At 37.4% G+C, this 72,089-nt stretch overlaps 2 protein-coding genes across 2 annotated transcripts in view; one reads left to right on the forward strand and one right to left on the reverse strand.

The window, feature by feature from the left end:
* Positions 1-248: 248 nt before the first annotated feature.
* On the forward strand, positions 249-56,270 carry LOC140238098 (uncharacterized). Its single transcript, XM_072318027.1, has 5 exons — positions 249-538; positions 22,138-22,188; positions 26,992-27,044; positions 42,812-42,925; positions 55,928-56,270. The coding sequence occupies exons 1-5, from the start codon at positions 469-471 to the stop codon at positions 55,970-55,972; spliced, it is 333 nt and encodes a 110-aa protein (XP_072174128.1). The 5' UTR covers positions 249-468; the 3' UTR covers positions 55,973-56,270.
* A 7,904-nt stretch (positions 56,271-64,174) lies between these two features.
* The window catches only part of LOC140237882 (uncharacterized), an 84,092-nt gene continuing 76,177 nt past the window's right edge, over positions 64,175-72,089 (reverse strand). The window contains exons 29-31 of the mRNA XM_072317814.1: positions 67,942-68,082; positions 66,929-67,074; positions 64,175-65,409 (exon numbers count right to left, since the gene is read on the reverse strand). Coding sequence (XP_072173915.1) covers positions 65,302-65,409; positions 66,929-67,074; positions 67,942-68,082 — 395 coding nt within the window. The 3' untranslated portion in view covers positions 64,175-65,301. The remainder of the gene's footprint in view (positions 65,410-66,928; positions 67,075-67,941; positions 68,083-72,089) is intronic.

Here is a 72,089-nt window from a genome sequence, read left to right on the forward strand (position 1 = left end):
ATAGGCGCGGTGCAGGAGTAGGTAAGTCTCCAATGAGATGCGTCCGTGCCCCTGTTTTCATGTCGTATGTCGCAAGCGGAGGCAGAAATACTTCCTCATCATCAACCCCCAACAGGCTTACGACATCCGTACGTCATCAAACAGCTTTCAAGTATCGACCAATCACGGGCGCGAACGGTCAATGTACAGGTAGTTATAAGTCGGGCAGCACTGAATGAGGTCCTTTATACTCTGCCAGTGCGATCGAGGAGTACGCGTTCGTCCGCGCTCGCGTTGTTAGTAAAAAAGTCATTTCCCGCGTTTTCCATTACTTTTTTTCTTTCTCTTGGAGGGCAAATAAATCGACACAATCATCATCAGAGGGGAAAGGAAGAGAGACGACGAGGGGATACTCGCAGTGAGGCGTTTTTTAATTAACTCGAACTGACTTATACAGGAAGTGGTGGTTAGTGCCCAGCAGCTTTTGCGATGTCGCCTGAATTAAGATACATTTTCTTCACATCATTTCTTATCCTCCTTGTCTCACACACGGCATTAGGTGAGTCTCGTTTGCAATTATTTCAGGGCGCATGCAAATACGAGAGTTCGTGTAATGACTGCAAATAGCTGTCTTTCATTAAAAAGAAAAGAAAAGAAAATCACAAGAAATGTAATGGAAGTGGGCAGTTTGCGGGATCAAAAGCTGCCTTCATTTATTGATCTAGATACAGAAAATTTTCTCATTCATTCTTATTGTATAAAGTAGTTGATATGCCAGTCATTTAGTTCTCATGCAAAATTATTGGACTTGAACATTATGCACATTGCAGTTGTTGATTGTTTTTCTTTCCTTCGATGCTCTTTTGTATTTGCTTTTCCATCGTATTAATCTTATTGGTGTTAATTTTTTTTTTTTTATGGTATATGATTATCAACTCATATTAATCACACGACATCCTTAAATCTTGCACTTGTTTCTCATAGCACTTTACCGGAATATACGGAATCTGTCGTATGTTTTGTAAAGCTCAAAGTGCAAACTCAGTGTTCATTGTCTTATATTTTAACGTGTGCAGTCTTCCTCAATGACAGTGAAAAGCCTATATACTTTTAATGTTGTATAGATGTAGTTTTTCATCGAAGTGCACGGCTTTGAGTTTTCTCAGTAGAATATTTTTTTTTTGAGGGGGAAAACGATTGTCCCGGGACGGGAATTCACCAATCGTCGATCCTTTTTTGAAGTTCCTCATCATGGTATGTTCTAGGGGAAATGATTGTCCCGGGACAGGAATTCACCAATCGTCAATCCCGTTTGAAGTTTCTCAGGATATCATCATGGACTTTTTTTAACAGCATACCAATGTTCGAAGACTATAAAATACCTACATGCGTGTAGTCAAAGTTCATGCGATAAGCTGTTCATTGATATTCACAACATGTAGCGCCATTCCAAGACTTTGTAAAGCCTTATGTCTTATCAAGTTTTTGACGTTGAAACGTTCAGCGATATACTTGATGCCAAGTTAAGGATAGTCAACGCATCTGAAAGGGTTGTCAGTTACTGTTTGACAGTTCATTGAATACGTATATCGTGCATGATACAGCAGGCCTGGAAGACTTAAATGCCATAATAGGGAATTTAGAGTTGGTACTCATCGTAGTAGATTGTTGTAATCACTTGAACATGTAACCTAGTTTGTTTTATTTTGTTTCTTTTTAACTGTAGAATTAGGCAATATTCATAAAAAAAGTCATTTGAAGAGAGGTACAATGTTAATGTTAATGTTAATCATGGGGTTCAATACAAAGCCTTGGACTCATTTGGAATTATGCACTCCTACGTAGTAGATTATTAGTTAGGTTTCGTGTTTGAAGGTTTTCCTGATGAAAGGATACGCATGGGGATTTCCGACTCAAATCTGAAAGTGTGAAATACATCAATCGACTGTACAACTTCAATGAATTAAAACACACTGTGTGTATATGTATGTAAAATCAATTTATTATCACTATGTTACCTAAATATGATATTTAGCTTGCCGATGATCTAATCCTGCGCAAACCAGGTAGCTTTGTGAGAGATTTTGGCCAATCCATGCGACTTCTTACTTTTCTTCTTGTCTGCAATAAGCCTACATTTTTTCTTCCGAATAATTTGAGTTTGACTTTGAGCTTGACTTTATTTTATTTTACCACGAGTTACTCACTTCAGCTAATGGCTGTTCTTGAATTGATAGTTGACGAATTCTAACTTATATTTCCATAAATTCTCTAGACATGGCTTTACTATAAAGTAATATTTCAAACAGAACTTTTGAATCAATTTTAAAATCTGTTGAAGGAGAGCTCAGTATTGCTAGATTACTTTTGGTCTTGTCTATTTTGGGTATCTGAAGATTCGAAACAGATTTCGCATTCCTGAGGACGTCAATTAAGTTTTAATCATGCTTCTAAAATCATATTTTTGTTAATATACCGTAGCTTCCTACGTTTCCGCCATATGCAATCTAGATTAATCACCCTTTTATTTCAACGATAGTTTAAGTCATGACTCAAACGGATCCCAGGTAAAAATCTTCTTTATCAGGAAAATAGTTGTTTACAATCCTAAGGCGGGATGTTAAAAAAAAATTATAATTTTATTGAACTGGTGACACAAATAGAGCCTTTATGGGAAACAAAAATATGACCTGTTATACCACACATTCAGTTTAAATGTTGTTGTTGGTAAAACAACTTTCAAGCTATTATCTTAAGATTGAATTTAATCAAGGCCATTATTTGGCCAAAGAGAAACTAGCCATATTGATATTCGTGTATTTCATTAATTTCAGCAAGTAAACGAAGAAAACGTCCGCGAAAAAAAGTCAAAACAAACCAAACATAAAAACAAATGGAGGTTTAACCATGGTCAAAAAGTATTCCAATCATCATGCGATATTCAGCGATTAAAAGTAAAAATGATAACAGAATTTAGTGGGCCGTTATGAAATTAATGTGTGCTGTTCCGTTTTCTCTCAGTGTCCACATAATAAATCCTAAAGGATATATTACTTTTTTTCTTTGCTGCATTTTTACATCATGATTTGTCATCTCTTAACACTTGCATGATGTCATTACCGAATTTACAACCAAAGGTAGTCATATTTTACCTCAACACTTGAGTCTATAAACATCCTTCAATCAGCCAAGAATACTAATTAAAAGAACATAGTTTAGGAAGGAAAAGTACTTTTGCCGTTGCACTCTCACCCTCGTTTTCTATCCTCAGTTTACTGGTTTTCAATTAATGAAAGACTGCGAGACAATATTTAGCAATAATAATAAGATTGGTAACAATTTTCGTACCCTTGAGTGTTACATAACTGATCGAAACACTTCAGAAAAGAACGAACAGTTTTCTCTGCTGAATCCCACAGCAATATTACACAAAACGTCAATGCACTGTATGCAAATGTAATTTTCTATACATATAACTTTTGCAAAATAAAACAAATGCCTTCGCTATTTCCACTATTGATAGGGATGAAAATTAGGAAAGTCGTGAAGCCACATTTAGTTTAGTTGATTTGTTGTTATATTCCAACAATACGTGGGTCTAAGGAGAGCAATACTTTGGAATAATTTCGTGTTCCATGAGTAAATGAAACTGTCACTTATACGTATCGCTTATTCTGTCAGAAACTGAGTAAAACTCTGTCACATAAACGTGCATAAATATAATTGTACAGTCTAATGCAAATCAAAGTCAGTTCGCCCTAAACAAAGATCCTGAGGCAAAACTTTTGTTTAAATGTATATATATATATCTATCTATATATATATATATATATTTTTTTTTTTTTTTTTTAGAAGGACTTCCCTCTTGACTCAGGCTTAAAGTTCGTGTGTCCCTTTTGCAACATTAAATATTAGATTCCTTTTGTAATAAGCGGGTGTATTTTAGAGATAGGTAATTCAGACCTTTCCTACAGAATGATAAAATTGAAAGCTTTTTTGCGATGGACACTGATGGAGGGGGATACAGCATTTTAGATTTGCAGTGAATTTACTAGTATTCGGACTCAAAAGAGGAGCGTATTTTACAGTGACATGGAGTTAGGTGTTCATTTCTTTTTTTTTTGTCTCGGATATGATTTTTTTAAAAATGGACCATGTCAAAACTGTCGTTACGATGTCCGTGACGATAAAAATGTGAATTTGTGAATTTTCTTGTAAGACTATAACCCTTTTCCACTGAAGTCTGTGTATATGTTGCGTGCTTGACCGACACCAAAACATACGAGCGCGTAAGCGGGAGCTTGTATGATTTCACAACAGACGAAATTAATACAAGATACCCTCCGTTTTGTCAGCGTTTCCCGAAATTATAAACCGTTTTGGCAGGTATTTCCAGCGTTGTGCGAAATTCTGTCAACTGATGTAAGTTTATGCCTGATGTACGTTTATGGCATTCTGTGACAGCCCCCCCCCCCCCCCAAAAAAAAAAAATAGATAGATCAATAAATAAATAAATAAATAAACCACACATCATCTTGTTAGCTTTAATCTTTTTTTTTTTTTCACCTCCTCCATATACGGTCGTAAAAGTAACCCCCTTCTTGCATCCAATGTGTGAGTTCAGAGAGTGAAGTGACATCTTGTGGATTGTGTGCTCACATAAACCAAATGGATCGTTCATGTTTTGAATTGATAAAAAGGGTGTGCCTACATTGCGGATTTCGATATTAAAACAATACAATCGTGACTGTATACATCTTTTAATTTTTTTTGTTCGTATTTTCTTTCTTGAATTGTCCATTGTTCAGTCATGCATCCAAGGCGGTTATTCTATCTTCAAATGCTTGTACGTGAGCGAAAGGTATTTTTAACATATTGCGGGTTATTCATGTGGAAGATAACCCTAGGTTACACACTTTGTGCCCAGTTATTAAGTTAAGGTGTCATTGATATTGCAGTGTTCAAACGTCAAGCAATAATCCCATTAAGAATCCTGCAAAGCACGTTGTCAATATACAGTAGTTTTGTCATCAGTACATCACGAGTATACATGTTCTACATGTATTGCGATGCACAACCTGAAAGCAACCATATTATAATCTCTGTCTTTCCTTTAATCATGAAGAACAAAGTAGGTAATACAAACGCGTCGAGCACTGAAAGGACAGATAAAATTTGTTTGGTAACAGCCGGACTAAACAATACAACCTCCTTTGTAAGATGAAAGAAATTAGTCTACCTATTGTGAGTGATGTGTGTTCGAGAGAGAGAGAGCACATTCAACTAATGCTAAAAGATGTACTTGGTAGTTGGCTCTTAAATTCATGTCTTCCCATGTTTTGTTGCGATCGACAGTCTGAAACACGATGTAATAGTTAATAATATTTGGACATGCGCATTAAAAAAAAATAGTTCTATGGAAACATTATCGAAATATATATCGCATGATATTTCAAAGGCATGCTGGATGAAAACAGGATAAAGATGAATCAACATTAAGGTGAAAGTGGTGAAGGACTTTTCGAATGTCTCCTTTCTTTTCCGGTGAGAGGGACGCTCTAGCATTTTGCTCCGTTCATACCGTTCAGTAGGTAGGACATGATTGATACGATTGCTTGCAAGGAAAACCTGCGGATACTTTTTTTTTCTCGGTCTGATTGCTGTAGTTGTCGGAAGAGATAAACTAATACGTATGAGGCAGACACATGTTCAACGTTTCACGTCAGCTCTTTGGGGAAAGTGCTTTACCGCACACTCTCGTAAACCACCATGCAACAACCCAAATACGCTAGAAATTTGTCGAGTCCATTCGTTCATATGCATTTATTCCCCTTTCCGCACAGTGAAGATTGACATTCGTCGTCAGATGAAAAGAACTTCTCGCGAAGAGCAAAAAATACGCTGAACAAGAGAGACAGAGTACAGAGGTTGGGGAGCCAGGAAAGGTTAAGTGTTAGTCGATGGTATGGGGAAAATAAAAAAGCAATTCAGTCTCGAGTTCGATGTCGCTTTTTCGTTGTTACTGACCTGTCATTCGCTGTGACGTTGTTGTTTTTGGTGTTGGGTGTTTTCCGATCCTCTACAGTCCTCCTCGCGAGAAAAGTTCTTTTCAATTGGGGCATCGATCCGTCCGACTTCCATGACTGGAATTTATCCATTTCACATGGTTTTGTGGGTTGGTGGTTTTTTTTTTAGATTGCTGTAAATGAAACCATGCAGATTTTCATTTTGCAGTCTACTTAATATCAACACTTCTTTAACATAAATTTAATCCCGTTGTTTGAAGAAGAGGGAATCATAATCGGAACAACTCACATTAACTATACAAATTACTGGTAATTCAAGTAACTTTTGAAAATTCGTGAATTAAGGCACAAATATTCCTTCTCTTTCCCACCATGTTCATCAAATACTAAGAAACTACAGCTATATGTTTGTCCAACCTTCCCGACCAATTTTGTTACAAATATATAGGATAGATGTATCAGTTGTGTAACTTTGTATTGAATATATCTAGTTTTGAGAACGTTTTCTCGGGGAAATTTAAACTCATTCCGCTTTGAACCAAACACCAATTAAAACGTTTTCTATTCAAAATGTGAAAAGGACAATATCCAGAATAATACGACTTCATACCAAAATAACGAATAATTTTAACAAACAGTTTAACATGAAAAGCAGTGTTGACATTATAGTGTGCTCTTATATTTATGCAAAATATAGATAAATAGCGGCCTAGATCCCATCTTTATGCACTTAAGAAGGTTTCTCGAATAGCTAATGAAATTACCTAGAAAGAACCGTCTGCTGTTAATTAAAGATTACACGCCAGTGTTTTGACGAAAGTGGCGCTTCTTTTCAAGTATCAATTGATTTATACTTAAGCATAATTCCTTGAATTTTAAACGGCGCCGTGAAATGAATACAACTGAATTTTTCTAGGAAAAAACAAACATAATCTTATCTCAAGTTGTGCAGTAAATTCATATAGAAATAATTCTTGAAATGTATTTAAATCAACTAAAAGACAACTAAAACCGTTACGATTTGGAACGTTTGTCAAACCTTTAGAAATAAGATGTTATCTTTTTGTTCTGTAAGTCTAAGGTAAGTCTAACTCATGGTAATCAGTTTTATTTCAGGTATTGTATGTGATGATTATCTTGATTATGTGACACAACGCTACATTCAAGATATTATGATAACTCCATCTTACAGTGCATTCTCGGTTGTGGTATTAAAGGAAAAGAACATTTTTGCGTGTATGTGTACGTGTTTGTGGATGTGCATGCCCATGGCTTCTAGGTTTACTTCTTCGATCCCTAACGATGTGCGCCTTTTGAAGAGTTGAATAACCTCTCTGAAACACTCTCACATTTCTAGTTCAACGCCAGCACCGCTTGTCGAGCGCGTTTTCTGTCGATACTTGCACTTTGGCGCGGTCCTTCAGTCCGGATCTGCCCCCGTCACGAGTAGGTCGTGGTCTAGTCGAGTGATGCAGCTGTCGCCCCCCCCCCCCCCCCCCAGGGGTGAGATGAATAGTACAACTTGAACATGTGTTTAAAGCTTGGGAATGGTTTACCAGACGGGATTGAAAATAACAGTGGTCGTCTGAAAATAATAGTAATGGTTACATGTAACCACTTTCTTCTATAGCCAGTGTTCTTGATGTTTCTGTAAATGTTCGGTGTACTAAGGACTGGATTAAAAAGGGAAGTTGGGGAGGGGTCGGCCAGATGTGAATTCGTCTACAATATAAACCGATCTGTTTCCATATCTGAGGCCTGTTTTCTAGTCAGTCGTTGAAATTATTTTAAGCCTATGCAATCAATATTAGAAAATAATGTAGAAGATATTAATTTAAATTGTATGTATGAATTTCATCTTTATTGACGCCCAACTGACTCCGATATTTAGGTTGTATTGCACATGTCTGACTAGATGACGTGTGTCATATTAGTTTTGCTGCCATGTCCTGACATGAACTCATACATAATTATTTTATGTCAATATAGGGAAATACGTATATGTACTGATTATTTTTCAGTAATTTAAAGAACAGTTCGGTACAGAAATTGGTATCATTTTAATGATTTTTTTTGTGGGTTTATTTGTCTGTTTGTTTGTTTGTGTTATTGCGTGTGTCTGTGGGTTTGTGACATACCGTGAAAAATAATGACTCTATCTCATGTCTATTTTTTCATAAACCACAGTCTGGTGATCATTCAGGTGGTTGAATATACCTAGCTATCTTGCATACTTCAGTATGTTTATTGGTTTTAAGGCTTACAAAGTTATTCACTGATTCTTACGAGCTCTTGCAACGATAATGAGTACTAGCTAATAGGGCTCAAGCATGAATTTAAGCTTTCAATTAAATTCAATTAAATTCAATTCATTTCCACATAACCATTAAAAGGAAACAAAGGTTACATAAAATGTGATATAATGAACATCAATTGGAATATACAGAGTAAAAAAAAACAATACACATACATACCATATACACCAAGAAGGTGGATCAACAAACACAAAGTGAATTACAATGAAAGGAAATGATAACATGATAAATGATTTGTGGAGGGATCATGAGAAGTTTCTATGGAGACATAAAGTTCCATAAAACTTATAAAAGTAATGACCCCCTTTCCGTATCGCAAACACCTGCGTGTCTGCATGTCGAGATAGAATATGAACCAACGTTATATTGAAAGATTATACACTACCAATATATAAGTACATCGCTCTCTCTCTCTCTCTCTCTCTCTCTCTCTATGTGTCTCAGTCTGTGTTTGTTTGTTTGTGTGTGTGTGTGTGTGCGCGCACACACACATGTGTTTGTTAGATTATGAATGTGTGATTTGTGCATTTGTGGTTAGACGTCATACACCTCTTCATATCCAAAGATGATTTTATGTGTTGATATCTTTTAGAGTAATACCTTAAATCTCTGCAAATTTCTCGAGATAATTCGCATTTAAATATTTTGAAATACAATATTAATTCTGTCACATAAGAAATCCTATGCTTACTTTCAGTGCACCGTTGAACGCTTAGGCCCGAATTCACGAAGGTGGTACAAATGAAACCATGGTTTAAACCATGGACAAAAACCATGGAGCGCCAAGTGTCGCACAGAATATTTCGTTACGAAATTGGTCATTTTGTCGACAAAATGACCGTTTCGTTAACGAAATTATCATTTCGTGGACGAAATGTTCATTTAGTTACAAAATGTTGTAATTTCGTTACAATCTAATCAGTTTCATTGATGAAATGACTGATTTCGTAACGAAATATATTCCATGCGACACTTGGCGCTCCATGGTTTTTGTCCATGGTTTAAAACATGGTTTCATTTGTACCACCTTCGTGAATTCGGGCCTTAAAGTACAGCTATAAGTTTCAGCTGATATAAGATACATGTAACTCTTCCAGGTCTGAAATGGCGTCTGCTCTAAAGACTCTTAACTCAGACAGCAAATCCAATTCACCCTGCACCCTGTTGATGCTCATCGCTAATCGAATCCCTGTCATTTTTCCAGGTTTTTCCCTCTCGTCGGTCAGGAAAAGTGGCGGACCCTATAAGCGGCAAGACTCGGGCACGTAACTCTTCTATTCTCACTCTCGCACATGATTATTGAACACGCACCAACCGCACCTATACGCTGCCTGTCTCTTCCGTTCTCTCGCTTGTGTAGCACGCGCGATCACACATTCGCCAGCATTCTGCACCTCTATGTATCCTATCACATGCACTTTGTGCACCGATTAAAACATCATTTGAAATCACATGAAATATTATAAATTATAATCTAATTTGCCAGATACTAAGTCTACTGTGTATACTCTCACTTATATTCAAGTGGAGGCCTTTTATCTTGTTGTTTGTTTTTTTTTTTTTGTTATCAAGAGATCATGCGGCAACAATTACCGAACCACTGATATAAAACATGTATCATCTATTATGTGATGCTGTGTGTGTGTTTTTTTCTATTGTTCATTGTCGCTTTTAAGACTGTACGCCCTTTAATGAGCCACGTAATATACAGAAATCGTATTAAGTCTTTGTCAAAATAGTACGAATAACAGGCAAGGAGATCTTATTTTCCTCGTGCGAAAGGGATTCAGCGCTTTTTATCCTGGGGGAGGGTTGTGGTTTTGGAGGAATCTTTCAATTTCAGATGCTTCGTAGAATTTGCAGCATATAGGTTGGACACATGACAGTGCGAGGACATTAATGTTAAAACGAAAGATCGATCGTTCATCATCATCAACATTCCTCCTAACCTTCTCACTTTTGCTTTCTCTCTGATGGAATATGGATTGAAGGCACAATTCCATGCAGATTTAACCCAAAGGGGAAAAACAACAACAACAACAACAACAGAAAACAAACAAAACAAAGCAAACCAGAGATGTGTCTAGTGACTTTTTAGGATCCGGTGGAAAAAAAAAATAGCTTGCAATTGGACTGGCGCCGTAAATCGTGTGCGGAGGTCAAATCAAATTCTGTTGGCGTCTCGGCCCATTCATACTCACAAAATAAGAACGTTTTTTTACTTATCATTAAAGGTAATAGCACTTACATCCATTAGATATTCAAATTTTCTTTTCATGTTATTCTCACAAGGCAATTAGAGGAAAATAGGAGTAAATTATCGACTCTCCTATATACCACTTACAACACATATTTTATTCCATTAAGTTCAATGTTTTAATGAAAAAGTACACAATCCTTTCTCTTACTGACATAAGGTCGTATATCACTCTGACAACGTTACAAATTTTACATGGTTGACAAATAATGCTTCCAAAAATTATGTATGAAATCATACGCCAATACACCTCGAAAGAAATGAAAAACTATAACCCCATCATGTTACTCGAGAATATACGTTCCCCTTTTGCACAGGATATAACTGCTCGATTTTTTTTTTTTTTTTTGGGGGGGGGGGGGGGGGGGGAGTCCAAATAGATTCACTGGAAATCTACAGTATTCTATAATACCTATCTCACGAAGATTAGTTTAATTTGGCTTACAATAAATTGATATAATTAATTTCACTATGTCCTGTATACTGTTTCACTTCGTCGTTTTCTTCATTTTATGTATGTAATTCGTATCTTGCACACGTTGCACCTGGAGTATTTAGTTGTTAGATTGATTTGGAGCCCTATAAATCCCAAATATTGATATTATCATCCCCCTCCATCGTTAGAAAATTTCCAGTTTTTTTTATTATAAAATGCCTTAATAACCTATTATACCTCTACAATGCGCCAGCTTATAAAAGAAATCTAATATCTATCAATGAAAATGGGACACACGAACTTGAAAGGTGAAATTATCATTACTCCAGCTTTCTGAAAGAGGTAAGTTAAGTGATTTTTCCGTTCTGCTATAGAAAATGAAAATATGTTGAATTCTCTTTACATTTCCATTATGTCGTTGTCAATGTGTGACGTCACAAATGTTGTAGTCTTCTCATCCAGCAGAGACGGCACCGAAACTTAAAACAGCAACAACAACAAAACTTTTGAACTGGTTTTCCGACTTTCCTCAAACTTCACTGATGTGTTCTACTGATGTTGCCGCTTTCACTCAATTCACATATATATATAATTTAGATTCCATTTTTCTTTGACTTGCCTTGGTAATAAATCTCGAGTGTGAATCGGGTCCCATTTGGAGGCAGATGATGAGGGTTCGACCGTCTTCCCTTGTTCAACGTGGAATTGGATCGCACTAGCACATAATCACTGTCAATATCTTTGCTATCAGTTATCCGTTCTCACTCTTTTTTTTTTTTTTTTTTTTGCTCGTTTTGTTACAGTACGTTCGTTCACGTCTCAAGAAAACAAACGCCATGTTCTCAGTCTGGTGTTTACCGCTCTTTCAGTGTATACGTGTATCACCATATACTATAGATTTTCCCGGCCAATTTCGCACTTTTGTCAGTCCATTTGATAAAAGGTTCATTCAATTTAGCGAAAATCTTCATCACTGCACATTCTGTCATTCAAAATTGCAACTTGTTCGTTCAATTTAGCATTTCGGTCAATGAAATTCGCACATGTGCCTTTCGAATTCGTAAAACGGGCATTCAAATTGGCACGTGCTCTTCAGTCATTCAAATTCGCCAGCACTGGCGGAAAATGGTATTTCAGTCATTCAATTTCGCGTATGGGCAGTCAAATTCCAAACATGTTCATTCAAATTGGCGAAATGTTATTTCTATTTTGAAAAGGTGAGAACCGTGATCTATACGTATTTGCGTATCTCTCAAGAAAACAGGGAAAGAATCATAGAAGCATTTGAGGGTAATAACCTTGACAAATTGATGGCTAGAGCTGATCCAAGAACTTTTATTCATTCCCAATGATAATTAACGCAATCTAGGACCCACCAAATGAAAATAATGAAACATGCAGATGAAAGAAATAATCATGTAAATTGAAACCTCCTTCTCCCAATTATTGACAAAACAAACTTAAGATCAATGTATCTGTGAATGAAATAATGCTATCGAACATTATAAACACATACACTTATTTTGAAAGTACTGTTGCAAAGGTGATATCAGAATAAAAGCACAAACGTGTCTGCTAAATTGACTGCAGTAAATGCGAAATTGGATGCCCAAGAATGAATTCGAATGAACGAGCGCAGTGTTTACGTGATCACGTGACTATATCGTGCTAAATTGAATGAACGATTTGCGAAATGGTGCCTGTCTTACGAATTTGAACTGAAAAAGTGCTGATTCGAATGATGTAAAAGGTAATTTGAATGCTCCAAAATGAATTTGAATGAAAAGATTATAAAATTGAAATACCGAACATGCCGTCTAGGCTAAATTGTGCTAAATTGAATGCAGCAATTAGGAATTGGACTGAAAAAAGTGCGGAATTGGCCGGAAAACCTATATTACACCCAGACATCGTTAACGTTCTTGCCGTGGTTGTTGAACTTCCTCAATTTGATGCGAGGTCTCCATTTTAATTGGCTTATTGTATGTATTTCATAATTATATGACATTATGTTTGTTCTGTTGTTTTTTGTATTTCATTCAAATCACTCCTTGCAATTGCGATACTGTATACGCTATTTCCTTTACTACCAAGTTTAATGAGAGAATTAAGAAATGTGCCATGTGTGTGGTCTTGCGCGACACATGCACCTCATGATAAAAACGGGTATATAGGTACCTCGGTTATGCTTTTATACTTGTGAAAGATCAAACCTGGTAAATAGCAGGACCATTTATATTGTGAATGCAATTTCGCACCAGACAAGTAAAGAAAATGCGATAGAAAAAAAAATGGATGCCGTAGTAGTAATGGTTAAGGAATACTATCAATCATAATTGATAATCGATCATAAATGACATTTATCAATGATTACAAATTATAAACTTACGCGGTGATTTATTCTAAAAACCCAACAGAAAAAAAAGAGTAGAATTGATGCAAGTTAATGACAGGCACTAACGTACCTCATGGAGAGAATTGAACCGAATATCACAAGGTAGTGAACGTAAGTAAGCACTGGAAAAAAAAAATCACAAGCGCTGGTTCCGGTTTTACAAGAGGTAAGTTCCTAAATGCGTCATTGATAAGGATTGATTACTCCACATCAATTCATGACTAGCAAAATACATCAATTTCTATACAACCTAATGTCTTTAATTCTCATAAATTCGCGGAGATGTCCCAAAACGCAAGTTTACAATGTTCCCCAGTTCTCGGATTGCATGTTGTGAAAAAAAAAGAAGCAAACACCCCCCCCCCCCAAAAAAAAAAAAAAAAAACCAAACAAACAAACAAACAAACAGACCAACAACAAACAAACACACCTCAAAACAACCTCTACGAATAGACTTATTGCTGCTTGGTTCAGTACTTACACATGAATCTCAATGAATGGATATAACTCCGCCTCTCATACCAATTCTATCATGATTTATACCCCGTTCTAAAAAGCTCGGATTTGACAACTAACGGCTGCAACAGAGAATCCGAAAAAGAGCCACTGCGAAGTGCGGCTCATCAAACGCCTATATCAAAGCTGCAACAGTCAGAAGACATTTTCAGATTCATTACTTGCATGTTTATGGCGCACAACGTGGTTACCATCAATACTTTAAGGGCATTATTTACCATTTGCAGATAAAACAAAAACCTCAGCTTTAGGGCTGCAAAATAGTTCTAAAATGCGAGTTAGGCATAGAAACAATGTAAGAATGTTCATGAGTATATATAATCAATGTTTAGTAATATTGTTGAATATACAAATTGTGAACATAAGTTATGATAAAATTGTTTCTAGACTAAACCGTCTACAGTTATGTTTTACTGAAAAAAATAGTGATACATCCTTACATTTTAGGCCTTATTGCGAAATTTCTGTAAGGTAGGATGTTTTGTTATACAACTGACCTATTATACACATATGCATCAAATGTGATAACTCAAGCATATTTTTTTTAAATCACTGCCCAAACGGTTAACAATACCTTTAAAGGACGTATGGGATACAAATGCATGTTGATTTGTGTTGATTCATGATACATTCGATGTCACTTTATGTTTCGAAACGGATATCTGAACACGTTTCCCATATTCTATATTAACTTTTCTCCGATTTTCGTGAGATTACTTGGATATGGCCACAAAAAAAAAAAACCGTTCTAAAACCAGATTCTGCTGGTGATCTCATCTGTCAATCATGCAATTGCTATATTACTTACATGCTTTATAACAAAACATACTAGAATGCACCTTCAACGCGACCGAGCATAATTTGCATGTTTCCCTACAATGTCTTTTGTTGGTCATGATGTTTAATAGTGACATGAAAAACATGCAAGTTATGCTCAGTCTATAGGGGAAGGCATATTCCACTGGCCTTTGTTAATCAGCAGTGGTTGACAGAAAGAGATCACCAGCAGAATTTTTGTTTGGAAGTTTTTTGTTGACGTATCCGAGTAATCTGATGAAAAATAGTAGAAAATATATTTTTTTAAAAGAAAATTGAAGCTCATTTTGCCACATAGATTTTGTAAGTGATGCTGAGGGTTTAATGAATCAACACAGTCAACCTGGGTTTGCATTCCATTTGCACTCCGTAGCTCCTTTTACATCTTTGCTGGATCAGGCAATGCCAAATTGCTGACGTTGAATATGGACGCTTTATACGTCACTCATATTGTTTTGTATTCTGATACTTTTTTGTGTGTTTCACTCATAAACAACGTACACAATCACCTCTTTTTTTTTGTTTTTCAAACAAAGACAAAAGAATGGCAATCATGAAATGGCTCTGCTAAATTGATATAGCTTTGCCATTGTTCCATGTAAGACAACATTAATGTTCATAATTCAGTACCTTAACACAAATGAACATGGCTAGAATTATACGGATCCTGAACAATGCAAACACTATATCATTTATATTCATGATAGCGTGATATAGTTCTTGCTCCTTTTGACAAGGCAATTTACGACCAATTATTGGTTTTTGTTGGTATTAGTATATCTTCGCCGTTGTAATGTAATACAAGGGATGTTTTTTAACCCCTGTTCAACTGGCAGTTTACATTGGTCAATCGGGAGAATCCTTCCATCAATCCATGGCAAGCATTATCGAGTAATCCAATTCTCTGTTTCGGCGAAAACCGATAGGCGCTATATGACCGAATTAATTTAATTCATGGGTGCTTACAAGCCTGAATATACACTCTGCAGCTACGCGACGGCAACCTACCTCGCACGTGGTGGGTTAACAATTTGAAAAGAACGCCCGCGTTTTCGTTGAGAAGTAGACCAAGTAAACAGGCCAGATCATTCCATTCTCCGGTCCAGATTTTTCGCCATTCACCTTTGTATTTATCTATTTGTATTGGCTAACACTGAAAGAGGGCGGCTCGGGTTACATCCAGATCAATACAGGTGACACATTTCCCCCTGACATAAGCCGTTTTGGGCACTACACCAAAATCCATCAGATCGATCTTAAACATGTGGTATATGACAGGATGTGGAAACTGAATTCCAGCTTCCAGAGAAAATGCGGAGGACGGACTTGAGTACGGCCATCCAGCCGCAGTTTCATGTACTTTTGTGATAATTTCTTTGTATTATTCAAAAAGAAGTAATGTACATATTTTGATTTCAAGGAAATTTCAAGGAAAATCAATCAATCAATAATCAATGAGAAAGAAAAGGAGAGAGAAGAGGTAGAGAAAGAAAGTTAGAAAGAAGCAGGGTTTAGAACAAAGTAAAACAAAACAAAATAAAAACGTTACAGACATAGATAGATTAGAAACAAGATAGAGAAAATGAAGAGGGAGAAATATATATATATATATATATATATGCGGCAGAGGGAAAAAGAGTGGAGAAATAGACACGTATAGATGAGTTTGTGACGTAACAATATTTATTCGTCATTAAAACGTTAAATTAGTCTTCCTTTGAATTTGTACGCTACGCTCATCAGGAAAGATATAAACATAACTTACGGCGATGACCGCTTTAGAAAGCTGAAGTTAGGAGCCTGTAAACCCTTCGCCGAGATTCTTATTGCTATTTATCCTGAATCAATAATGCGTGCGCCATGATCAACGCCATTGCATGTTTGCTCGAGAGTTTCTGGAGGAGAAGTGACGTTGAGCCCTACTATAACCTCTTCAGGCAAACGACTTGTGTTTACGATGGGGAGCCCGCTGGTTAAGTCGAGTGGAAAGTGCTGGTTTTGGCACCATGCCCGCTTAGTTAGGACTGTAGGGCAGCCGGAAAAAAAAAAAGGGGGGGGGGGGGAGAGTACGAAAGATGCAAGATAGCTCGCAGGATCAATTCAAATAAGTATTTCGAATACACTTGCCTCTTAATATGTGTTTAATTGCAATTGACAAATTCAGCGATTTTAGGGAAACATCAATTTTGCATCGATTTTATTGATACACTGTAGATGTGTAAGATTTTACGATTTCACTCTTATCAATCTTTTCAGATGTTATTGAGAATGGTCGGGAGATTCCAATTCTAAGAAAATAGAACTTAAAATGCTGCAAGTTCGGAATATTGTGCTCAAACACCCATCCATAATGATTTTTTTTTTCCCTGAACACTCTCCACTCCCCACTCCTCAAAGGAAAAGAAAATATAAACGCGAATCGCCAAACCCCAACTAAAAACGAATTTGGCTGACTGCAAACTAGATTTCTGTAGGTTCTAGTACTTCTGCTTTAGAAAGATTTTGTAAGGGAATCCTAGATGATTGTTTAGAATCAAACAATGCACAGGAAGGAGGGTATAACGTTACCACTTCTTGAGGGTAAGGATAGCGAAAAATGAGCAAAAGAAAGCAAAACAACGAAAAGACCCCAAACCATGGAAGAACAATACATCATAATATTATCAACAAGACGCGAAAACCATTTTATTCATATCCGCTCTTACTTTATAGACGAAGTCAGATTTGATGCCCATGTGAAATACGTACACGTGTACTGTTCTTTACAAGAAATTGCTCAAGACTTATTATGAGTTTTAGGTTTTGAATCTCGATCAAGGTGTCTGCGTCTTTTTTTCTTTTGTTTCATCAGTGTAACGAACAGCCATGTGTTCCAACAGAAGTGCAGAAATTTTATGTAAAAAGGCATAACAATTTTGTGAGATTTAACTGTAGAACTGGCTTTTTATTCGGTGAAGAAGCCAGAATTGACTTAGCTTCAGAAAGACGACCCACATAGGTATATTTCTTTTTGCATACTTAAACCTTTTGGATCATTAATGATGTTGATTGTCCGTCTGGATAAGAGGAAAATGTAGGGGAAAATGATGTAATGCGTTTTGATCAGTACTGTATCAGTGAGTTGATATCTTGAGAAGATTAACTTGCGTTTAAGATAAGAATTGGACACAATATATTGATTCAAAAACAAACAAACATCTGACTTTTGTCAGATGTTTTATAAGGAAAGTGCTCATATTAATGAATTAATGCCTCGATTAATTTGCCAACTTACATAAGTGAAAAGGATGAATATTTTGTGCAAACAGGAAATTATAGACTTAATTTCAACCAAAACATGAATTGAACATCTTTGAATGATTTCTTTCTATTCAGAATTTGACAAAAAGTATGTTGAAAGCAAATTTAATGTCATCAGATCAGCCTTCCTGTAATATGAAAAGTAAGGGTATATTTCTCATTGTTATACGAAATGAAAACCTGTTGACCAACCACCAAAACATTGTTGTTGCACCATGTAGTAGAGCGAATTTTTATTCAACCTAGACGCCATTTTAACTGATTTCTTTAATGCAAGTTTGTTGTAATGCAATACTCATAAAGGCAGTCCGCCTGTTTATCCAACGACTATTATATATTCCTGATTTCGAGCATTGTTACAACGCAGTAAACATACACATTATGTTTAGAATGGCGTATCGCCAAAGCATAAAGTATTGCTGTATCTGTAACACTTTAATACAGTGCAGTGATTGTTCAAACATTAAAACAAAAAAGTCACATTTTGTTGAGTATAAAATCCATTCGACTGTTGTACACTACATACGAGAACGCAACGCTGCCACGCATAATATGCACTTAAAATGCTTAATTGTGAACACCCCCACCCCTTCATCTAACTTGCTGAGATTTTTTTTTCGTTTTTTTTTTCTTTAGGCACACACTTGCTTCATTTTTGATAACTGATATAATCTCTGAGCAACTCTTATCTGAAGGAAACGGAAAAAGAACTGCTTACCTCAGTGGTTGATAGGGAGGGGCGCACCGGGAGCCCCCCCCCCCTTTTTTTTAAGATAGAAGAAATAAAAAAAAAAAAAAACGAAAGGGCGAATGTGCTCCCTTTAATTTCCAAAGCCGATGAAACCATTTTTATTTTGTTTTGTTTTTTGTTTTGTTTTGTTCTGTTTTGTTTTGTTTTTTGCTTGTCAGCGGATTAAACCCGGAAGTGGCACCAGAAATATTTTGCCCCCCCCCCCCCTTACGGAATTCCTGGATCCTTCACTGTTACCTGACACTCCAAAGTATGATTCAAAAGTACATTCGTCATTGGCGCCACAATTAAATGCCTCAAGATTTCTTGTGGAAGTGAACATACAAATTGATGGGTCACCTGTTACAAGAGGTTCGAATTGGCAGAAGCACTTTGTTCCACGACATCGGACAGAATTCGAACAATGGACCTGATGTCCAAGAATCCAACGCCTTATCCGCTGTACCACACCGTGAGAATTGAGTTTAGCATAGTCACGGGCGTCTTGTCAAGGGATCGACCAATCACATGTCTTTATGCTATCAGTATGCGAACCACTTGACCGCGAGTCCCTCTCACTCACAACCCACAACCCACACCTCACAACTCACAACGTTTGATAACCCATAACCCGCAACCTTGCCAACCCACAACCCCATAACCCTACAACCCACCATAATCATTACTCTATATCAGCTGTGAACAAACACACATGGACGGCTGTCGTTGTCGTATTTGGAATCTTTACCACCTATTCATTTTAGTTCGCAAAAGGTATGGTGACGGAACTGTCATGGCTACTTAATTTGTTGTGGTATCAACATGTACTATGATACGTGTTTTGCTTTACACTATGTGCACTCTAAACTTGTGGAACTTGATAAGATTGCTTTAAGTGGTGGATTCCCAGTCTTACGGACCCCAAGGATGAATCAATTACGCGGTACCACTTTCACCTTTCAATCTCTGTCGCTTTCGAGCTCAGCTCCGCTCATCTTTCGCGTCGGTCTGGTAATAGGAGTCTTAAAAACATTGGTCAAGAGCTGGTGAAGTTCGCACAACCCTCTAAGAAAGTGTACCCGAGGGTACTGTTGATCAATTCATCTTGACAATGTCCATAAATCCAGTAAATTGTTGTTGTCACTCCTTGTTACTTACATGATCACGTTGGGTTGCTTTAAAAACAAACTCGCTTTGTTCTTTCTACAACAGTAATGACGTATGTGTGCATGTGTGTGTATGTTGGTATAGGTGACGTTTACTGAAGAGCGTAAAAACACTGTAAAGTGCACGCGAACACATACTCTCACACATACACAGCACAGACAGACTTAGAACTGCTCTAAAGGGCATGGGTGGCTTTTCAAGATGAGGTAATGAACAACTGTGATCTTCCTTGCAACATATCCACAAAATCTGTTCTCATCAGACATTATTTTCTATGTAACTTACTTCTCTGCTGGCTAATGTCACCCATCCAGTACATGTAAGGGGCCGGCGCCCCGTTTTTCTAAGTGGGGGAGGGGGGAAGGTGGGCCATTTCGGGGTTTCGTCAGCTGAAAAGCAAAAAACAAAAACAAAACAAACAAAGAAAAAAAAAACACCTACTAAAATTTTCGGGGTTTATCGCCTGACGACGAGCAAAACCAGGAGAACCTTAATCACATTTTCTGGTGCCATTTCCCGCGTAAAATGGGAGGGGGTGGGCAAAGTGATTAGACCCCATGTATTCCTATGTATTATGCAAAAAATGGGGACCCGAGCCCCCCTACCCGTTTGCGCTGGCCATGCACGTTGTACCTTTAAAGACAGGCGCCATATATGCAGGCGCGAAAGATTACCAGTGGACAGGTTTTTATTGTCCGTTATATTTTTTTCTTACTTCTTCCCGACGAGATTTTGACACTAAATCCCGACTTTGAGCGTGGATGAAAAAAAAAAAATCGTACAGTGGGAGAAAGTAAAAATAACAATAGTCCGCAACGATTATCTAGAAAATGGTGGTGGTGGGGGGGGGGGGAGATAAATTTCTACAATTTCTGCTTAGTTCAGGAAGAATTCCCGCCTTAAGATAAGGAAGTAGGCCGGTACAGTTGCTTCGTTGAGACAAAGAAATCAAACAGTTTAGTATATTATAAAGGCTCTTTGCACGCTCTTCATCAGAAAGTGAGACGCTTCCAGAGTTCATTGGAAAAGGAGAGAGAAATACCAATCCTTGCAGAATCCTATGCAATCAAACTCGGGTATTGAAGCATTTCCTTGGGGTATCAGGTTATGCTCGCGCTGCCTTTTTCGCCGTGAATCAGCGATACTATTTTATTCATTGTGTGGTCTTTTGGAAACATAGAGGAGATGAAGCATAGTTTCTTGTTTCTTTTGACAAAATTTAAAGTCACAGAGAGGGGGAGTATGCAAAAAAAAAAAAAGACGAAAGGAGACAGAGATTGTCTTCAAATCATGTTCATTGTGCAATAATCACATTTCAAATTTCTCTCCATGAAGGGACTGCAAAGTTGCATTTATTTTGTTTGTTTTCTCTATTAATGTTCGCGAAACTGTATCAGCTACCATGGTACCGGTTTATATTCTATTTGATGCCAAAATGTAAATTTACGGTGTTTAGAAGAAAAAAAAAAGTTGCAGGTGACATCTTTTGCTGTTTAACATTGACTCCTGTTTTATCAGTGAATTTACGTTCCGGAGACTTGTCATCACAAAACGACGCAAAGCTTTTCGTTTTGTATAACGTTTGGCATAATTTCTTTATGTATACGTCCAGACCAGACAATGAAAGGAGAATGTAGCAACAATATGACAAATGCCTAGTATTTATTTCCCATAAACTGGGTTACTCGTTATGTCATGTTATGTACCCTAAATGTCAACAATATGCAATACCGATGTTGTGTTTACCCGGGTTGAGAGATGTATGTACATGAATGACCATTATGCAGAACACTCGAGTAGATAAAAGGTCATCCATTTCGATATGGAATATACAATGCCACGAAAGGCTATGGATTTTATGGTAATGTGTGAAACGTCGGAGTTATTCCCCAACATCATTGAAGAGCCACATCCGATAAATGGCACAATTTTCGTATAGCGCTGGCAATCTACCAAATATTAGTGCGCTTAATTCGCAAAGAATTTGAATACGAAAATAGATCGGAAGCGGGCATCGAGAATTAGCCGACACTCCGTGGACAAAGTATACTGTGATTTAAATAGCTTGTGCGCAGTGTGTCTATTATATGTGTGTGTACTTCTATGGTTATGTTTCGGAATGTAAATGCGTGTATTTCTTTATACTAAAATGTCTTCTCTTCTTTATCTTTCCATTTTCTCACCCGAATCTTGATGACAGCCAGGGGCAGAGCATGTCCAGCCAAGCTGATGCTACTTTGTGGAGGTGGAGGTAAGAAAATATGGCTTACAAACCTTTATTCCTATAGGATAAAAATGTTGGAAAATCACACCCCACCCCACTACACTGCTGTATTTTGGCACAGAGTACTGCATACATGTTTTCTACACATGATGCAAGAGTAACAATCTTCGGGGGATTCTATTCAGATTAAGTTATGTTGTGTTGTATTTTGCCAACTCTTGCCAGACAGCTTTTATTAATTCTTTTAAAGACGAGGGTCATAATCCGCTCTGTCTGCATGTTCGAAGAGTTTTCGCACTTCACTGATTCTTTTTTTTTTAACGGAAGCAACGTAATGACGCTTATGTGAGTCAACGTTCTTTACGTTATATGACTTGTTCATGCCTTGTTCAAGACTTCGAGTCCTCAATCACTCATGTCATTCGTAACAAGTCATTTGAAACGTGTGATGTAGTTTGAATCCGTCGATGCAAGCTCAAACATGATTGGCTTATTTCAGATGTCGTTCGCGCATGACGAGTAGCAACGCGCTCGGCTGATTTATCGACGCATTGATAAGAGAATGGGACCAGGCCACACGCGCGCGCAACGTCGATTCCGTCTTCTGCGTATAGCAGAATACTTTGAGACGAACCAATTCATTTGCCATGATGTTTAACTATGAGTTAGCTGACAGAACACGCTCGTTTGGCGTATTCTCGTCGGATGGATAACCCTTTATGGCAATTTCCACATCCTGACCTTTTTCCCCTTACTTGAAGTTGAGTGGAAAACGCCGTCATCTTCTGTTGAAGAAGAATTATATTTTCCAATGGCAAAATGCAATCAAACGGGGAAAAAATATCGAACTGCAGTTATTGGGGAGTTGGACAGGATATTGAGGAGGATATAACAAGCTGGAATTGACTAAATGGGAAAATGGCTTCTAATACTTGGGGTATCATTTACATCTCATTGTCATGTTTCAAACCGAGTGTAACTTTTCATTAACACAACATCTACAGCAAGAGCGAAATTAAGTAGTATAGGCCTTTGAGAAATCCTTGTGCCAACATCTTAGATGGTCTGGAAAAAATATCAAACCATTGCAACTGAAACTATTTTAGTCCCTAACAATTATACAGGCCTATACTTCGTGTAGGGCCCTTGAGCTTGTATAATTTTTGTCAGGATAAGCAGATATCTGAATATCTGCAACTATGATGGCTTAGGGATACCAGTTAACCTTGGCCCTGTTATATAAAAAGATGCAATCAAACAGATGAAACCAGGTATCAACTAATCAGAAAAGAGCATTCAGAGACTTGAACGTTTGATTTTTTGATTTATGTTTGATTTTAACTTTTGTGCAACTGGAGACCAGTAGTGCGATACACGGTGATATTGATTGTCACTGGGAGTCGTTAATCTACAAATGTAATCAACACTGGTTACACTTTTATAGCGTGCGCTTGGTTACTGAATAATTGCCTAACTGTCAGTGCAGTGTATCATTCAAATGGCTATTACATTTTATAGGAAGGGGAATAGGTCAAATATCACCAAGAAAGCGTGCATGAGAGGAAAGACAGTGTTTGGCCATTATCTGTTGTATGTAAATTAAATGCCAAGGAAGTAGTTAGTTTTATATATGGAAGATAATGGTGAATGGAATAAAGACATATCGAATTGGAACTGTAGGCCTGGCGGGAAACGGATGGCGGAGGATGGGCTGGATACTCCAAGAGACTGATACTGCTCATCTTGAATTATTATTCGATAAGAATGTTCATGAGCTGAATGCGAATTTCGTTGCTTCAAAATTCGATTGACCATTGCTATATTGAATTACGCCTCGTTTACCCCGAGGTATATTGCTCAGCATTTCCCCCTTTTTCTTTCCTTACAAGACTGCCGCTCATTTCATCTGTGATAGGAGAGGAATTGAGCAACAGGAATGAGATCCCTTACTCTTCTGGGAAAAAAAAAGAAGAAAAACTCTCCTCTAACACGGGCCAACCAGAGTTGCGCATCGGAGATTTGTCGCTACTGTGTATTTCAATCTCATACAGATTATGCAGACGATAAAGACCGGAAATACACTCACTCTGATTTGTGTTTAAATTCAGTGCTAATGTCGATAGATCTAAATTGATTCATGGCCTTTCCTCTCAATTGCAATAAGACGTTTTGAGTGTAGAAAAAAAAATTCAGCTAAAAAGCAACAAAAATCCATTAGAAATAAATAAACAAATATATATATATATATATATATATATATGATATACATATACATATATATATGTATATATATATATTATATATATATATACATATATATATATATATATATATATATATATATATGTATATATATGTGTGTGTGTGTGTGTGTGTGTGTGTGCGTATATCCTCCTTGTTGGATCTACAGATGGCGTATTTGAGACTCATTCTTCTTTATACATATATATATATATATATTGCGCTTTTCCGAAAAGGAGGAACAGTAAGAGGAATAATAATGTCAAAGCTACGCACCGATTTTCTCCTTCCTTTCTCATATCTCATATATATATATATATATATATATATATATATATATATATATATAATTGGCAGCAAAACTTGCACATAGACGTGGCTGATGTTGGGTTGCACCCCTTTATTCAAGCTTTCGGGCGAAATGCCCTTCTTCAGGATCTACACATTGACTGTATATATATAAATATATATATATATATATATATATATATATATATATATATATATATATATGCATGCCTAAGAGTTCTTGTTTAATAAGTGTCGCGTGGGGTCTTTGTCCCCGAGGTAGGCTAATGTAATGATATGATTTTCTAATGCTGGCAATTGCACTTCGACTTGAAAAAAAAATTCTACCGAGTATTGTCTTGAAAGTTTAGGGCTGGCAATAAGTCCTGGAGTCATTATTCGCGCCTCTGAGGGTACAAAATTGATCAGACTTCCTCGACAAAAACAGCACAATAATGCATACAATGATATTTATATAGGCCTCGAGCTTTGACAAAGGGGAAGGAGGAATAGACAAAGACAAAGCTAAAAAAACAAAAAGAAAACTATGGAGACGCAGCGTGGGTATGGATCTCGACCACAATGTATAGGACAGACGACATCCTTGATACAATATTAATTCGCTATAGAAAGAACCGGAACATTGTAAAACAGCAGACTAAAAGAGAAAAATACAAAGAAAAGGAAATGCTTTCATTTATTTCTCGACGTAAGGACAGGAGGCATCCTTGATATTATTCGCGATAAAAAGAACTGGAACATTGTAAAACAACGGGATGAAAGAGAACAATATAAAAATGAAATAATTCCATTCATTTCTTTCATGTTCTTCAGATTTGACAGTTGAGACATTAATCATTAATTTTTGTCATTCAAAATATAAAGAAAAAGAGGCAACCATTGACCAAACATTGCCGCGGGCCTCTTCAAACTCATTAGCAAAGGGATCACTTTCAACGAACCTGCCTGCGTAACCTGTTTACATTCTCAATGCACATGGTTGTCCGTATGGATATGTCTTTCCTTTTCGAAAATTAAACTTCACGCAAAAAAGACAAAGTGTACAAACATAACGCGTTACACAAGTAAGTTGCAAATATTATGCGAGGTTCACTTCTAAACATTTTACTTTCACAGAAGTAAGATAGCACGTAAGACGAAAATTAAAGGGATGGTACAGCATTGGTCGAGATGAGAATTGGGCTTTTAACTTTTTGCGAGATACCAAGAAAACACTTATGAAATAGTACAGAGCTTACCATTTTAAGAGAAATTCAAAGTTTAGGAAAGCAAATCTTTCTTCCTAATTAACTTCACCATGCAAACCTTCAAACAATTCAAAGTTTATTTGTTGCAAATCGGATTTGGAATGACTGAAACATCCAAAAACAAAAAAGCGATCGCAATAAAAGGTGGGTCAGATTACAATCACTCTGTTTTGGATATCACAGCCATTTTAAAACCAATTTTCATCAAATAAATGTTGAATTCCTCATGGAATTACATGCTCTTTCATATTTCATAAGAGGTTTCTCATTATCTCACAAAAAAATGTTAAAAACCTGAAATTAGGTCTCAACCAAAACTAAACGATCACTTTAAGGTTATCCACATAAGTGAAAGGGAAATAGCGACATCCCCATCTTGAACAGAGAAAAGCTTTGTTGTTGGCTTCATGAACGATGCAAGACATTCATGTGTGTGTGTATGTGTGTGTGTGTGTGTGTGTGTGTGTATCACATGACTAGAAGGTCTTGTACACATTTTCGGAAGAAATGATTAGAAACAAGTCTCCAAAAATAAGTTAATAATATTGTATGAGTGTGTGATTTTTTTTTCACCCTTCTTAATCAGATTTACTTTTACTCGAACTTCCTTCGCATTATTTCAGTAACACTCATCCTTGGATTCTGTAACCATAGCAACCGCCAAATGAGCAAATGCGTGATATCTGATTTTTCCAGTCGGTATGAGTAAAAGGGTGTATGCGTACAAGGCGAATCAGAACTTTGATACAATTGTACTGTGTTCTATAATACTTTGACTACACTTTGTAATCACTGGAGTATTTCGTATAATAGCAGCATGAGAAATCAGCCCTTTATAATAAAATCTCACAGACAGTCAAATTGCACTAAGTGCACTGTTGCATGCCTATTTCTTTCACTGCCTCGAGGAATTTCTCTTACATACATCATTTACGTTAAATATAATTATGAATGTATCATCTTGATATTGTTTCATATAACCATATCATATTTTCATATAATTATATTCGTTGTCCATGATATTTCATTGCAGTTGGAAAGAGGGATACTGGAATCTCACAAAGTGCAATGGCAACAAACGCGGAGGTAAATCTCGAGACACGTTTTACCATTTTCAATTTTCATGTCTCTGTTTGTTTTGTTCTTGTTGTTGCTATTTCCCGATTGCTTACCATGTTAACTGTGCGTTTCTTTTCATGTATCTCGACTGCATTTTTTTTTTTTAAATCTCCCAAAACGCCCACCTCTCCATTTCACCATTCTATTTCTCTATCTCTCTCACTTTCTCCGTCGAACTAGCCTTAACGTGGTTCCTCATTGTCAGTCGTACCATCAGTGATCTATAGAATTTCTAAACCAACCATTGCTAATGCATGAATTAAAGGCGTGTTGTCATGGTAACAGAACACATTTCAGCCTGTCTTCAGCCCTTACAGAATTGGTTCTCCCTTTTAAAATAAGAACTTTCAAAGAAATTTCAATCCATTTCACCGTCAGTGGTGTAATACATCCAGCCATTAACAGTTTATACCGTAACTTTAACAACAGTAAACACCGATAAACAAGCTTTGTGCTGAAGATGAGAGGTGCTAGACAGGTCCATGTTTTCAAAGATGGTTGTGGTGTTTCGCACTGTCATATGACAGATGACGCCTAAACACAAAGAAATTGATGCGAGAAAATCATTCAAGAAACGAGGCGTGGTCATCGTATTGAGTGAAAGGCATCGATAGTTGAATGACGCAGCAGGTAATGGTGCCTTTCCGTGGCTGGTCTTCCTCGTTGGATGATGCATACATACGTGCGAGCGTGTACTTTTCTTGTTGGTTTATTTTTTTTCTTTTTTCTTTTTTGTTGACGATCACCCTTTTATGGTCTCAAAAGTGTGACAGTCTTAGCATTTTCGGTCCATTTCGTACATTTTCTTTTGAAAGATGACGACAACGTTTCTCACTTAATCCTCAGTTATATGAGGAAAAGCATTAAACGATTATGTGTCGAGACCCAGACAAGGCAAAAATGACTGAAAGAAATAAATTGTTATTGAAAATGTTTTTTTTTTTCATCGAGTGAAAAAACAGACGTCATGTTCTTATTCATATCCGTATCACGAAGTTTGAGCATAATGAAACAAAAAATTCTAAAATTGGCTGTCCAATTACGCCAAATATGTTAAGAAAAAAAAAATCGGGCAGCGAATTTGCAATTCAACGATCCAATGCAGAATTTGATTGTTTCTTTACAAACGCATATATAACTGGCTGTTAAACAAGTTAAGCGTTGGATCTTGTACAGGAACGCAGAATCCTGCAACCCAAAGCAAGCTCGAGACCCCCAAATGGGCCACTCACGCGGGAAAATAAAAATATTGCGTTCTACTAATCAATCAAATCCCATAAACAACGTTTCTGAATGTGGTGCTGAACCATTTTATGTAATGTTTACTATCCATCATTAGTAATATCAAGGAAGAGTAGTACGTCTTTTTTCATTTGAACCCTATGTTATTCATGAGTAATTTCTTGTTTTGGTTGCAGAATTCTTTAAAAAAAACCTCCTTTTTGCCAACTTCATGATTAATTCTTAAATTGACAGCACATTTTACACAATTTCAGATGGTTTTCTGTTTAGATTCTAGTCAATTTTCTCCATTTCTTTCTGCTTTTGCGCAGACTCGATGAGTTAAAGCACACCCACTTCCACCTCTTTTCTCAAAACCTAATTTAGTGAGAACAAAATGGTAGTTTCTGCGGATGCACGTCACGAGCTCGATAAACACGAGTCTTACCGCCCACGAGTCTTACTGCCCATGAGTCATACAGCTCACGAGTCATAATATACAGCCCATGCGGTAGACACCATTATTATTAGATAGACAAGGCCCACGGGTTCGATATTATATCACGGCGCTTAATTTACGTATAGTCAAGCTCGTGGAAATTTTTTGTCTAGTGTTGAGCTCATGGGCCTTATTTGCCTACAGCGTCAAGCTCATTGGCCTGCTTTATACTTGGTATAGTTCCTGGGCTGTACGACTCGGGGGCTGTATGACTCGTTGGTGTCCTGTAGGCTAATGACCTGAGTTAACAAGAGCATATGATTTCCATTCTTGTTCGATTATCAGTTTTATGATAACCGTAAATAGCAGAATGATAAAAATCTTGCAAACAAGATTTAAACGTATTACTCTGAATGACCTGATTTCATCAGTTCCTGCCTGATAGCTCCATTACAATGTATAAACCTAAAGTGTTATGACTATGGGGGATAAGGGGAATGGACTCACAATCGAATGGTTTTCACATCAACGATAACAGATGCTCAATATTCTTCCGCTTCGAGTGGCGATGCATTTGATTAAAACTCAAACGAATTAGTTTGTCTGGGTTGGCCAGAAAAAAAAATAATGGTATCAAACTGCAGATTAATGCATAGCGGGTTTTCTTCGAAGTCGCACTGCACACACGGCGGAGCGAAAATACTTGCCAACAAAAGTCCTTTGATAAAACATCATCTCCACTAAACCTTTGCCTGAAGAACCGTCGTCACAAATAACCATCCTTGGTCAGAAGCCTCTATAGCAAACAAGAGAATATTACTTTCGGCTAGGGATATCTCCATGTTTAAACATCATTTCAGTGTAGGCGTAATAGTGGCAATGAATTCACGTGTGTTGCACAGCTTCTCGAACAAAGAATAGTATTCGGGCTTTAATGTGCTGGTAGCCATGTGAACAATTATTTCTCTTCAAAGACATGTCGATACGTACAGGCGGATATTTTTTTTTTCTTCAATTACTAAGAATTCTCGCTGTCCGAAGAGGGATGGAGCTCCTTGAACATTATGGCATGTGCGGAGCGTGGTAAATGTGTAGCGCCGCCTCCCGCTCCGGTAATAGCTTTCTAATAGCATGTCAAGGTAATGACGAAAAAAAGGGATGTTCGCCACAGAAGTACTAGGTACGCACTTCTGTACAACCAACTTTGCTGTGTCTATATTGTAAAGGGAGACATCAGGTACAGTACGAGCTTGTAGCGCCTCATCTCACCCATTTCTGTGAGTGCAGGAGAATAGGAAGAATTGAATAATGACAAGTCCTTGCGATGCTTGACCATTATCTGTTCTTTCTGAGTACAGATTCTCCACCACCCCCCCCCCCCCTTTATGGAACAGCGTTCTCGCTTATACAAATTTGTTGAATCTTACCATCAGTCACTTTTGATAAGATATATTTAAAGGGTCAGTACCTAACAGGCGCTTTCTCGTCGATTCTGCTTCTCGTGTACCACTTCTTTACTTGATCTTTACCCCGCTTGGTTGATGCGCGAATCGTGAAGTGGTGTGCGGCTGGCATTACTCCTGGCCACCCCATGCATGATAAATATATTTCCTTTTGTTGGATAGAAAAAAAAACCGTATTGAATTGAATTTAATTGAACTGAACTGAATTTAATTGAATAATAAGACCTCACTTCAAAGTCATGTCTGAAGGGGTGGTCTTGTGCCTCTTTACAGAGGGCCAATTATTGTGCTCGCATACACAAAGTCAGTCATCTATAATAAAATAATCCCATTTAAGGAAGCGAACAATGGGAGCCCGTTCGGCTTGCTGCATTGTGTTGTGATATGCATAATGCGTCGAACTTTTTACAAAATTTGTAATGTAATATTTGTTTATAGTTATTGGCATAATCTTTTTATCGCAAGCATGACAATAAAAAGAAACTGAATAGATGTCTCTTGATTCAAAGCGCAGAGAAATCACATGCATCGTCAGGGCCTCTTCATTTACCACTTTTTAGTGATGTAGGCTACAATATTGCAGGAACTGATGACGAATCATTTTGGAAAGTGTCATATTTCTTGGGACTAAACTATGGCCGGATTTGTTTTTGCAAGATTTTAATTTTCTCATATCTAATTGTCGCAGTAAAATGCAATCAAAATTACGCACGACGCCTTTGCTCAGTGCATGGCTTGTCTTAACAATTTCACCGCCTGGAAATCCGGCAGTGATAGGTTTTCTGATGTATCATAAGACTCGCAGTTTTTCAACAGGCAGCACATAATGCTACAAATAATGGGGTTGGCAGCAATGCGCTTTGTTTAGTGGGCGATAATGTCATTTAATGATTGGCGAGATATTTTAACTAGTTTCTCTGCCACCAAAAATAGGCCGCTTTCGCTCAATTACGGGGAGATCATTCGATATCCTCCCTACGTGCGAGTTTATGTTTGAATTGTTTCCAATGGCTATTGACTCTCTGAAATTACAATTTTCTGATTTTGTTCTGGTTTTTCTACTCAAGAGATTCTCAATTAGAGGTTCTCAATTTGGTCTAAAGTGCTGACAATAATTTTGCACGTGAAGACGGCAGATTAATTTGCAAGGTTAAAAGTCTTGCTTTTGATATAGGTATTAATTTGCAAGGTTAAAAGTCTTGCTTTTGATATAGGTATGATAACATCTGAGTTGAATATCTTAACACGCACGGTACAGCTTTCAGTGTTATTTGGAGGGTGTTTGTGTGGGCTTTGATACACTTTTGCGAGGCATCAACACTTTGTCACAATGACAGTAAAAAGTAATTATAAAGGGCGCGGCATGGATATAAAGCAGAATTAAGCCGGTAGATAATAATGGGCAATTTGCATCCAATGTGCTAAACTCTCTAGCCAAACAGATACAGAAGTCAAGAGAAAGCTTCTTAAGCGTTAAAGCGATCTTAACCTCCAGCTACGCTTGTGAAATCAACGGCAAGTAAATCAAAGGCAAGTAAATCAAAAAGATTCTGACACAAGCAATTACCGGTGAAATAATTAATAGTACTTACGCCTTCATTTTGCTTTATGACATAATGTATGCATGCAAGTTTGTTTTATTTCTTCCATTGGCATATACTGAGTGCGTTTGGCGAAGTCTTTGTCGAACGTGGACATGAGAACGCACGTGTCATATAGCGCTGCTGGCAAATAATAATACCTTGCCGAAACTCCCGTTTATTTTTCTTCTTGCGAGGTTCCCTCTTGTTTCCCCCCATGGTTGGTACCTTCTCATCGGAGTACGCGTGCATATCACGAAATTGTGTGAGCTCATCGTCTGCACACATCTCGAAGTAAAACGGCAAGAAAGGCATACACCTGTTGTCAGACATAGTAGAAGAAGGTCAAAATGGCGGAGTTGTCTTCTACAAGAGATGGCGAACGGAAAAGTGCATCGTACTTGCTCCAGATACACTCGGAACAAAAATCAATCGAGCATGACTCGTTATCGGCTAATTGACCACTTGTCCCCCACCCCACCCCCCTCTACTCTTTTTCTCTCTCTATTCCTCCTTATCTCCGTTGTACTCATCTCAGTTTCTCATTCTCATGGGGCTATTAAGGAGCCGTGTTGTAAACTCGCTACAATCTCTTACACCTCTGGAGGAACAGTTGGAATGAACTTAATTTAATCCTAAAAAGCAGATAATAAACAAATAAAATCTGCTAACAAAACTTAACATTTACGAAGAAAGGAAATCAAAAGAAAAGACAACTAAGAGATTTAAGGCAGGAGACGGGATGAAAACATGGAATGATCATGAGATCCTCTAACAATATATCATTTATTTTTATTAAAATGATGTGAATTTGAACATCGGAGTGCAGAATGCCCAATGGAAACTACTAAAGCAATTAAAATGTTTGACAAGAGACAAGACAGTGAATCGAGTAGCAATACCCAGCCAATAATGGAACACTCAATGCCTACCGGGAGAAGACGGGATTTCTTGTCCTTTTGGAAATAAAAGTACATGAGACAGGAGAAGACGGGCATTGGGAAATGCTACTCTGATGGTATGTTTCTTGTTCAGTCAAACTTGTGCTTGACAGAGTCCCACAGGACATATTACATGCAGATCCCAAAAAAACAACAAACAACTAAATTAAGCGCTCTTTTACAAGCTTTCCGACTCGCTTCGTTGATTTGATAAGTCAATGATCATCCCCATAAGATTTTGAATGATAAAATGTTTGAATCCACCGATGCGTGACAAAGATGCACCCAAATAATATTTACAAGAGACAAACATAAGTGTCAAATTATGAAGGTTCTGGTTAATTGGCAAACTCAAAATGTGACTTGGTTCTTTTTTTTTTCTACCAAACAATCTTTTAAAATCACAATATTGTACAAGCATAATGTTACATTCTATGCAGACATGCAAAACAACTTCCGAAACTTCAGTTTTAATTGCGCCTTCTATTTTCTTGTCAAAATTTCAGTGACTACGGCATTACAAGTATTCAAGTGTTAAGACGGACGCAGCAAATTCTCCAATTCAAACATTGCGTTCTCATGTCACCCATTTCTCCGGTGACCATACCAACGAAATTAGCTGAAGTATTTCTTCAATATTTTCCAACTTTTTTCACGGTTATTTTTCAACTTACCAGGGGTGCTAAAACTCGTGAAATTGTTAATTGCAAACGAAAAACCTCAAACATGTGTGTATACTTACATCATGTTGTATAGTTACAGACTTTCTACAGAGTATCCGCACACACACACACACACACACACACATACAGACACACACATACAAACAAACATATATTGTACTGCTGTTCTCTATGTAAATCTATTTGATGCTGCATAATTCAGTTGAAATAGTTCTCAATTTTCTAACCTTTTTCATAGTTATTTCTTCAACTTACCTTGGGCTCTGAATTTTTAAAAATGTAAAGAATATAAAAACAACGGGATGTGTGTAATTTTTACAGGCGTTTTGCACGAGTATTTACACACACAACTTCAAGTTACATGGGGATCGATTTGTAAAATTGTATTCATGATGATACACACACATACACACACACACACACTCACACAAATAAACAAATGCACACATAAATATGTACTGCTTTTGTTCGTGTAACCTGCTATAAAAACCTCAGATAATTTTATGCGGAGACTGCGAACAAGTGAAGTATATTTGCGGTTTTCTGCATATATAATCATAGTATTTAACACTTTCAAGCGTATTTGTCGCAGCATTGATTGTTGTGCACCAGTCATACGTTCTCCGGTTTGAGTGATCTTGAGCGCGGGAAATAAAGACGATAGGAAAGGAGAGAAATAGACCAAGTATACAGACAGACAGACAGACAGACTATGAAACATAGAACCATAGAGATAGGGAAATATTAGAAAAACGCAGTGAAGGAGAAGGCTGAAGAACGACTGACAGACGGACAGAGAGTGAGATAGACGTACGCACAGACATCATGAAAGAGACTATTCAAGAGAGAAATAGAAAGGCATATTCTATGCGGTAGAAGGGGGATAGGGGAATGCAGAGAGAGTATTGAAACGCACCAAAACTAGGTGAGAAAACTCCTGTAGACAGGGCTATCATCTTTGGATTAGGAGATTGCATTACACGGAGCTTCAGATCAAGTTTATTGCCGTACGCCTTTATATACCATAGTGGTCCCCAACCCGTAAGGTAATTCAGCCACATATCCGGGTGGCGTGGTGCGGCCTCTCTCTCGGCTTTGTCGTGGGTCGTATTGCGTTTCAGGCGAGAGCTACCTACGGTTTAGGCCCCTGTTTTTCCTAGCTAGCCTTCTTGTGTAGCTCTAAAGCTGGCAGTAGTGCCTCAATAAACTGTCCGAGAACTGGGGAGTTTAGTCATCGTACTGCAACGTCCTCTTGGGCAATCGTCATCTGGGAATTCAAACTCCTATATGCCATCGTCTATCGTGTTGTGATAATAAAGGGACTGTAGTTGGATTGCCAGTCAGGACATGGCAAACACGTTGTGATGATAGGTTGTGGAAACAGTCAGTAGCACAGACAAACACAAACAAACAAACAAACAAACAAACAAACAAATCTAGGCAATCAAGTGAACATATCAAGATGACGCACAATTCAACCCAAACGGTGATGGGTTAATAATAACATTGATCCATACAAATTTGTTTAAGTGCCCAAGCAACACTACCTTCATTTAACCCCGGCATTGAACATACCGGACACACACACACACACACACACACACAAAAGCAACCAACAACAAATAAACAAACAAACAAACAAACGAATAGTTTCTACGCAATCAAAAGTGTATTGTTTGAAGTGCTCAAACAACACTTCACTTAACATGCCAGGCCGAAGTCAATGAAGAATCTTCAGGGGGACCTTCGAAAGGTCTTTGACAGTGTCAAAAGTTTCGGTCCGATATGCCCTCGGATCTTTTTTTTTTTTTTTTTTTTTTTTCTTTTAACTTTAGGCCTACATGTGAGAAACACTCTATGAAAAGGCAGTACATGTATTAAAACAATCAACACCGAGTAGTTTTTGTTAAGTGTATTTTTTTAAATCACCACATAACGTAGTCCTACCTAAATTAATACTCTGGTCCTGAATTAGATGGAAACAATGATTCTTTGATGAAACTTTATATTCTCACAGTTAATTGCATTGTGATTGCATCACACCCAGAATGTGAACTTCAAGTCACGTTTAATGCATTCGTCTTTTTTTTTTCAGTCAAAGTATATTAATTCAGTCAAGTGAGATTTTTATATTGAGCGTGATTCTTAGTGGTCGCAAAGCCTGCAGGAGTGCGTAATGAAATTCCCTATATTGAGAATGATGCGGTATAGACTGCAATAGATGTAAGCAACCCTTTACTCTACATTAAGCATTCGAAAAGGGCAAATGGTGATATTATGAAGAGGTATAATCATATTCTTAGTGAGCTTATTCTTATTTGGTCCATACCATAAAGTGCAAATAAAATTTTCTAATTACCGTCACCAAGTGAAATGTTAAACGTGTATCACGGCACACCGATTACAACACACACTGATTAAAACACACACACGCACATACACACAACATTAACATGTATAAACCATTATATCCCTTGCTGCAAAAAACAAAACAAAACAAAACAAAAAACGTCAACAATAGCACGTATCCATGACAACTTGATATTGCGAAGTTCGTCAGATTCAACTCTCTCATTACTAATTCTTACCTGAACAGCAGACAGCTCCTGATACTGTTTAAAGCAAAAGAGTATAGCAGGCCTACTGATGGACGCGTGACGCGTATCATGTCCTATATCTCATTTTCGCCAAGTTAAAGGGGACCTCCGGATGATTTTCAAACTTTTACATTTGAACAACTATAAATTAGTTAAACTGAGTACAGAGTTTCAGAATTTACAGTGATTGGGATGAGGAATGAGAGTGTTTTCAAAATTCATAATGAATTGCAATTAACAAGGATGATGACATGCCAGCCTCACCATAAGAATGTACGAGTTGAAGCTCAAGGAAGCAGAACAAAAGAAGAAGGCATGCATAGAGTCTTCACAGGTGAACTTGTCGAGCAAGCAGCATTGTAATGGAATTATACTGCTACATTTCTGAAATATGTGAGGCTCTGATGTCATCAACACTGTTCAGTGTAATTTGTTTAAGATTTTCAGTTTATTGGTTTCTCTGCTCAAGGACCACAATAAATTCCACGAATCTATACATGTAGCTGTCGATTTATGTACTACATGATGTGAAATCATGAAAATTGTCAGGAATGCCCCTTTAATATTGTTGTGGCGTTGATGCTGAGCCCCCACTAGACACTCGTTGAATTTAATCGATATATAGAGTCAAACAAACAGACACAGCAGTAAAATTTTCATTCCCCCCCCCCCCCACAAAAAAAGATGAAATCATTGAATTTCAAGGTGTCATATGTTTACATAGAGGTGATATATGTGAAAAAGAAACATAGAAATCGAATGAGGTTATTTCATAAACCTGCTGGCAAATCTTTCTTAAATTCCCTTGTTATATGCGTGTAAACAAGAAAACTTTCCCCCCACAAAATTATTTTATTATTGTGATTACTTGGAAATAATAACCCCTTTCGAGGGCTTGGGTTTCCTGTCACTGCCAATACATTATTCTTTAACTTAAAATGCAGGCAAACAGGAGAGTTGTTCATGCCATGACGTCAATAATTCAATTAATTTGCATATTTAATATATAGTGTATGTGACTATGCCCGATATAACTAGAATGTTTTCATGGAAACGGGAGAAATCTGAAATTCCACAAATTAGTAATGAATGTCTCAGTCTTCTTTGAATTGCTTTGTTTATCACACTCCTTTTATTGACGTCACAAAGTTAGCCTTGTCTTCTTTCCTTTTATAGGCGCAAGTAGTGTTAAATACCATTGTTCACCGCTCCCCCTCGCCAAAGGCTATTTCCTTTGATTAATTCGATCACATTTCAGGGGCGGATCCAGGAATTTCGTAAAGAGGGGGCGTGTTTACAAAAATAAAGGGGGGGCGCACGCACCCCTCCCCCCATTTTTTTCTTTTTATTTCTTTTGTTTCAACAAAAAATAAAGGGGGGGCGTGCGCCGGTTGTGGTCCTCCCTGGATCCGCCCCTGCATTTTTTTTTTCTGTATCAGTTGAATCCGCTTACGACAGTAGTACATTATGTTGTAGAGAGTTCTCGGAAAGCCGGAGACTCTTCACAATGAAGATAAACTCCTGGTTTTCCGGCTCCGCTTGAGCTCATCAAAAACAGTCACGTGATATGCCAAAGGACACGCCCATTTCGTCCATTTCCTTTTAATCTTCTCTCCCTCCATTCTGACCTTCCTTCCTCCATTCTGACCTTACTCCTTCTCCCCTCTTCTGTCCCTTCGTTCCCTCCCAGCACATTTGACTAGGACTTCGCACACCTGCAGTACAATAATTCTACATACACATTACATCACTATGGATATGAATTTTTAATGCTGTGAAATACTCTTTACAAGCATAGGGTATACGATTTCAGGAGGATTGAATATTAACGATTATACCTACAAGATGGTGTATCCACAATAATTCTAGACACGCCCTTTAACAGCTTTTATGCGTCAATATGATATACTGCTTCCGTGCCGTCTAAAATGATGATCCAGTTGCTTTATATGCTTCTAAACACGACGTAACATTCCTGTTCCCTCGATCTCTCTTGTTCAGTGATAGAACGCTTCGTGAAAAAGTGAGCTGAACATGTCTTGTGAGAGCCAGTCACCGTGGTCATTGTAAGAAAACATAAAAATCAATAAATCGTCAGCGGATTTGTCGTACCATACATATATTTTTAGTAATGCCATCTTCTGTTGATTTGCGAAAAGAACACTGATCATTTACAATCTCCTGAAGTTCCTGTGTCTTTAACAAATGGGCGATGCGTCAGAGCAGTTTTGCGTGAATTAATCATGATATGCATGTTTCATAGGCACTGTAAACGTCTGCTTGTTTATTTCATTTTCTAATGACGTGAGTGCATCGATCACAATTCAAATCATAACAATGCGTGTCTCTTTTCTTCGAGTCCTACGCCGCCATTTCCCCCCTAACATACTGGCGCCTATCTTCAGACGACTTCCCGAGTGGCGTTTTTCTTTTCCCACCGCCATTCCGTCACTGAGAAAGGAGAGAAAAGTCCGTAGATGACAAGCAATTTTGAACATCATTCATACGCTGAATCAACAACTCCCTATAGATGCTTGACATTGAAGGAGAAAAAAAGGGGGAAGGAAAAGTTTAGGTGTTGTTCTGCAGGTGGAGTCTTAAAATTAACTCCAAGTGAGTACGGCGATGCTGGCTAAATTGACAAGTTAAGAGTAGAAGCTTGCGCGCCGTGCCATCAGCGCACACGTCGTGGTGTGGCATGAGCTTAATTGCCACTTTCACTTGCTAATAGGCGAGTCATAGCACTTTGCATACTGACCGAGGTGAACTTGCAAGAGCAAAAAGCGGGAAAACGCGCGCGTCCAGAAAACACAGAAAGTGGAGAGCCGACGGAGAGAAAAAAAAAAGATTGGAGTAATTTCTCAAACTGCCATATTTGACATGCAGCTGAGTATGCAGGGGAAAGTGTCTTTCTTGCTTTATATTTATCTTTCGTCTTCCAGTCGTACAGATGTCATTCTCGATAAAATGCATTAAACATAATGTTGCTCGTCCAATCGTAATAGCATTATAATTTGACGCGTCTTTTAAAGGAAGACGACACTTTAAAAAAAATCCTGTTGTGCTTATTCTAAATGTTTCCTGTTTGGCTGAGTCAAGTTTGCAAAAACAAAACAAAACAAAACAAAACAACAACAACAACAACAAACAAATCAAAACAAAACAAAACAAATAGATAAACAAAAGATAGATAGATAAAAAGATCTGAGCCAAAAGAGCAACAGTACAGTGTGAAACCAGGAGCTGACACCTGTGTACTATTTGTATCATATTGTGTATGTAGACCTATCGCTCTGCATTTCAAGCAATTCGAAGAATCCCGATATTGATAATGTACCTTACAATAACTTATTACACCCTTACAATCAACGTCAGTGACATTAGCGCATTTAGTATCTCTGGTCGCAGACAGAAGGAACGGTGCACGTCATTTTCTTTATTTATCATGACGCATGAAAATATATTTTACAGAGAGATTGGACTTGCACATTGTAGATTGATATTCACAGGAAAAAAAAAATAGTCGTAGACATGTGATCGCAAAGTGTTCGAAAAGTTCTACTCTAAATTCTACTCCTAAATTTAAATCATAATGTCCTTCAGAACAGTCCTTTTGCGTCTGAAACATGCGTATGTCATTGTCAGATTATGGGAAACCTCTTTATTCGCTCTCTTTCTCTTTCTGAGTGACATTTCTTTTTTTCTATACTTTTTTATAGAAATATTTCTCTGACATCGTCACCACCTGTCCGTTTCCCGCTCTTTCTCCATCTTGCCCCGTCTATCTTTAGACCCTCTGCAATGTTCCTCCTCTGTATTTTTGCACGTCAAGCTGATGAAGTGGGTAAATTGAATATCACCGTGAAGTGTCCAGCTTGTCTAGAATAACGGCCAGCGCACTCGAACTCGGTCTTAGGTGATTCGGCCACGCACCCTCGGACTTCCTGTTCGTGGACAGGCTAGCGCGTTCGCTTTCCCCCGCTCTGCGAGATCGGCGGTAATTGCTCACGATTGGACCCGCCCATCACTCATCTAGTGAGTGGCAGGGGTGTGATCTCACAATTGCTGGAGTACATGGACAGCACTGAAAGTGCAGTGAAACTGAATGTGCACGACATGATGGTATAAGGTTGTATAGGACTTTGCGTTAGAAAAGACTGGCGAAAAAACAAAATCACTTATTTTTATCCCAATGAAAACAAACCAAGGAAAGCAAGGCAATGTCTGAAGAGGCATATAGCAGACTGAGAATGAGCGGGAAACATTAGACCGATATAGTGTGAAAGGGGCGAGATAACAAAGAACTAGAGCGAGCAGTCGAGATTGTGCGAGACACGATTGCACTGTCAAGATGAAATCTTGAAGTTGTAGAGCTGTGTTGTCGATAAAGAACGATAGCAAGCGAGAAAACTCGCCCCGCCCCCGAAGTAACGGTTCGACCCCCGACGCATTCCGCCAGGCCGTGATGGATCGATAGGGACAGTGTAGGTCTATAATGCGTCAACTCGCGTTCACTTGCTCAAATCAATCTTCATTTTAGTCCGCCATTTGTTCGATAGATACACTCAAATGTAAGTCACTCCATCTCTTTGGCTTAAGCACCGTGACAGTGCAGAGAAGGGCCAAGGTATATCAAGATCTATGAAGTGATATTTGGCATAAAAGACGTTGGGCTTGAGAAGTTCATACCAGCAGTGTTATTCTGCGGGTCACCTTTGTGCACGTAATGTCAACGATTTCAAAGACGTGCAGAGACAAATACGCAAATAGCTCAATTTAGAGATTTGCGTGAAAGGGCAATTTAACACTATTCAGCAGTTCTTCCGGTTCCGAATACACACCCACACGGACACACACGCACACACAAAGAATACAAACTCTGAAAAAAAAAAGAGATAACTGCACGTACTATGAGTGAAAGAACAGGACATTCTCTCGAGAATGTTGACTGTAGATATTAATCGGAAAATGTCTTGACTTCCAGTGGTTTTGGCACCTAATAAATTACAACTTTATCTTTTGTTGTATAACGTTATTGGATGACCAGTTTCTCTCTCAAATTAGAGATCAGGTTTGCAAAATGACGACAACGCCCCCAGGATTAGCCGGGGAGAAAAACCCCTGGTAATTCTATACATGCGGGCTTAAGAAAGAACTTCAAAGTCATTAAAACATTAATACACACAAAAAAGTACAGAACATGTAGAGCCTAAACCAGAAAGTAGTAAAATGAAAATACCGTAGACACACTCAGAAAGCCATCAGTATCAGCTAAATAAACGCAATATACATTTTGAGAAATTTTGAGAAAATCGGCTTCGTACTGTATGCAGTCAAGCATGCCAGCGGAAAGGGATTTTAAATCATAAAGTCTGTAAATTCTAAACTTTATGATAAACATAGTTTGTGAAACCCGAAAATGTTTGAATTTCTAGACATTTTTAGACTTCGAAATTTGGGCATGAGGTAGTAACAACATGACAACACTTCTAATCTTTATACGAAATATTCTTCTGCCTGGAATGAAGTATTTCTTTTAATGGAAAAAAAAATGTATCAGAAACTATATAGTTACTAAAGATGTAAACATACAGTGTATCATGTTCGTCAGTTGCAATATCTGCAGTTATTTGGGGGAACACATTGGCTGATCACCCCCGGCTGAGTATTTGTGTGTACATAGGGGGAGGGGATGGACTCACAATTGCTCATGAAGACGTCATAACCGTTTTAGCGTCACCATAAAACTTGAAATTAGTCTCTTTTTTTTTTTTTTTTTGTTAACCCGTCTAATTTTCAGCATGCCGTCTTCTATAAATGAGGCCAATTATACAGAAATAAAGTACCGTTCGGCGCTAGACCACCCCGGGTTATTTTGGTTGCTTTTACGGGAAGCATTCAGCGGGAATAAAGACCCGACGTAATCAATTCCCACGCATTCGAGGTTTCCCGGACCTTTTGACTTGCATGATAAGAATATTTCCATGAATTATAGGTATAGAGTTTACTGCGTTACTATTTTTCGGAAGAGCCCTTTCAGAGTTGGAACCGTAGTTGCGCTCGTAAAATCCCTATATACCCAAGATCTTCTTAGAATCATTTAGGACACCGTTTGGGGGGGGGGGGGGGGGATTAGCAATAGAAGTTGACCACGGATGGGAAAATAGTTGTTTACACTCTCATTAAAGAAATCGCTTTAATGTTGTTGTGAAACAAAACCAAAGCCTCCAGGGGAAAAACGTATAAAAAGTGTTGCTGTTCCGTTCTTTTCAAATATCCCCTTGAAAACGAATGTGAGTATAGACCCTCATGTGCGTTGTAAGCATGTAATTGTGTGTGTAAGTGTTTGTGGGTCTTTATGCCTTTTTATTTTACGACATGAAATGCTTACCTTTTCCCTCCTTTCCATTTTCTATTTTTTTCTCCCACACATTTTGCAGTCGTAAGCTTTCCATCCCCTTGTTTTTTCTTCTTTCCGAGGGACCCCCACAATATTAGAACCGTATTCTTTTGAACGGGGCCCCTCCATTCTTCTCCCGTATAGAAAATTATTATAATAAGTGTACGTGATTTCTTTTTATTGATCAATGAATACACTGTTGCTTCTTGTGTCGTATTTAAATGTATGTCCAACTTTGATCATTATTTTGTATATTCTGTTGAAAAATGCAAATAAAGTTAAAACATGGATTGTGTGAGTGGGTTCGCTGTAACCTCTGTTCGTTTTCCCTTGCTCAGGAAATGTCTCCTTATTCAACTCCGTGTATCACATTAGATTTCATACAATAGTTTCCGTGTCTTCTCTTCCAGACATATAGGAAAGACTTTATGCTGGAGGCACTTCGAGGATTTCGGCAAACCGTCTGCCCATTCGACTCAGTAATTGAACAGTTTTCGCGGGAACAACAATTAGATCTCTGGCAGGTAAGATGTTCACTTATACTTCCCAAGAAGTGCCGAGATTGACTGGTGATCATTTCTCACCACAAAGTGCAGCGTATTTGGCAGCTACGGTTTACTGCTGCCAAGATTTAAAAAAAAGAAGAATGCATTTGCGAATGTAACATGCTGCCTTTCGGGAAATTCTACCGGGTGCACGTAACGAGCTCGACATCACGAGTCATACACCCCACGAGTTAGACACGAAGTGAACAATTAAGGTCTGCGAGCTAGACACTGGGCAAAGGAGGCACATGAACTTGACCTTAGGCAGACAAGGCCCAGGAGCTCGACACTAGGGAAAAAAGGCCCACGAAATAGAAATTACTTCACGGGGCTTAATTTATGTAGCGGCGAGCTCGTGGACCTTTTTGGCCTCGTGTCTACTCGTGGACTTTATTCGCGTAACGTGGAGTAAATGGGCCTTATTTGCGTAGTGTCTATAGATCCTGAGTCCGTTGTACTTAATAGTGTCCAGCTCGTTGGCCTATCTTACTTGGTGTATAACTCGTGGGCCGTATGACTCGTGGGTGTCTAGCTCGTGGTATGACCCCAATTCACCTGGAAGATGTTTAGTATCTGTTAAGAGAACAATTTAAGATTACAAGACACACGAGTGATCCAAAACAGTACGTACATGTACGTTCATACTTTTTTTTTCTCTTTTGATAACGCTGCGACTTTACCCCGATGTACCCTTCTACGGCATTGGAGTAGAAGGAAGTTGATTCGAGGAGATAATGAAATGATAAGAACAAAGATGAACACATAATTATGTCAACAAAACGTGGGCATGTGTGGATTATTAACTGTATATTCATACCTGGCATGTAATGAAAATGTAGCAGGTATATTACACCCCGGCAACATTAATATTTGCCATGGAAACAGACTCACTTTTAACACTAACGTCTTGCGCAGCCTATAATATCTGAGTTTTCCATAGCAAGCATTTGAATATTGTTGTCTGCTTTTTGCACGGATCATAAATGAAGAATGAAATGAAAGAGGCGACCGCAAGCCTTACAACATATCGCATTGCACATGCTTAATCGAGCCACGGAGCGATTCCTTACGCCTGAATAGTCGTTCATAAAATTTCATTCATCTATAGATTGATCGTCATGATTATACTCTTCATCGCAAGCGTTTACTCTTTCCATGTAGTTCTTGTTCTTTTTTCTCTCTCTCTTTCTCTCGATTAATTTTGAAAATGTAGTCATATAATGATATGTTGAATGGTCGCGTGCAAAGCCATTAGTGATGGTTGATGTCATTAGTACACCATCAGTCTGTATATTTGTGATTTTAATTACTTTCACCCATTCTTCAAATTCTGTACTTAAACCGGCGTATAGAAAAGTTTCACGTGCATACACTTAGGTCTACCTATATTCTAAAAGATTACAATAACCTGTCAGCTACTATATGGATGCAAGTACACGTTTGCACGTACACACATTAATGCTTCACATAATTATCTCGGTTTCTTTGGAATAAAGATGGTATCTGGTGTCGATTTCTAATGACAAACAAAACTTTTGCTCTTTTAAAGGCATACACAGGACCGAGGTTTAATTCTTACCATGACCCATCCATCACGTCATCTTTATTGCAAAACGCACACCAGTCATAACTAACACTCTTCAGAGAGCAAATGTATTGAAACGTTTAAAGGAACCCTCCAGATGATTTTCAGACTTTTACACTTGAACAACTCTAAATTAGTTATACTGAGTACAGAGTTTCAGAACTCATAGTGATTGGGATGAGGAATAAGAATGTTTTCAAAATTTATAGCAAATTGCAATGAACAAGGATGATGACATGGCAGCCTCACCATAAGAATGCATGAGTTAGGGCTCAAGGAAGCAGAACAAAAGAAGAAGGCATGCGTATAAAAGTAGATTCTAAAAAGGTAAAACAGTTAATCAAGCGGTGTTGTAATGAATTACACTGCTACATTGTAATTTGTTCAAGACTTTTCAGAGCATTGGTTTCTCTGCTCAAGGACCACAATAAATTCCACAAATCTATACACGGAGCTGTTGATTTATGTACAACATGATGTGAAATGTTGAAAATCGTCTGGAATGCCCCTTTTAAAATGCCCCTTTTAAAAATCACACACGAGGTTTTGCTTTTACAACCAACTCCTTGTGACCTGGACAATCTAACACTCCTCACTATGGTGTCCTTCTTAAATCTGTATCCGAAGTGGCAGAAAACGGGGTCATCCCAAGAGACCGACACCCACGAGTTCGACATTGAAAACAGGTCCATGAGTCATACAGCTCAAGACTCGAGAGTCATACAGCCCATGAGTTCGACACTAGGCAAATAAAGCCCATGAGTTCGACACTAGGTAAAACAGCCCATGAGTTCGAAAGATACAACACGGGGCTCAATGTGTCGGTCTCGTGGGCTTTGCTTGCTTAGTGTCGAACTCATGGGCTGTATGACTCGTGAGCTGTATAACTCGTGAGCTGTATGACTCGTGGGTGTCGGTCTCGTGACTTTCACCCCAGAAAACACCCGTGTCGACGACATAGATGATGTAAATAATTATAGACAAATTTTCACTTGTGTTAATGATAATAATATGCTTTCCCTAGACCTGTTGTTGCGGTCTGCCTTTGATATTCTCAAAGCCTTCTTGACAAAGTGAATCATATTCCTCAAACTCTTGACACTGAAATTTTTCACTGGTCTTTCTGCATTCGACAAAACAACATAATGTTTGCGGTATACTTTCACTAAACGAAGTTCGCGTCAGGATGATTATCGTTCCCTTTTGGTCTCGGAATGAAGCAAAGTTAACGCGACGTGCATGGCCTTCAGAAATCACTGAAAAATGGGGAACCTCAATATAAACAATAGTCATCGCATCTCAGTTAATTGGTTGTCATTATTAGAGCAGCTAAAGCATTGGGCCCCTGAATATTAGGCACACATGATTTTTAGCTCTTTCCTCTGACCTGCTGACCAAAGGCTACTAACATTAAGAATAGGCCTGATAGGAGACGATGAACCTCTCTACCTTCCATTTAATGTTTTGTTCTATTTTCCGATGAGTTCGGAAAATCAGGAAGCTATCAATCTTTGCACTTATGCCGATGATAGCCACTTTATTGCGGCACAGGAGCAGAGTGCGATGAAGGGGGAAAAGTGGGTAACAAATCTTGTGTCCGAGATGATTATTGAGTTTTTTGTCCATCACCTGCCATGCTGCGCACGGCTTGAGCTTCCATCATCACCCAGGCTCGCATAGTCGGCCTGATGAGATTCGCCCATAAAAGAGAGGGCCCAGGCCCCCGCAAAATCCGGGTGAGATACTGTAATGAATGTCATTAATGACAGGCCACCTCGCCTTAAAGGCAGGGTGTTTAGGGCAGCAGCTGAGGCGATGGTGGCGGTGGGGGGGGGGGGGGAGGAGGAGGAGGGGATGCTATCGGCTATCTATGAGGGAGAGAGGAATAGAAACAGAAGCACAGTGAAAGGAACTGGGAGAGATAGGAACACCAACAGGTAATGTGTTCGAATCCTTTTTTTTTTTCAAAAAAAAAATAATTGCAAGCCAACATAATGTATTTTCTCTTTTCGCTTTTGCCAAACTGCATCTTTTGGACTAAAATATCAGAAAGATCGCTACAGTATATATCTATCTATCTATATATATATGTATATATATATATATATATATATATTGTATAGACTGAGTCTTATTTAATGGATTTTCTGATCGAATTCAACATCTTTCAAATAAGAATTCGTAAATTATTTTAGCGATTTTAGATTATTTTAAAATAATCCTGTAAATTCTGAAGTTTTCTTTTTGATTAAGATCGTTTGTGAGGCCGATCTATCTCGTAATTTCCTTCAAACAACATCTTCTAAAACTTAAGCATTCACTTATTCCTATGCGATATAGAATTCAAGAGACAGATAATTACATGTCTATAACGCACTCAGCCTCCAGCAACAAAGAAAGGGCACATTGCATAAAATGTCGATGGCAGATAAAAAGATCGCGTTAAAGAAGATGGCGGGAAAATTCGTAGGGAATAAATCACACCCCCTAAAAAAATCTGCTCCTAGCATTAGGGGATTCGAATGATGGAAGACGGAAGAAGTAAAAGACAGAGGAGAAAGCTGTAAACAGTGAAAAGGGAACGACGAGTCAAGATGAAGATGGTAAAATTAGTTAAATTCCCTATTAGATGGGTCTCAAGTGAGTCAGTGTAACCTGTATGTGGAAATCACTGTGAGGCAGGTGAAAGCGCCCAGATCAAAGAAATGAGCAAACAAGACACTCATGCGGGGGAAAGCACACACACACACACACACACACACACACACACACACACACACACACGCACACACACACATACACATACACACACACACACACGCACACAAGGCTCCCGGTCTGCTACTATTGGTCTGCTACTATTGAAAGTTTCTACAAACCAATCGCTGGCTAAATTTGTACAAAACGTGTTAGCCATTAAAATCCAAGCGATGATTATTGCCGGATTCCATATTGCGGATACTGACCTAACAATAATGTATCCTGAGCGAGATAGAGGTTGATATCCGAAACAGACTAAAGAAAAGAAATTGTTTGACATTATACTGCTTGAAAAATCTATTTACTCAGTATTCTTCTATCCAGGGTAGTCATGTTGTCAGAACCGCTTGTTCAGAGAACTCTGTATATTTCCAGGTACCCATTTTTACGTCTGCGGTGCTACGAACGAAACAGTTATTGTCCAAGCGTGCGGCCACACGGCATAATTATGATTCTTTATTTGAAATTTACCTACAAGAATTTAGCTTGTGGGAATCTTACTTCGGAGTAAGATGTGAACACATATTGAGACAATGGAGTGAAAAGACATTGGAGAGATCGAAAGAGGGAGAAAGATAGAAAAAAAATATCGATATGGAAGATTGATAGAACAGACACAAGAAGGCCAAGAAGAAGATACTGTCCTGGTGGGGTGGACTTCAAATACGCGGAGATGCTTTATAAAGCAACAAAGCTTTAGTGAAAAATCAAAGGAATAAGAAGAAACCTTTAGAATCCAATGACGATAAACTGGTTACCACGTATGATAGAGAAAGAACGCATGCCAAATTCCTTTTATCACATGAAATTGATGAAAACTAAATATCCATCAACACCGTTGAAAAAAAAAAATATGGTAACAAGACGAGGTTAGCAAATAGCAGCTATTGATATTATATACGTTGTAACATTTATTGATCATTCCTATGTAGAAGGAAAGAAAGGTTATCTCACCTTTAGATTTTGAATACTTTACAAGTAAAATTGCAATGACTCCATTAACAAAAGCGGAAGCACAATTTATTTTCGCGGGTAAAACAACAGCAGCAATGATGGAAACTGTAAACCACGGTAAATGATACATGGTTAAGAAAGTTTGTCTACAGCTATAAAATTAGAGCAGACATGCTAGCAGACATGCATAGAACACACACACACACACACACACACACACACACACACACACGAACATACACGTATACACATATAGTCATGCACGTACATAATAATATCATTATATATCAACAAGGGCAGTATATAATATATTCCATCGAGTGATGTTCGCATGACTTTCATGATACCGTATTGACCGCACACAAGCAATAAATAATATATTATGTTATGCATCATATTTTAGTATATAATGATCCAGTATAAGTACAATCTTTATTTTGCAGTGTATTATGATACAGAGCTGATGTCATTGCCAATGTATTTCTGTTATAGGGTGGACAGTATATAATCGTCAGTTATGTATGATATGCCAGTACCTACCGTTGTGGAAGAAGCATACTACATGCAAGCTCAACTGCTCAGTTATGACTTATTGAAATTCCATGTTTATTTTCGGCTTCTTAAGAGATGTTTACAAGACACAAATTGACTTATTGACATTAGCATTCCCCATTCTGTCAGGGCATTCAACCGCATGGTAAACAGGTCACCCTGGATGGAGGGATTCAGATGTTTGGCGGGATAAATCTGCAGAGCTAAGAACGTGGGTTGTATTGGAAATGGCACGGGTATAGACCTCGACAATTTTTATTGTATGCTCGACTTATATGGCTTGATGACATGAAGGAGAACATGAAGATTCCGTGGATTTTGTAGGAAATGAAAGTCGACAATCGGATTTCCAGTACCTATTACACAAAGCAATTCAGGAAGCAAAAAATAACTCTGATTTTGAAAAAAAAAACAACAAACAAACAAACAAACACACACACATACATAAACTGCCCAAAGCAAAACAAGAAAAAAAAAAGAATAGAAATGAACACATTCACTCCAGAAGCGCTTGGTTGAGTGGATTGACATGACCATTATTATTATAGAACTGACACAAAAGCATTCTACAGACAATATTTAAAGCACAATCTGTTGAAATTTAACATGTGTCTTTGCATATATAAATTAGTGATATTACCAAGTTCAAAGTATTTCATTTCATGCATATAGGCCGGATTTGTCACTGGTTCAATATTCATTTTTTTTTTTTTAGATTGTTAGTTGCTGAGGTAATTTTACTTAGTTTGTACAAAACTTCATACTTAAAACTAAATACTTAAAGAAAATAGTATTGCCATCTTTGGGCCCCAAGTATGAGATTAATTGTAACAATGTATTACCTCTTCCCCCCACCCCCCCCCCCCCATCAAAAAGGAAAGGAAAGGAAACCCGAAAAATTACCACTACCATTTTATTTTTGATGGTCAAGTCTGAAATAGGAGATTTTCAGCTTCAGATATGAGTTACAGCTAAAAAGTAGTTGATTCCATCCAACCCGAATAAATGACGGAAACTCAAACGGTGAGGAATCCTGGTTTGAGAAAGGAGGCATTAAGGTGGTTTATTCAGTGCAGTGAGTCACATAATATTGTGTGTGTAATTAGATGCGTACTTAAAACTCCATGACAACCACAGTAAAGAGATGATCAGATCAGATTGAAACGAAAAACTCGATACACTCAATGTTTAATTCAGGACTATATCAAAGTTTTCAAGCTACTACGGACTGTCTGCATAGATTCTGGAAGTTTTCGCGTACAATTTCATTTGAATCATGGGTGAAAAATGGGGAGAATCAGTTTAGGACAGAACAAAACACAGGGTTAGACAATAAATTTCTACTTACAAGTAACTCCATGCTTCCACGTCAGAAAAACAAACAAACAACAAACTGGATACCAAGATAAAGTGGAGCTGCTTAGCATGCATATTTTCATCTCTATGCTTAAAGACCAACCAACGTGATGTTTTTTGTTTATTTGTTTGTCTGTTTGTTTGTTTGTTTTTACGGATGTTGTGATGCGGGGTCACAGTTTTTAAAGACAGAGGAACATTCGTACTGAAAAAAAAAAAATCAACGTGAATGCACTTACATGACATGCCGGACGTCTATTCAATCATTCAAACACACCCACCCCCCCCCCCCACACACACACACACACACGCACACGCACACACCCACATGAATAAAGGCTCTGTCTTAAGGTCTCTAAGGGAATGTATAGGATTCACAGACTACCAAGTAAAATGCCTAGGTAGAGACATTTTCAAGCGGTATTAAAATAGTCAGAAAATTGATATTCTTGCTGCTCTGTTTGAAACAAAATAATGTCATGCACATTAAACATTCATTGTACGTTAGCCCATCGAGGTCGTTGCCCAGATGAATATTCAAAAGGGGCTAGACAAGGCTTTTTGTTTTAACTTGGAAATCCTTACTGCCTTTTCTCAGAATCGCGCTTAACCCCTCTCCATCCCACCCCCAAAAAACAACAACAGCAAAACCAAAAACACAAAACCAAAAAAGAGTATGAATCTCCTACTCTGTCTCTACTCCCGTCAAAAATAGCTCTCTTAGAGGGGTGATTTTTAACCCAAAGTGGACTCAAGAGCTTTTCTTGGTATTCTAGAAGAAGTCTCCAATGACTCATATCACGGATGATTGGGTTTAGCGAAAGCTATTCTGGATTGTGGCTTTTGTGTGTGTTCTGAATACATCCTACAGATCTTTGTGTACAAAAAAAAAAAAAAAAAACCCACACACAACAAAAACGATTTAGAACCACAACAAAAGAAAACACATACAAATAGACATACCCTCCCCCCTATACACACACACACACACACACACACACACACACACACACACACACACACACAGAAAGTAAAACCACGGAAAACCATCAATCCCCCTCCAGTTGTACATTTTGTTATCTATTCAAATGATACAATTTTTTTTTGAACTGCTTGTATGTTTGTATTTTTCGCTCTTTCCTTTCGCATAATTCTTGGATACATACCTTTAAACTGAAAACAGACAAAAGTAATGCAGCTTTATCACATCTACACATTGACTTGAGGGAAATATGAAGTAGAAGAAAGTAACAAAAACGTCCGTGATGTAATTCGTTGCCACAGGAAGAAACTTTTTGTTTGTTCGATACTTTATCTTTAATTAAGTTCTCACATTACTCAACCAAGGACTTTTATTTGCTTCATATTTGGCATGGTGGATAACGACGTCGGTGTTTAAGTACACCTTCTTATAATTGATCTTCAATAGCCTCTTTTGGGCAATAAACACATAAAAACACCTCTTTTCTCTATGTGCACGTATTTTGTCACTCTACTGAACCACAACTTCACACTTCGATTTGGTTTTCTTCGGTGCAAAGTTGACACATAGTAGTTCTCAGAAGCCGTAAAATGGGGTACAACAATAGGCCCACGCGGACGTATAGATCTAGGGTGATAAAAAGTCGTGTTTTAATGTGAGTTTACTTTGTGGACAAGGATATTGCGCTGGGCGAAAGTTCAATAAGATACGCTTCATAGGTTTCATTTTTTCTTTTTTCTGGGTTTCAGTTTTATGGGTCCTTCGGGTGATTTTTATTGACCATTGTAAGATCTCTAAAGCAACATGGGGGCGATCTAGGGAGACACAATGTGTTTATCAGTCAGAAGACATGATAATTTGATTTACAAGACACGGCGATAATCTAGGGCATTTTCTTGAAAATCTTTTACATATATTCATTAAAAAAAAAAACTACAAAAAGATAGATACAACCATGAAACTATAAAGAAAGGCTTTTTCCCGGAACGTATAAAATATCATGATTGTAAGCACGTTATGTCGTCAAACTTGACATATTTAGGTATACATTGCTTTCATGATGTGTTTGCATTTTTCAAAAGCGACTGAAAATAATCTTATGTGGAAGTCACCTTCAGAGGAACAATAAACCTGAATTGCTACATAAATTACAATGGTTCTTGAAGGAGTAAAAATGCACTGATTTCTCTTTAATGAATATTATTCTTTCAATTGCATCATAACGGACATAGACACGTTCCCCTCTCAATTTTTTTGATTTTTGAACTATACTGTTCACTTTGGGTTGACAGTCAAGATAAAGCTTAGCTTTATAATGCGTTATGATATATATATATATATATATTTGGCAAAGAATGCGAATTTCGTCAGAAGGAAAAGAAATTATGCAGGAAATTATGTTAAACTCTTTACGTTGTTTGTCAACATAATGCGGTACGATAGGAACCCCGTGTTTCTGATCGATATTGATTTGAATTGGCTTTGATTCTTTAACTGAATTTAATGAAATATTCCTACACAGGTCTAGATGGCATTGTTCAACTGCAATTTAATGATAATACCTGCTATATAGCCGGGATGGAGAAGGGGGGGGGGGGGGATTCTATACTCGCTTTTCCCTTGCGAAGACTGTCGCCCAATCTGTTTGCATTGTATGCGTGACGGCATAATAGCGCCTGTCACACATTGCACGGATTTTAAACATCTGACAGGTTTGTGAAACTTCATCGATCTAATGCTAGATGATTACCGCCTTCACTGGCTGTCTTTTACTATACCACCAATGCAAATAATGCATCGTGTTGGCATTTCGTAGAATCTTTTACCTCTTGCCTGCGTTTCCGAGGAAGCAGCACATCTTTTCCAACTCGGAATTCTTAAAAGTTAGTGGTAGGTTGTATCTTTTGCGCCTTGACAGCGCTAAAATAGCCTATATTATAGCGAAACAAGTCGTAATGTGGCCGGACAAACATCGCTAAGTGTTTCGGAAATGCCAATCTAGCACAACGATGTGTTTATTAGTGTTATGGTTCGCATCTGGCATTGTTTTTGTGCGTTACACACATCTGAAGTTGTGCGGGGAAGCCGATTGAAATTCAGAATTTGTTTGGGAGACATTCCTGTGACAAGCAGCTGACGCAAAACTGCGGCCTGTCGGCGCCTTGACCTTCCGGTCGCGTGGACAGCCTTAACCGCGGCCAAAAAAGAATTGAGAGCGTCTTTGTAATGGAAAGTGGGTTCTTTGCTCGCGCGCTGAGTGTGTCTAAACAGTGAAAACTATCGAGGTGTCTGCTGTAATGGGCCCGCTCTTGCATAATGTATAGGGAGACAGTAATGACGGCGTGTTTTGTTGGCTCTTTTACAGCCTGATTTGGACAAGAGGGTGATGGTTACTGACCTTCGTATCATGCCCTCCTGAACAGACACGGAGGGCTTGGTCTTAATACACCGACACCTTGGTTTCTATTTGCATGGAAACGTTAGCCTGAGAAAGCTTGCAGTCATGTTTAAATTAGTCGTCGGTTCACAGAACGACATCAAGGAGGAGCTGCGCTGCAGTGTGCAACCACATCAACCTCCCGACACCGTCTTCTCAAAAAGAAGGTGGGGAGAAAATGCGGGAAACAGAGGGAAGTTTCTTACCCTATATAGTAAAACTGCTCAAAGTAAAAGCAAATACGACAAACTAAAGACGTTATGTCAATTCTTTTGTCTATGTCGACGTCTTCGTGGTTTTGTCTCTAGCACTCCCCTAAGCTCCGAAACACTATACCATGCGGACATCTCTTTACGAGATTACAGGATAGAATAGGAGTAATCGATATTCCTCATGGAAAATGAATACCGTGATGGACATCATATTTGTGACGGAGCAATAGTTAGAAGCATATTCTCCCGGACAAACAAAAAAAAAAAACAAAAAAAAAACTTTGAATTACGAGGTATAGTCATCTTGGAGTGAAGCATGTTGGCCGCTTGCACTCTTTAGACACAAAGATGCAGAGGACGCTGATTAAAGGAACAGAGAGACCAGTTTACCGTTACTCTATCTACATAATGCAATGTCCTCACCCTTTAAATGCGATACACACACATACACGCGCGCGCACACACACATACACACACATACACATTAGTTGTGACAGTTTGTGCATGGTTATCTTTCCAATTCAAACGATGATCGTATGGCGTGTGTGCATGACATATTCTTATGACTGGTGAGTTGTGATTGGTGGACTTTAAACAAAGTTGAAGTTCATTGCACGTCAAAGAATATTGTTTTCAGAGGAGCCCTGTGTTAAGGGGATTTCCAGACGATTTACATATAATTTCACATCATGTAGTCCCTACAAAAATCGATAGTGCCATATTGCAAGTATAGATTTGTGGAAGTTAGTGTGGTCCCTGAGCAGATAGACCAATACCCTGAAAAGCCAAAAATATATTACACTGAACGAGGATGATGACGCGGGAGGCTCACATAATAATTATTCCAGTCATGTAGCAATGTAATTCCACTACAATACCACTTGCTCAACAAATTCACCTGTGCGGGATTTATGTATGTTTTCTTCTTTTGATCTCCTTCCTAGAGCACCCAATCGTGCATTTTAATGTTATGAGTTATTATGAATTCTGCAAACATTCGTATTCCTCATCAAAGTCACAATGAATTCTAAAACTCTGTACCCAATATATGTGATTTATAGATACTCAAGTGCAAAAGTCTGAAAATCATCTCTAGGTCTCGTGTACATGAATAAGAAGTCATTTGAAGTTTATGGCAAATTGTGTGATAGATCGTGCATGTCTTCGTCTTTTGTTCTCCTTCCGAGAGCACCCAATCGGGCACTTTAATGTTATGAATTATTATGAATTTTGAAAACATTCGTATTCCTCATCAAAGTCACAATTATATGTCCTGAAACTCTGTACCCAATATATATTATGCAATTTATTGATACTCAAATGCAAAAGTCTGAAAATTATCTGGGAGTCGTCTTTAGTATGAATAAGAAGTCATTTGAAGTTTATGGCAAATTGCGTGATAGATGATGCATGTTTTCTTCTTTAAATAAATTTGTTCTCCTTCCTGGAGCATCCAATCATGCATTTTTAATGTCATGAATTATTATAAATTTTGAAAACATTCATATTCCTCATCAAAGTCACAATATACTCTGAAACTCTGTACCCAATATATGCAATTTACAGATACTCAAATGCAAAAATCTGAAAATTATCTGGAGGTCTTCTTTAGTATGAATAAGAAGTCATTTGAAGTTTATGGCACATTAAGTGATAGATGGTGAATGCTTTGAGAATGCACCATTGAAGAATGTCATCATGTTCTTTAAACGCGTATTACCATTAATAGCCAACAAAAATCTAATTTTACACAACCGACGTAAAACCACACTTTCTCCACAGTGGGTGATATGGGGGGGGGGGGGCACGCCCCCTTTAATTTTGTTGAAATAAAAGAAATAAAAAGTAAAATTGAAAATGGCGTGATTTTTTTTTTTTTGTGCTTGTCAGCCGAGGATTCCCGGAAGTGTTTTTTTTTTTCTTTCTTTCTTTTTTTGCTTGTCAGCTGATTAAACCCGGAAGAGGCACCAGAAATAATAAAAGTCATAGCGCCCTCCACGTTCTACTTGGTTTGTACTTGGTGAAAGAAATAATAATGCATAGATATTGTATGATAGAGGGACTAAAGACATGAACGAAAAACACTTGTAATATACACAACTACATAATTTACATATTTTTTATCTTTCTATAATCTTCTCAGATCATCCATGACTTCGGCGCGAGGAACGGGCTCGATCTGCGGTAGATGTGAAGTTCGGCGTGCAGCGCTTGTCGGAGTTAGATGGTGAAATATCTGTACATAAGAAACGCTCGATTTCTTCTTTCGCCCCCTCAAGAAATAAATGGTATCTGAAATTTGAACGTTACATGATTATGACATGATTTTCTGAGGAGAGACGATCCTGTGTCTCGGGTATGAGATTATTTCATTTAATGGCAGCTTGTGCTCCTTTTTCAATGGTTTTTATGGAAAACACACACCCATTATAAATTAAACTTCAAATTTCTTTCACACCCTGGGAAAAAAATCTTACGTCTTATATTATATTCAAATGTTGTTGTTTTTTTTCCTAGAATCTTAGCTTTAGTTGCTGTTGGTTATTAGCTTTAGAACTACACTCAAGAAAGGGTAATTTTGTAATCTACAGGAGAAAATGAAATAAATAATTGAACTGAATTGATACTGAAATTCAAAAACAAAAGAGCAATCAAGTTTACTTTATTATTTCAGCAGAATGTAAATGATAAATAACAAAGGTCGTGAAGAACAAAACAAAACAAAACAAACAAACAAAAACCTTCGGCAACGGATTATAGCAAGGCTATTTTCGTTAGACGCTTTTTTTTCCCCGAATGACCCAGCAGACTGGAGAAAAAAAAAAAAAAAAAAACCCTGCCAATTACGGCTGAACAGGTTACAATGCATTTTCACGTATTAACCTGTGACATGTGTCTATACAGTCCTCCGTGTGGTTCAAAGGGCGGAAATAGATAATAACAACGACCAATGAGGAACAACTTTCCGAAGACCAGACAATCAGGTTGTAAACAATGCATGGACGTACCCTGTCTTATCCTGAAATGTAATACGTCATGCATTACTTTGTTTTTCTTTGTGTATGTGTGTATCTATCTTGAAATTTGATGTACTTGGTTCGTTTAATAATTCCCTCGAGTGGAGCATGAATATTGCAGCTTATTCGGGATTTATACGCGTATGTCTATATAGGTATATATATATTGGTATATATATATATATATATATATATATATATATATATATATATATTTACACATCAGACATTTCAGTGTAGATATTTCTCATTACGTTGTACGAAAATGCGTCAGGCCTTGACATCCGTTCGTGTGTATTAGATATGCGTGTGTACGCCTCCAATATGCTTGTGCCATTGTTACAATCATAGTGTAAAACATACTTTCACATATTTTCATTATATTTATGAAACAAGTGTATGGCACACCATGCATCATTCTGTCAAGCGAATCTCATCGCATGTACACCTAGCTAGTTTATTGACTAATACGATCATACTTAAAAACAAGAGAAACAAATTGAAGTTCCCTTTTTGTGTACTTTGGGCGTTGATATACTGAGTTATAAATACTACAGTAAATAAATGATTTGTGAATCTGAAATCATAATAGAAAGCAAAAAACGCCCACATAAGCACACTGTGGCGACTTCCTTCATTTTTTCTTTTTTTTTTCAGTCTGATTCCGACAAGAATTAGCTATCAATTAATCACAGTGTAATATACGTATCAAAGTGCACGCTGTAAGATTCAATTTACGTAAAATCATATAATATGTAGTGCACTGCACATTTTTTTTTTTAGCGTCAGAGATTTGAGAAAATGCAGTGTCTGCGACATACGAAAAATAATTATGTGACTGTAGGATGCATAGATTTTACTGGTTTTCCGCTATAGAACAGTCTCCCCATTATCTATATAAAAAAAAACAACACACGAATATGTAAAATTGGCTAGGAAGCAAAATTCACTGCAAAATATCGATGTAGCGCTGCTTATTGTATAATGATCTGACTGAGTTTGTGCAGAAGTGGTGTTTTCGCTATAAAAGAAATTTATGCCGTACATACGTTACGATGGTCTACGATAAGCTGATTTTCGCATTCTGTCAGAATTGACCAAGGCACTTTCTGCAAGTTGACAAATAGGGGTTAATCAGAAATTGTGTGCTTACGACAAATTCCAGCACAACGAAAGTGTGATTTTTAATCACGGCGATCTCTGTGCGCTCCTTTGCCGAATCAGCCGACGGGAGGCGAAGCGCCTCAGGAAGAGTTGCCACGCTCCCAGATTGTCTTACACCGTACAAATTGTCGACAATGACACCTCACCATCTCTAGTGCCATCCATATCGCCCCGAAGCAAAAAGTCTGGAGTAGATAAACGTTTGTAACCTCCCCTTTCCCCTAATATGATGACATTGAAGGAAAGACATACGTAGGGTTTCTGCAAGATTTAAACGTATATTAAATACCTACTGAATTATGAATAAAATGATTACACCGGTGCGTGGCGCTTTGGTGTGTGCCTACGCAGTTGAGTTGATCATGATGTAAGGGTTGTTTGGAGCGATTAGGTTTCGGACGCTAACAAGGAAAAGCCTTATCCATCACGACTCTGTCCAGATCACCGTAAATGTCTTCAATAAACCATGCCATGGGCACCGAGGTGCAAAATGTTGTTGATAGTAGGCCCTATAAAGTCTCGACATGCTAAATAAGCCTGTTTGGTAGTTCCACTCTGCGCATGAGCAGAAAAGGGTCATTCGTACCAACGGACATGTTGGCTTTTAAATTGGATAAGCATCTGTGATGCAATGATTATTCATTTCATCCTTATAAATGCTGCTTGACAGCACATCCACCTGACAGCATAAGTGGTATTTGGCAATATCAATAGAAAGAGATTGTTAATACATTCAATGCAAAATAATGAAATGGATGCTGTCCCGAATGTTAATTGAAGGATCGTTCTGGTCATCTGGTCTACGCAGGATCATTCTTTGTTTGAACGGGATTGATGTATCCTATAAATTGTTACCTAAAACTTATGTATTATGTCGCTCTAAAAACGAGTGAAGTGTTCCTAACCGACTGAGAAAAGAAAAAGAAAAAAGAAAGGTCATTCGTACCAATGTGCCCATGAGCAAACTCCGAACTGGCTTATTGCTCGGTTGGTTGTGGAGACGAAATAGATTATATGGTGTTTGTGTTTGTATCACAGCTTTTAAGATGAATCAATCTCACAGCATCTCTAAATTTCAGTAGTTTTATCAGTCAGCGATTCTCCATGTAAGTTAATTAGAATAATGAAATTATGCTTACAAATATTAATTTACACACACGTACACACACATACGCACACACAAACACTTACTTACCTCACAGGTGCTTCTCTATTTCACATAGTAAACATTGTGGCAAAGTAGACAAGGCTGCCATTTATTTTCCGCCAAAATATTTATTACTCCTTTTTTTTTATTAAAAGCAACAAGACAATAATATAGAAACGAAACGATGAAAGAAACACGAGAGAGAAAACATATTATTATGGATAGATTGCATACAAAGAATGTTTGAGAGATGTTTGTGCTGTGTAGGAATAGCACACACCTTGTTCACTTAGAAGTCTGTTAATTTCGTTTTAGTTCTTACCTAACTAACCCAAATGTTCATAATTTTCATGCAAATATTCTTATTGTACAGCGACACTATTGTCGGGGTTTGTATCCTCTACAACATCAATATCCCCCTAACCTGAGCAGAGATCGTGCTACAGAGAAACCCTTAAACAAAAAAAACAAAAAAAAAAAAACAAAAAAACTTAATAGAAGGAATACCACAAAGTTTCCAGAGTTGTACAATCGTGTTTAACATGATACATTTTGGAAACTTTATGTGATAAGTTTACACACAAAAGACCCAAATTCAAGTACGTCGCGTCAAACACAAATAATGCAAGAACTCAGTTATGTATACAACTGTTGTAAAGTATAATTATTATGGACAGAATTACACAAATTTCATACAGCATTGTTGGCAGATTATAATACATTGATTTCACACTCCCCATTAGGAAGACATTATTCAATGTATACACTGTAGATGAAGCTATAGCCTACGTTACGATGTATTTGAAATCATTTATGCCATATCGTATGAACTGCATAAAAGTGTTTAAAAAAACCTGAAGCGTTGCAGATACTTAATCGCGTTTCATTTCGTCACGTCAATTTTGTACATAAGCATAAAGGTATACTTATTTTTTGGTTTGTAACTTGTCCTCAGATGTAGATGGAATAAAAGAAGCATTGTAGAGCATTTTAAGACCTGTCTGACTGCCTTTGATTTGTCTATGTGCCCTTATTGTATGGTTGATTTGCAGACCTTATGTAATGCAGACAATACAAACCAGAAACTGGTGAGAGTGCTACGTATGTGACCAAATTAGTCATGCATTTTTCGCATGAAAATAAATACGGTCCAATACGCTCTTTCTTTCAAAAGACCAAGTTACTGATTCGCGTGTTCCACGAATTCATGTAAGGTTTTTTGTTTGTTTGTTTGTTTGTTTTTATCCTCTGTTCCCTGACAAACCATTCATGTTATATTCTTCTTTTAAATTATTGCTCACAGCTACATAATCAACTGTTTGTGTGCAAGACCGAATGCTACGTCCGGAAAGCTGCTTGGCGCAAGATTTTAAATAATAAATTTTAAATAACGGATAAACGTTTTACATAAAATTAGTTTACATTTTACATAATTAGAATACATTAGTAAGTTTTATAGCGTCTCGGCGTTGAGAGTTAATTAATCCACGTGGTGATGCAGGCCTACAGGGAAACGTTCCCTCTGCCTATATATACACCTGGCGGAATTTCCCGCAGCGGTTTGCTCAAGTAGAAACCAAAGCTCACTAAATTTCAGATAATAAAGTGTTTGGACCTGCCTTTGAACACTGGCGGCAGAGTATAATCTTCTTATTCGCTCTCGGAAGCATGCATCATTACAATTTGTCTTTTTAATGCAATTTTTGGCCACAAGTACCGAAGACAAGATCGACTCTGTATGCATATAACAAGTAATCCACGCAAAATAATAATTGAATAACATCTTGGACTATTGAAAAAAAAGAAAGAAATGTTTTGTCTCGAAATGGCATGACATCGTGTCCGATGTTTCAAAAGTCAACGAAATATACATACTACTACACGTCTATATATTGATATTTAAAACACTCATTCAACTTCATCCACAAGATACAATTACGAAATTCAAGCTTCAACGGGCGGAAATATTTAACACATTTATAGCTCCTTTCGTTTTGTTTAATTTCACAAGTCATATCGATATCGATTTGGTTGTGACCAGACGTCAGATATGCAGTATCTTATAGAAACTGATCAACACCATCTTCAATCATTTCTTACACTTATCTACATGTATCCAAATATTCCACAGCTAAAGTCAGCAGGTTATTAGCGAGATTGAGATTACATTATTTTTTTCTACACACCATTTTGTATAAAAATAGAAGACTTCTTTCTTGAACGGGTGTTTCTTGTGCTCCCCACTTCTCACCCAAACACGCTAAAACTCTCGCTAGCAATTTACACTGAGTCATGAGCTCTCGCTTTTAAAATTCGCTGTAAACTGCGTAAGTAAACAACATTACTGTTTCCGACACATTTTACATTGCATACAGGTAGAACCTTCTGAACATGCAAGACTTAAAAACGTATCACATTTATTTCACGATAACTAAATTATGAAATTGCATAATGGACATCAAGAACATCTAATTAAGACTCTCATAAAGAGATAGAGAGAGAGATGGTTTAGAACGCTTCACTGTTACAGTGGACTGAGCAGGGCAGGAGTTAAAGAGCATCATTTTATTTTTTATCGTCTCTGCATAATGAATTTAAAGACCCGAAGACAATTTTATTATCATTTATTTGGCATATATTGTTCATTTCAATTCATTTTCAAATGCTCTAATACTTCTTCATTTTTTTTTTAAGAAAAGGTAATCAGAGTAGGTGTATTCTAACGTGAAAACTTATCGCTTCTCTGACAGTTAATTCCACAGAGAAAAACAAAAACAGTTTCACTGAAATTCTGAAAAAAAACCCCACCCAGAGTTGCTCATACAGTGTCATAAATCTATTTACTCTTGATTTGCTGAAATGCTATGTGGAAGAAATTCTGCAATTTGCAGTAGTTCTGTACTTTTATTCATTGACATTAGAGAGGGTTATATACATGCATACCTTCACTTTCACGAAAGGATGTGTGATGTGTGTAATGGGATTTCTTCATTTCCGTGGTATGTGACTGACGCCACACAAATGAAGAAGTGCATCTGAAAAGGTGAACGTATGTTGCCCCATTTTGTGTGATGGGATCTGATGAAGTCCATGTCACTACATGTGCACGTATGTTTGCATGGTGAGTGTGTATGTTGTTGCTGTTGTTGTTTAAAGGTGCATCGTTCAAGGTTGAATATTACACCTAGGCGTGTGTGTGTGTGTGTGTGTGTGTGTGTGTGTGTGTGTGTGTGTGTTCGTGTTCGTATGCGTGAGTATGATTATGGGCTGGTGGGGATTCTCCTAACCCAAACCCCTCACCACAACTCCCATCATCAAAATACAGTCAAACCTTTCGATAGCAACCACCGTCTAGAGCGGCCACCTGCCGTAAATGACCACTAAACACAATTCCCCCAAGAGAAAAGCCATGTTAACGACCCTGTCTATAGTGGCCACCTGTGTACAACGGCCACTTTTTTCCCATCTACCTGGGATGTCCGCTACAGACAGGTTTGACTGTACACCGATATGAAACATCCTACTCCAGTATATTTTGAGATATCAGAGCACGACACAATATCATCCCATCAAACACATCCTATGAAAGCAATAAATTACACGGTAATGTTAAAGAGCAGTAGGTCAATTACCAACACACATTCCTTCACTCATCTTTGGTAAGGAAAAGCCAAACAGGAATTCTTACTGATTATTGATGAGACACAAGATATCATTTCGTCCTTTCCACACAATGTTTTGGGCTAAACGGAAAAAAACCTAAACATGCCACAGACATTCCTGGTCTGAATACAATAGAGTATAACTTTATATTTGGACAAAAGACAGGGGAAAATATTAGCTCAACCTCTATCTCACAAGCAACATCTTCAAACTTTTTATCTACAGAAAGAAAAGATAATTTTCTCTCAGGCAATAGCACCTATCAGCAAAACAGAGCATCCACCAACAAGTATGCAAAAACAAGCAGAAACCTGTTTTGAGAAAAGTCTCAAAGCATTTTTTTGAATAAATAAGCTAAAAACATCCATGTAAACATGCTAGCATCTACTAAAACACAAGTTTAGTACTGATAAAATCCAATATCGAATTGTATTGACTCTCCCTCTCACCAGAGTACTTTGGTCATGGGCTTACAAATCATTAGGCTTTATGAAGTCTGAAAAATAATACAAAAAGTATTTGTTGCTCGTTCTTTATTACCAAAAGGTGGCAAGAAAAATGTGAAGAGGGTAATCTTTTCTTTAAAAAGAAAAAAACATTTTTAATAGATTGGAATTTCAGTACATGAAAATGAGTTTGGAACTTTTTAATTTTGTGTTGAAAGCAAAAGAATGATTAATCACTGTACACAATCACTGTTTATCAGACTTCTGTTTTTCAGAAAATATCAAATAGAGTGGGCTTTCATGGATGATAATCTTTCCAACATAAGGCTGTACAATTCCAGCCATTTTGTCATTAGTTGATAAATACGGTCAACTCATTAGGAGAAAAGACATGTTGTTTGAAAGTTTGCATGGTGATGTAAATGATGAAGAGAAGGTTGCGGTAACACCATGGAAACAAAAACAAAAAAAAAATTGCTATTGAAAACACTGACAGTCTTTTTATGATTAAAATCAACATTAAATGCAATACATTGCAGTATCAAATCTTGGTTATGATTAGTTGAAATCATTAAGGGACAATTTTGTTTCCAATCATGAAAGAAACAGCCTTTTCCTGATAAATTAGTGTATATCAAGGAGGTAGTAATGTAGCCTGGGGACTTAAAGGGATGGTACAGTATTGGCGGAGATGAAAATTGGGCTTTTAAGTTTTTGCAAGATACCAAGAAAGCATTTATGAAATAGCACAGAATTCAAAGTTTATTTGATGAAAATCGGGTTTGGAATGACTGAAACATCCAAAAACAAAGCAAAACAAAGCGATCGTTCTGTTTTGGATATCTCAGCCATTTCAAAACCAATTTTCATAAATAAACATTTAATTCCTCATGGAATCACATGCTCCTTCATATTTCATAAGAGGTTTCTCATTATCTCTCAAAAAAAAAAAATGTTAGAAACCTGAAATTAGGTCTCAACCAAAACTATGCGATCCCTTTAATAGAGCTCGTAATTGGTAGACCTTCACATATTGTGGTACATAAAGTTATGCTTCTCCTTCCATGGGCAAATCAAAATATTTCATCTTCCCTGGTTGCTGGTTAGTCACACCGGCAAGCAAGTTAGCTCGAGGGAAAGAAAAATTGGGACATTGTCAACTGATACACCTCTTAGAGAATTTCTTGCACGATAACACGTATGCATGCAAAATAGGTGACAGAGACCCAAGATATTGGCCATAGAAAGCATCCTGCTATACATAAATTACAAAGAGGTTTAACATTCCTACAACATACATGCAGGTGACACAAATAACCATACATATACAGATATACCAGTACATACACTTTCTGTCTCCTACACATATCAATTGATACATTATACTTAAATAACCAAGAAACACAAGAACAAACTAAGCTTTCTTTTCAAGAGAGGCACATTTTTCTGTTCAAACACAAAGTATTCAATTACAGCATTTATACACACAATGCAATAAAACAGCTGTTTGGTCTGTCATTTTTTACATCAGAAAGGATAAAAAGAGTTGAAAATCAACAATTCAAAACATGACTTATAAAAGAAATTTTTTCTTGTATATATCTATTATTTACTAGTCTATCGATGGAAACAGGTAAAACCTAAGATTTTCCAAAGCAAATGAATTCTCATGAAGCTAGTCATCAATGAAAGCATACATTACATTTCTATATCCAAGCCCTTAATTGCTATCAAAAGATCTACAGAGAATATTGATGCATCATTCATATTTGGATAATGATATAATGACGATTGAGACAAATGAAAAAAAAAAGAGCAGTTGCACCTAGTCAGTCAGCATTAATATTTCACATAGATTTTCCATATGACATATTATGTATACATGTACACATAGTCCATATTTCCACCTTCTCCACCTTTGTATGTTCAGGATTTTATACAACTTGTACACCGGTCGTCAGCATCTCTCCACTGCCCGTTCATCAGTGGAACGATCCATCCATTCTACACTAGCGTATGTACTGGCACTTAGATTAGGATGAGTCCACATCGCACAGAGGGGGGAGGGGGGAGACAAAACTCAGTTTTGTAGTTCATTCTGTGTGATGGCATTAAGGTCTTTCATAAGTCCCTCCAAGTGCATCATTTCAGCATTCAGGTCCTCTGCACTGAAGGTCCTCACTGTGGACTGGGGGGGGGGGGGGGGGAATGGAAATAAGGGAAAAGTTTTTTAAAGCGTTAATACACAGACAGAAATATGTTATATGGATAAAGTTAAAATTAATGAATTCTTGCATCAATTTTTCTTTATTGCGACTATTTTAATTGCCCAACATTGACATAATTCATTAATTTGAATAACTATGCAGTACCTGCTTCATGCTGTAAGGATTAAAATCAGCACTGGCTATGGGATGGGAGCTCTGTGGTCTAGTGGATATGCCTGTTTGGTGATCATGAGATCACAGGTTCGAATCCTGCGCGAGTATGTATGCCCATGATTTTTATTTTTTTTTTAGTCATGGCTACTATTAAAATACTGATTAATTCCATGCATATTTAATTCAATGTAGGGCAATTTGTCAATCAGTTGCAAAAAAAAATAGAACAAAGTTGTTAACACCATGTGAGATGATCTGTTCCTCATGTGATAAAATTTAACATTTGTGTCCACCTAACTAAAAATCAACTAAAAGTATGCCAAAATGATTTTTTGTTAAATCGAGTTTTCTATATATATTCTAAAAGGGTAAGCTCTAAGCTTTCAAATGACATATAACTTGTTAAAATTGGACCATTATAATGCATTAAAAAAGTGGTTGAAATAGAGAGACTTTAAGAGATGCAGTTTCATAGAAAAGGGAAAAAGAAGATTTGTAGATTAGGGTCACTCAGGCATGCTGTGCAGAAGTATCAATAAAAATTCTATTTCCCAATGAAAGCAGCGCCTGTCCGAATAATTTGATCCAGAAAAACTGCTAATATTTCAATTTCCATTTTGTTTTAAGCTGCCAAATTTTGAAGTAGAGATAGGATTACTCTCCCAGGTAAGACAATCTTCATAAATTTGAGTCTGTCAACCCAAATGACATATTTTGGCTCATTGCAGACAATCAGTCTGTGACTTTTGTGGGTTTTGAGCTAGGCAGTCACATTCGTTCCACAATTTTGAAAGCTTGACATTGTAACTTCCTACTATCAGAATCTTGAGTCTATGTACTGCTGCTTAATTCAAAACTTTTTGGTTTTTATCAAGCACAGTTTAGAATTTACTGATTCTTTATTTCAAAGTGCTTCAGCTCCACCACACCAGGCTTCATCTATTCTTCAAAGCCAATATTACCAAAATTGTCTTTTTTCAGGTGGCCTCCTTTTTTCCATTTCTGTGACTGGCGTTTGGAAAGAAAGTGAGACAGATAAGGCATCAATAGGAAGACACCACCATGGAATAAAAGCAAATACCAATACCAGGAAAATTTGAAAAAAATGGATTCGAAAGTATTTCTTACTGCAGTTCTACATTTTTCAAAATATGATTTAAGTTCCCATCTTAAAGCTTGCTTAATGGAAGACACATTTACCAACTTGTCTGAAAGACCTCCAGAATAGGAAAACAGCTCTTTAAATGTCTGAAGACAATACAGCAGTGCCTCAACCTCACCCTTAAAAAAAAAAAACCCTCTATGATATCATGCCGGGATACCTACCCCTGGACTGTTGCCGTCTCCGACCCCGCGATATGTGACATCCGGTGCCTTGGGTGTGATGACCGGCATGGGCTGGGACCGGCCCCTCCCCGGTGGGCCCGGCTGTCCCCGCTTGAGTGGGCTGTATGTTGGTGCTGTTATCCTCACTGCAACAGAAAAATAAAAACTCAGATGGCTGAATGGTTTGCTAATTCTCAAAAATCTTCTCTGAGCTGTCTTACTGCTTCATTTACACTAATTTGAAAAGTAAACACCCAAAAAGTGAAATAGCGACATAGTATTTACCTTGTCTGGACCACAGCATGACATGTCATAGACAAGTGTATTTAAACAAGCCATAAATCATTATAACAAAGCTTGGAAGAGGACTTCCGGCACAATTTGGATTACACTTTGACATACATTGACTGAACTAGAATGATAACATTACAAAATTCTAAGTACTTAAACAATTGGGCATGGAAAATCTTGACAGGAACTCAGAATAATATCCCCTAAATTATAAAGGCAAATCTTGTGTTCTACTTTCAAATTTGTTATTCTAACTTTATTTCTTAATTGGTATCATTGATGCAGGTAAAACTATTTAATTCAGTATGAGAGCTATGAGTGATAAACAAGTCAGATAATGTGTATTAAAACAAACACTCTATGCTATCCTTATCAATTACACTATGTCTGTCACATTACTATATCTGTGTCACAGTGAAGTAAAGTATGTCTTATCATTACTAAGTGCATATTAAGCTTTATGTAAGTACACATGCATACAGTAAGAACGTCTCATTTTAATAACCCATTTAGGATGAGCAGATTTCCCTATAACACACAGTTTGCATAGATGCCTGCACAAATATGCCCTCGATTATTCTTCAACAAGTTAACCCGTTGAGGACTATTGATTTTGCTACAACATGCATTTCCCATCAATAGACACCTGCCCGAGTATGCTCGGGACTCGTCCTCAACAGGTTAATCTACCCCTAAGGAGTTTCTATGGTAGGAGATTCTACCTTTGGCCTGGGGGTGTTGGTAGTGGGCAGGAGGAGCAGGTACAGAGAAGCTGGACAGGGGGTTGGTGCGAGGCGCCGTACCCCCGCTGTGCTGGCTGGCCGACTCGTCCTGTGAGCTGGCGTTGGTGTCGCTATGGTAACCTGCTGAGGGTGAGAGATCAGGGTGAGTGAGTGAATAATGCACATGTATCCAATGAGAAGTAAACAGTGAAACATAGTAAGTATGAAAAATAATGTCAAAGTTTAATGTTAAGTTAAAGATGGAATTTTATCTTGGATTGAATGCAAACAAGCAAACAAACAAATAAATAAGATTGTGTGAGTGAAGTTGCAGTTTAGCTGTTTGTGAAATAGACATAAGACACTAATGACATTGAAGGCTTGCAGTGCAAGTTTCAAAATGGAAGTGATTTGCCATTTTAACATTTTCATAAATGATTACAAAAATACGAAGCCAAAATCAATGGCAAACATGTTATACATCTTCAAACAAATTGTCTTCAACTAGTTACTTATGCAGGCACAGATTATTTTAAGCAAGCACCAACTTTGAAAAGCATTTTCACAAAAAAAAAAATGCAAGCCTGGACATAATGCTGTTAAAGATATACAGGCTGCGAGGTCCTGCAAACTGGTCAAGAACAAGTCAAAGTGACTATGTTCATTTAAGAGGCTTACTTTACTTTCTTTTAAGCAAGTGCAACACAAAACCATGCAAAAAAAAAAATATGCACACATAATACCTAGTCATCTTATCAGGGTTTGTTTTGTTTTGTTTTGTTTTGTTTTGTTTTGTTTTGTTTTGAGTACATGCGGTCCATTATCACTATGCCCTAATCAAGTTAGTGTAGCTAAAAGTGAGGAAAGTATGATATAGGGCAAATTCGCTGAATGGAAATAAATCTGATATTGATTCAAGGAAAAACAAGTTTGATATCATAATGACATCCTTTCCATATTTCAAAGTGTTGCTATATTTTGAAATGGGAAACTCTGGAATGTTTATGATGCATGTTTGCACATATGACAATGCATATATCCATGCATTTTGAATGAACACATGTTTGAATGCCTAATCGGTCAATTTTTCTCAAAGCTGTGTATCTTTGTTCTCACTGTTTCTCGGACAAATTATCTAATTTTGGACAGCTCAGAGTCAGGAGAAATCAAAGCTAATGTTTGGTGATTTAATCAGGCTATTGTGGTGAGTGATCACATTTACCAGAAAACAGTTCTTCTAACATGTGCTTACTGGGAAGAATTCTTTGAGCATTCTAAAATCTAGCAAACAAAATCTGTGAAACTAAACAGTGAGAAATGCTACCTTCATATTTTAATATTTCTGTATCTTTAAGGCCAATTCTTTCATAACAATTTCACTCGAGCAGTAACCCAAATGTTCTCCAGTAAAGTGATGAAATATTATACATGTGTACATACATGGCCCCATAGCAGCCACAGCTAATACTGATAAGTGGACACAAAAAGATAACAGACCAAACCCTTCTAGAGTATATCCTAATTGAAATCTTTTAAGAGAAATATGGCAGCGAAATGTGCTAACTTATGACATTGCTGAAGATTTCTTTGTGCAAAACACGAACCAAAATAGGCAAAGAATTTGGTGATGACATTTGGTCTTAAAGTGATTTTTCTTGTCTACAATTAGTCTCCCACAAATTAATGTTTTCTTCAATTTTATCATGGGATACTACATACCACAACTGCTTTAGGAATTCAATACACCTATAATCCACCATTAATGCATCTGCATCAACCTGAGTGGTGTCATGCATGCATGTGTAAAATTCTAGATGTTCACTATCATAAGGCGATTGGTGATTTGAAAATTCATCCCTTTTCCCAGTCACTTAGCTTTCATGAAATGCACAAACAGACCTCTAACTAAGGTCTTTTCTAAACAATTATTTTCAACTAATTACAGTGCTACATCAAACAGACAGCTGACAAATCAGTAACTTTTGTTTTTGCAAATATCCCAACTTAATCACTACATATATATAATGCACACAAGAAAAACATCAATGCACTATCAGGCAGGCGTAGCTACTTCTTTCTCTGAGATTCAAAATTCTTTTTTCAGAAGTGGCTATAAAAGCCCAAGAATCTCCTAAAGGAATATTTTGGTGACCTGTGATACTTCACCCTGTTTATATCCTAATAAGGTTTCCTGAGAAAATGTGGAAAATATGGTGATTTTAATGCATGCAAACTTGGAATTTTGATACTGGTCTGAAATTGATGAGTGACAGCTAAACTATCTCTTGGTATTGTGAAAAATTCCATATTTGAACCTTTTCTCAAGAGAAATTGTGACCCACTTCATCATAAGGATCCAAGTTGCTGACGGCTGAGCCGAGAAAATCGAGTTTGAAGTCAAATCATCAAAATCGGTCAAAACCATCAAATTTCTGTTTTAGACACGATTTTCTAGTCTAATATCATCTTCTATCATCTGCCAAAATTTTGAAGCTAAATGATCAAAGGAAAGATAAGACATTAGCATTTTTCTCGGCCATGATTTTCTGACTTTCAACGGAAGAAAAACTTGTCCAAAGATTTGAATATAGCACCGCAGATAGACTCCACCCCAAGCAACGAGGGAGTGATCTTATTGGTCAGTGTGTGGCATCCTGGGTACTGATTGGTTGTGCATAGACCGCTGACGCTAAGCTTGAATGAACACCGTGGAAGTTGCTAGGAGCATACCTTCTATTGTCAAGAGGTGAAAATCATTGATATCTCCGCAACCAAGTTATTTCACAATTCGTGTTATATATGAAATTAAAGTGGAAGAGTAAGGAAATAATGGCATGTCATTTTCAGAAAATCGACCTCCCCGGACTTTCGGATCCTTTTGTTGTAGCGAGTCAAAATTTTTCTGCCTATGAGTGATGGAATCCCTAAATCTTAATTCTCGGCATGTTTCCGGCAATGGGGAGCCATTCATGTTCCCCAATGTTTTAAAGAACAAAGGTCAAATATGTCAAGTATGATCCTCATAAAAATGTCAAAGAGCAAAAAGAAAAAAAAAGGTATATTTTCAGTGGCCCTAAGGTTTGCATTGATAATTTCATTGCATTTAAACAGTTACTGTTATAGCTTTCCTAAGTTTTGTTGGATTACCTATAATACACCCCAATCTGCTCTTGTCTTATAGTGGATTTTCATGAATAAGTGATATTACTATCACAGGGAAATCTAAGTCAAGACAACAAATTGTGGAAGGTTTTTCTAACTGCATATTATTGAAAACTCTTTGAAATGACACATCTTAAAAGGAAATCTCCTATCTGGAAACAAATGAAGAAATGGTTAGCTACAGCAACAATGCTCTCTAAAAATTCTATGAGTGATAATAAAAATGCGTAAAAAATAAATGAAAGCACATCACACATTAGACTTTTACAGCAAATTTCTACCCAAGCAGTATTAGTAAATTTCTTTTAAGTATGAGTACTTCTTGCACAGAGCTAAAAGTATAACATACATGTATGAAGGTTAACCAATGCCAAAAATAGCAAAAGCACACAACAGAGCAAAACTAGTTATGCTGGCAAAAGACAGAAAATGCAAGTGTTACTGGAACATGGTGCAGAGGAAGCAAACTGTATGCAAATAATAAATAAATAAATAAATAAATAAAAAGAATAAATAAATAAATGAATAAATAAATAAATAAATAAATAAATAAATAAATAAATAAACAAACAAATAAATAAATAAATGAATAAATAAATAAATAAATAAATAAACAAACAAATAAATAAATAAATAAATAAAATAGATAAATAAAAAAATTAATTAAATAAATAAATGGATAACTAAATAACTAAATAAGTAATGAATTAATTGTTACCATATTCACTGTGTTCTTTTTCTTACAGCAAAAACATGTTTCAAAATGGGACAATAAATATGCAACAGTCCAATTAAAATGCTAGTGTGTACACGGATGGCACAAAATGTTTGACTGCAATCACATGCATAGCTATGGAGCCAATCCACTCTAATGGTCATTTGCAAGAAAAAAAAATGCCATTTTTTTTTTTCAACAGCATGTGCAAGAAAAAAATGTCATTTTTTTTTTTCAACAGCATGTGCAAAATTTGTGCAAAAAAAAAAAA

The sequence above is a fragment of the Diadema setosum genome, chromosome 14, assembly GCF_964275005.1.
Source record: "Diadema setosum chromosome 14, eeDiaSeto1, whole genome shotgun sequence".
Lineage (NCBI taxonomy): Eukaryota > Metazoa > Echinodermata > Echinoidea > Diadematoida > Diadematidae > Diadema > Diadema setosum.

What these genes read in the sequence shown, in the direction of transcription:
- LOC140238098 (XM_072318027.1), top strand. Translation starts at nt 469, where the DNA reads ATGTCGCCTGAATTAAGATACATTTTCTTCACATCATTTCTTATCCTC. An exon ending in TGTCTCACACACGGCATTAG is followed by an intron (nt 539 to 22,137) that starts GTGAGTCTCGTT and finishes TCTTGATGACAG; the next exon opens with CCAGGGGCAGAGCATGTCCA. An exon ending in GCTACTTTGTGGAGGTGGAG is followed by an intron (nt 22,189 to 26,991) that starts GTAAGAAAATAT and finishes ATTTCATTGCAG; the next exon opens with TTGGAAAGAGGGATACTGGA.